The sequence below is a fragment of the Alexandromys fortis genome, unplaced genomic scaffold (genome assembly GCF_014885135.2).
Source record: "Alexandromys fortis isolate MF-2015 unplaced genomic scaffold, M_Fortis_MF-2015_v1.1 scaffold_303, whole genome shotgun sequence".
In the NCBI taxonomy this organism is placed as follows: Eukaryota; Metazoa; Chordata; class Mammalia; order Rodentia; family Cricetidae; genus Alexandromys; species Alexandromys fortis.
The window spans coordinates 811547-880019 of record NW_026068181.1 but is presented as its reverse complement, the minus strand read 5'-3'; the positions used below and the strand labels follow the sequence as shown (position 1 = coordinate 880019).

General features: G+C 39.4%; 5 protein-coding genes across 5 annotated transcripts; 1 reads left to right on the top strand and 4 right to left on the bottom strand.

The window, feature by feature from the left end:
- Window positions 1–4691: 4691 nt before the first annotated feature.
- Window positions 4692–5657, bottom strand: LOC126492647 (olfactory receptor 52N4). The gene has a single exon (XM_050129190.1). It carries the CDS (start codon window positions 5655–5657, stop codon window positions 4692–4694), a length of 966 nt encoding a protein of 321 aa, XP_049985147.1.
- Window positions 5658–21305: 15648 nt separating this feature from the next.
- Window positions 21306–22295, bottom strand: LOC126492644 (olfactory receptor 52P1). Its single transcript, XM_050129187.1, has one exon. It carries the CDS (start codon window positions 22293–22295, stop codon window positions 21306–21308), a length of 990 nt encoding a protein of 329 aa, XP_049985144.1.
- Window positions 22296–40431: 18136 nt separating this feature from the next.
- Window positions 40432–41358, top strand: LOC126492667 (olfactory receptor 52P1-like). Its single transcript, XM_050129210.1, has one exon. It carries the CDS (start codon window positions 40432–40434, stop codon window positions 41356–41358), a length of 927 nt encoding a protein of 308 aa, XP_049985167.1.
- Window positions 41359–50275: 8917 nt separating this feature from the next.
- On the bottom strand, window positions 50276–52050 carry LOC126492631 (olfactory receptor 52D1-like). Its single transcript, XM_050129160.1, has 3 exons — window positions 51974–52050; window positions 51429–51489; window positions 50276–51271 (listed from the first exon to the last, which is right to left on the bottom strand). Exons 1-3 carry the CDS (start codon window positions 52048–52050, stop codon window positions 50276–50278), a joined length of 1134 nt encoding a protein of 377 aa, XP_049985117.1.
- Window positions 52051–57861: 5811 nt separating this feature from the next.
- On the bottom strand, window positions 57862–58815 carry LOC126492652 (olfactory receptor 52D1-like). Its single transcript, XM_050129194.1, has one exon. It carries the CDS (start codon window positions 58813–58815, stop codon window positions 57862–57864), a length of 954 nt encoding a protein of 317 aa, XP_049985151.1.
- Window positions 58816–68473: the final 9658 nt, after the last annotated feature.

Here is a 68473-nt window from a genome sequence, read left to right as displayed (position 1 = left end):
GGGCAGGGAACCCTGATTGCTCTTTGGGCTGACGAGGGAGGGGGACTTGATTGGGGGAGGGGGGGAAAGGGGAATCAGTGGTGGGGAAGAGACAGAAATCTTAATAAATAAATAAATAAATAAATAAATAAATAAATAAATAAATACTGTCAAAAAGATCATTTTTCAATATCAAGTCACCTTTATCTTAGAAGTGCAGGAATGTATAAACATACATAAATCAGTAAATGAAATCTGCCCCATAAAATAGACTGGAAAACAGAAACCACATAATTGTTTCATTATATCCAGAAAAGGTCTCTGGCAAAATCCATCACCCCTTAATAATAAAATCCCTAGAAAATCTACGAATACAGGGACATAGCTCAATTTCATAAAGACAACATATAACTAATCCACAAGGAACAACTTGCTAAATGGATAAAAACTCAAAGCATTTCCACCAAAGTCAGGAACAAGACAAGAATGTTGCTTGCCCTCCTTCTATTCAGCATGATTACTTGAAGTCTCAGTTAGAAAAATAAGGCAAGTGAAGGAGAAAGCAATACAAATGGGACAGGAAGAAGCTGAAGGAAATTAGTGTAGAATGTTTCCACCACGGATTGCTACACATTTGTACGTTATCTTAGTTATTCATTTTACTTGTCTATATTTACATTTATACCATTGAACTGTTATTATTTCCCAAGTCAGGCTAAGAATTATTAAAAAAAAAAGACAACATAGGTTCTGGATTTGATACAGTGAATGTGGGTGAATATGAAAGCATTGTCAAAGTTTTATCAAAAACTTAAGAGTATGCATACATATGAAATTATAAATAATTAGATGCTAAATCTTGTGGTAATAATGGCAATGGTGAGAATTGCAATATTAAATCAATAGTAGATTTTAATTTTATATTTCTTTAAAATATAAATAAAGTTACATATTTTTATAAGTCTGGGAAAATGAAATGTATTTCAAAGGAGATAAAAATCAACCTTGTTATAGGATGCATAAATTATCTTTTTCCAGTCAATGCACATCTGTGATCCATCTATCATCTGCCCCATTCTACTATTCAGTTTAATAAACATAAATTATAGATCTTAGTAGAAGCTTCAATGACACAATATTAAAACACAAATAATTTTATTTTCTTATATAGTTTCTTTTATTTTGCTAGAAAAAATAAAAATCATGTAGAGAAAATGTCTTTTAAGATTTATTTGTTTTGATTTTATGTGTATTAAGTGTTTTGCCTGCCTATATACTGTCCCTGTGCTTGGCACCCAAGGCAGTCAGAAGAGGGAGCTGGATTCCTTGGAACTGGAGCTGCAGAAGGTCATAAGCTGCCATATAAGTGTTCTCTTCAAAAACAGCCAGTGTTCTTAACCGCTGAGCCATCTCTCCAGCCTCCATATTTTAAAGCATATTTACCACACATTGTTTTACAATGGTGGTACTCTCAGAAAACTGTGTTGGGCATTTAGTTTTTTGGTGTACCTAATTCAGACTCTTAGTGTACTCTCTGTGGTGGGCAACTATCACCACAGCCCAAAAGTATTCCTAGTATCTAAAGTGGAATTGTGACAGTTGTAAATGATCATTGTTATTACCCCTCCTCTTTGCCTCAGAAAACATTAATTTTAGGGCTGAAGAGATGACTCAGTGATTAAGAGCAGTGGCTGCTCTTCCTGAGGACCTAGGTTGACTTCCCAGCACCCACACGGAGGTTCACACCTGTCTATAATCCGGTTCCAGGGCTTTTCACACAGACATGTGCACACCAATGAACATAAAATAAAAATAATTTTTTAAAATATGCTAATTTGATTTATGTTTCACTAGCTTATTTATTCATAATATTTATTTTAAAATGGCATTATGCAGTATTTAATTTTGTGTCTAGCACGTTATTGCAAGTATCAGTCTTTCATTTCTTTATGCCTGAGTAACCTCTGGTACGTACTGATAATCCTCAATTTTATTTATCCCTCAGCACTGGATGAGCATATAGATTGTTTCAACTTTCAGACTAATAAAGAAAATTGAAATTATCTTTTTTTTCATGGGTGTAGTGTATTTCATGTAGAAAATCCTTGTATCTTGGTGGCTGTAAAAACTGATAATATTCAGTTCCTTTCCCCCACTGCTCTCACATCCACCCCTTCCACCTTCACCTCCCAACTCACCTAACTTTGAGATTTCTTCTTTTTTTATTTTTTAAACAAGCAAACAAACAGCATCAAGTCCACTTCACGCTGCCCAACTACTCTTGGGAATGTGGCTTGCCCTGCGTTGTGGTGGCCTACCAGTTCAAAGAAAGCTGACTCTCTTCTGCAAGTCATCAGATTTCAATCGTTGCTCATGGTGGATTGTACGGCCATCTCCTCATCCATGCTGACACTTGTCTGGTTCGAGTTGCACAGGTCTTCCATGTGCTATGGCAGTGTCCGTGAGTTGACAAGTGTATCTGTCCTGCAGTGTCTTTCTTGCAATCTTTCCACACCATCACTCATGAAAACACCTGAGACTTGTGGGTCAGTACAGGGGTGAGATAATATACTTTCTTTTCCATTTAGGACTGAGCACTCCACAGTTTTTCCTTCCCTGTTTAGTGACCAGTTAAATAATTAATACAGTACCTGAATTAGTTTCTCTTTACTGAAAGCAACTTTTTTGATGAGTTCCTTTCCCCCACTGCTCTCACATCCACCCCTTCCACCTTCACCTCCCAACTCACCTAACTTTGAGATTTCTTCTTTTTTTATTTTTTAAATAAGCAAACATGGTGATCTATGGATGTAGCAATTAGACTAGATAGCTGTCCAGCCAGTCATGAAGAGCCTCCTCTTTCCAGCTCCTGAATGCTGAGATTACAAGCCCATGCCATTGCTTTTACCTAATTCACATTAGTTCTGAATCTCAGGATTCTTATGATTACATGATAAGCACTTTATCAAATAAGCCATAACACAACACAATTTTTTAAAATAACTTTTATTCTGTTACATAATTTCCATTCATCTCTACCTCCTCTCCAATTCCTCCCTTTTTCCCCCATCATATCTCAAATCCATGAACTCTTCTTTAATTATTGTTACATATAAAACATATTGTTACATATAAAACATCTACAAAACTCACTTAGTGTTGCTGACATGTTTCATGGCTAACCTCTTGGTATTAAATAACCTATTAGGGGGATGGTTCTGGGAGAAAAACTTATTCTCCTATCTCAGAAACCATTGGCTGCTAGTAATTCTTCATTTGGGATATGGCCTTGTGAAACTTCCCCCATTCACACAGGAATGTCCACTGGTGTTTACATTAGGAAGATCTTGTTTTAGGCAACCACGCTGTTAGGGTTTTATGGATGCACCTTCCCTGTTAAGTCTAGAAAGTAATATCTAGCAGCAAGTGCCCTGATCCTCCAGTTCTTATAATCTTCCCACCCCAGCTTCCATTATTTTCCCTGAGCCTTAGGTGTATACGCTACAATCTGGCTACATCAGTTGGGACTGGACACCCTATAGGCACTTGTGCAGTGTGTTGACTAGTTGTGGACCTTGGTAATAGTCTCCAGCACCTATTATAAAGATGGTGTCATCTCCCAGGTCATTAAATGTGATACAGTACAGAATGATTTATGGAATGAACGGCTGAAACTTGATGACTGTACCTCACTAATTTGAGAACAAAATGTGTTTTCTTGACTCCTGAACAGAGAAAGATATGAATAAAAATTGTGTTTGCTCTGTATTCCTTGGAAAATCAACTCAGCTAATGAAACATTAAATATAAAAATAACTATTTCTCTGTACTATTTTTATTAATTTAATAGAATCTTTAAATATTAGAGAAACATTTAATTTTATTGTATTCACAATCTGATAAAACTTAAATATACAATTTGATAGTTTCTCATATGATGTTTTTAGAAGAAAATATATACTTTTTTTATTTGATTCACAGAATTAGCTCTCTTTCTAGACTGCAAGCTTTTTACGGTCCTCTTGAAGGAAATGAGATGGTCAGTTTTTCTTTTTGAAGTAATTATGCCAGTGGCTTGGATAGGTGAAACCTAGTGAGCCTAATAAGATCCTATGGAGATACCTAGCTATTTAAAGTGTATAGTATTCATGACTTTATGGGAAATATCCCTATCTTTTTCAGGAAGAAAGAAGCACTTGAAGATACAAGTATTTCATATCTTTATACATACATACATATTCTAGAAGAAGCAGAAGCTTGCAAATAACGTAGAAATTAAAGTTGATATTTGCAAACAAGACTTAAAGTCCTCGTGCTCTATTCATTTTTCACTGGGCTTCGTCAAATGAAATCGGGTCTATCCATTAGATTAGTTTTTCAAAAGAGTGAGAAGCTGATGGGGGTGGGTGCACATAGAAGGCAGAGACAGCAGGATCTCTGTGAGTTCAAGGCCAGCCTGACCTACTTGAGCTAATTCCAGGACAGCCAAAGGCTGATACACAGAGAAACCCTGCCTCAAAAAAACAGGAAGGGAGGGAGGGAGGGAGGGAGGGAGGGAGGGAGGAAAGAAAGAAAGAAAGAAAGAAAGAAAGAAAGAAAGAAAGAAAGAAAGAAAGAAAGAAAGAACATTTACTAGGATTTTTTTTTTTATCAGCTCCTGCCTTAACAGGCAATTCTGTGTAATTCTTCTCTGTCCCCCTGGCAAAATGTGTTTATATGCTGTGGCTTTTGGAATCCTTAGACCCTGAAAGAATCCTAATGACACAGTCTCGTATCTGCTTGGTTTTCACTCCGTAGACAACAGGGTTCATAGTGGGAGGCAAAAGCAGGTAAATATTAGCCACAATGATGTGGCAAGATGGAGGGATGGTGTGACCCCCAAAGCGGTGAGAAAAGAAAGAAAAGAAGGCTGGGCTGTAGGAGAAAACGATGGCACAGATGTGGGCAGTGCAGGTGCTGAAGGCCTTCTGCCGAGCGTCTGCAGAGGACAGGCTGACCACTGCCCTCAGGATCATGGTGTAGGAGACAGTGATACACAGGATGTCAAAGCCCCCAATCAAGAGAGCGACCATCAGACCATAAATGGCATTCACCTTGACATTGCCACAGGACAACTTGGCTACAGACATGTGGTCACAGTAGGTATGGTTTATTATATTGCCTCTGCAGTAGGGCAAGCGCTTAGTGAGAAACATGAATGGGATAATTAGCAGCACCCCCCTTAGGAAGGTGGCAAACCCAACCTTGGCAATGATAGGATTGGTGAGGATGGTGGAATAACGCAAAGGGTAGCAGATGGCTACGTAGCGGTCCAGAGCCATGAGCATGAGCACTCCAGACTCCATCCCTGTGAAGGTATGGATGAAGAACATCTGGACCAGACAGTCATCAAATCCGATTTCCTTAAGATGAAACCAGAAGATGCAGAGGGCTTTAGGGATCGTACTAGAGCACATGACAAGGTCGGTTAGAGAAAGCATCGCTAAAAAGTAGTACATGGGTCTGTGCAAGGAGTCCTCAAAGAAGATGAGGTAGAGGAGGCCACAGTTCCCCACCATAGCCACTGCATACATGGAACAGAACGGGAAGGAAATCCAGACGTGCATGTCTTCCAGGCCTGGGATCCCGTTCAGAACAAAGAAAGCTGGCCTCAGATCTGTGTTATTCTGCACTGACATGACCAGGCTAGCACCACCATGAAACTGCTTACAATTGTGTAGGCTTTCTAAAGAAGGGACAAAAGATGACATCGGTTGCAATTACTGTCAGTATAAACCATAATGCATTTTAATGTTCAAGTAATTTTAAAGGAACAGTTTTGTTTGTATTGTTCTTTATTGTTAATTCAGTGACTCATTCAAGAGATTGTTACTGATCAGATCCTGACTCTAAATTTTTGAAAGATAAATTTTCATCCTGATAGATTAACAATCCACTGTATTCTTTTACTACTTCTTAAAAGAGACTTTTTAAAAAAAGGATGCCTTACTCAACTGTTAATGACAATCCACATCTTCCTATAGGTATAATCTTAAAGAACAGTTTAGTCCCGGCATGTTGGTTGCATGCCTATAAATCCCTGCACTGGGGAGACTGAGGCAGAAGAGCTCCAGTCCAACCTGGGACACGCTGCAAGACTCTGAAATAAATAAATTTTAAAAAATAGATGAATGAAGGATTTCATCGTCTCAGTGATTAAACACTTAGGACTTGGACTTTTAAAATTCATGTTCCTAATCAGTAATCGATGCTGCTCCTTAGTTACTGAGGCACTGTTCAAAGGATTCTGAAAATAATTTAGTGATTTAGTCCTCAGTAGCCCATAGGATCTTACAAGTCAGTGGAATTTTTAGTTGGGTTTCCTCATTCTTCATGATTTCTCATTATTGTCTTTTAACATCCTGAGCTATGTTAATTTTTTTCCAAATTAAATGTTTGGCACAGTTCAAGAGCAGCTAATGGTGCCTAAAATGATGAGTCCTTTGGCTTACTCTTTCTACCAATCCCTTTTTACCATTTTTGTCCTCTGAGATTTCCCATTGCCTTTGTTAAATATACATATTTCCTAACATGTTTCTGCGTGCATACATTACATATACTGTTAATACTACTATGTCTTACTAAAGGCTATCATGTCTTTGCCCCTGTTATAGTATTTCTTATTTAATATGTATTTTTCAATAATGTGCTGTCACCTTTGATATTTATTTTCTCATTTATAGTCTCTGCCCTTTGGGCTTATGGTTTTTGAAGGGGGAGTTTTGTTTTTATAATCATAAAAATAGAACTCATTTTAATTGAGTTCTTGTGGGTGAGGAGCCATAAATAAAAAATAAAAGTTATATTTCGGTAAAGCCATATTTCTTACGAGCCAGCATGCAGATCCCTGTAAAACTCATGTGCCTTCCCTCCTGGTTCACTAACCAGGAAACTAACTCTACCTTCTCCATCTTTGTGATTCAGTTCCAGGAGAGCAGCTGCCTGGAGCACTTGCCATGCTGAGACCCAGGCAGGCTGCACCAATAACGACCTAAAGGCATGTTAGCTACCTCCTGTCCTGTGGCAGCACAGCCTGTGCTCTGAATTCCATTCTTCCCATCATCCCAAACCCTGAGCTCCCGTCTGTGCCCCACGGGCTCCTTGTCTGCCTGGGATCCGAGCTGCCTGAGGTGGCCCGCAGCTGCGGTGGCGCCCTGAGGTTGACAACTGTGTGCTTGCGGGGTCTTTGGCCAGTCCCCAACACCCAAACCCAGGTGGTCCTGCGCCCCAGTTCCAGTAACCTCTCAGTGGCGTCGGATTACGCCCCCCACTCTGTACCCCAATGTCCAGGGTCCCCCAACGCCCGAGGTCTTCTCACCTAACCCGAGAACGCACTGGAGCAGTTTGAGGCTTGAGCAGACCAAGCAAACTCACAGATGCAGGGGCTCCGCAGGACCTGCAGCAAAAGCGCACGCACACAGATGACATGTCCCGCCAAGGCCAAGAGAGGGCTCAGACCCCTCCAGGGCAGCTTTACCATCGCGAACGCTGCTGCTGGTGTATATGAAGCCCCCCCCCCCCCACACACACACCGTATGCCCTTGCACCCCTCTCCAAGCCTGGGTGAGCGCCACACACCCGGCAGGTCCCATTTCCAAACTGTAAGGGATACTTATTGAATCCTGAGGATCGGGCTAGGCAGTGTGGCCACTGAGGGGCATCCCCCACACCCACAAGACAAGGAGGATGCCATCCCTCCAGTACCCATGACTAACGGCCCCAGGAGAGGAAGTCCGGAGTCTCTTAGACAAGTTTTGTTTGAAAAGTGATGCAGTAATTGTATCCTCATTCCCTTGGGTCCACTAGAGGATTGGGTCTGGTTGCCCTGGGAGAAAATGCCTTCTAGTGTACTACTCTCTGTGATATTTCTAAATAAAAATTGTATGGAAATGACCTCAACAAACACTGTATTGTGTAAGGGACACAACGGGCATTTTCACTGCCTCCTTTGTTTTTATAAGAATCGCTTGGATTTTTTTTTTGTGTGTGTGTGTGTGTGTTTTGCTTCTTTGTAGGAAAAATGCTCTATGTTTGTTATTTCTAATCATATCTCATATTTTTTCTCACCCTAGAAAAAAAATTAAATCCCAAATTCTCTATTTGCTTCCAAATTTCACTTCCAACTTAACTAAGTGTTTAGAGTACAGAAATGGCGTTCTACAAGTTCACTTTTTTTTTTTTGAAACCCTGACCATCTGCCATGAAACAGCATAAAAAATTCACACAGGCATATCCAGTTGGAAGCTCAGAGCCTAATGAATGTTGAAAGTGCTTTAACAACTGTGGCAGAATTCAAATCCAGTGCCTATGATTCCCAAAGGAACATCAAACTGTGCTTGTGTATGTGGGTGCGTGAGGATGAATGTGTGTTCCGGGGTTTGTGGCGTGCGAATTGTTAATGTTGGAGTTCGGAGGGATTGCGATTTTCAGAAAGGACTTCTTTTGGTGGGGTGTCTCTGCAGCTCAGGAGCCTGTCCTGGAACTCAAGGAGATCAGCCTGCCTTAGATGGCTCTTGTCAAAGTAAGTTTCAGAAAAAAAAAAATAGAACCAGCTATGAAAACTAAAACATGTATCTTCATTGTGATTTGTAGTAGTCAAGGTTTTGAAATGAAGTCACAAGAATGTTATTCACAAAACTACAGACTGGAGTAAATAAAAATTTAATACTTTAGTGATAAAAAGACAAAATACAAAAACACCAGACACAAAGGAAGAGCTGATATTGGCTGTGTGCATACATAACCAGGCTTGTAAATCACCCCGTCAAAATTGGCAAGAAAAAGAAAAAGGCAGGGAAGAACAAACATGTCAACAAACAATGCCGGTGGCCATTGGCTTTCCTAGTTACCTGGAGAATAAATGCAGATTGAGTCTCTCACTATGTAGGATGCATACCAGCATGGGTAGGGGATGAAAAACCTAGACGTATCAGGTGCTACCCTGGAAGAGGAACTGGCCCTGTCGCACACTACACATAGCAGGAATGTAAGGCAATGTTTGTTCTCAACCTCCTGACTTTGTGACCATTTACTGATAGTCCCTGATGTTGTGGTAACTCTCAACCAGAAAACTATTTCGCTGTTACTTCATAACTGCAATTTTGCTACTGTTAGGAGCTGTAATATAAATATCAGATATGCGGGGTATCTGATGTGAGATTACAAAGGGGTTGCAACCCACAGGTTGAGAACCACTGGTGTAAATACTAACAGCTATTTTTTTGTGTATCTTGTAATGAAAAATACATGTAAACTCCAGTTCTCTCTCCAATAAAGTGTACACCTACATTCACCAGAATACAACAAGTAGAACACCGATCGCAACATAATCTACAATGTTGTAGCATAACCTAAAGCTGAGAAATCACATGTCTATCGGCATCTACGTGGGCAAATTTTTATACACTTTACAGGAAACATCTATACAATTGTAGAATTACTTTTAATAAGAAACCTGCAATCACAAACAAATGTGAATAAAATTCATACACTGTATTGATGTTTAAACATATTTCATGTATTTGCTTAGTGTTCTTATTATAAAATAAAAAAATGAATCAGTTTAGTCTGTGCTACCAGAAATAAGCACCTGGGAGGCTGAGACAAGAACAGTTCAAGTTTGAGGCTAACCTAGGCTAAATAGTGAGATTATCTCAAAAAATATTCAACAAAAATGGAAATTGTTCCTATTTGATAGAAGAGTAAGGTGGAGGGGTCTTGCGAGCTACTGTTTGTATTTGGACAGTTGATGGCTACTAGCTAAGGGTGTCACTTTTTTCCATAGGTGTGGACACTGATTGGTGCCCGATGCCCCAGTGTATGAACTCACACTCACATGTTTATGGGCTGTACTAACACAACTCAATGTGCTAAAAATAAGTAAAGTAAATAGAGAGAGCAAGAGTTAGGGAGGAAGAGGAGGTGAGGGATCCAGGAGAACCCGAGGGGATGTGAGGGGTGGTTATGATCAAGCTACAAGCTGGGGGATCATGGCGCATGCCTTTAATCCCAGCACTTGGGAGACAGAGGCAGACAGATCTCTGTGAATTCGAGGCCAACCTGGTCTACAAGCGCTTGTTCCAGGACAGGCTCCAAAGCTACCCAGAAACCCTGTCTCAAACAAACAAACAAACAAACAAACAAACAAAAAGGATACATGGCCACCTGTATGAAGTTTTCAAAGAATAAATTTAAGTAAATGAGCTTCTCTTGGACTTGAGTGACTGCTGTTTCATGGCAATGGGACACGCCCCTCTGCGGCAGGCTGCTAGCGCTCATCCATGTCATCTGTCCTGTTGCTTACATACTCGAAAAACTGCTTTACAAAGTTGTGTTACTGGGGCTGCGGGGATGGCTCAGCAGTTAGGAAGACTTGTTCAATCATGAGGACCAGGGATTTTATTACCCCAGACACATACATACACACACACACACACACACACACACACACACACAAAATATGCCTGTTGGCCTGTGTACAAACACTCACACAGACACACATATACAAATAAATAAATGCACATAAATACATGATTTTTAGTTTATATTACCAATACTAATGCCTTGTGGTGGGAGTCTGCTTGATTCCTCTTGAATGACACGCTGCTGTTGTGTGGCTTTTTAGCAAGAAGAGTAGGAACTGCTTTTAGTGAATATTGTAAAGTTGATAAGACATGAGTTAGCTTGAGTATAATCATACTTCACAACACATAGGCATATCAAAATGCATACTGCATACCTCAAAAATACACGCTTGCCCATTATACTGCAAAGCTGAAATAAAAAGAAATGTCTCATGAAGATGTAAAAAGCAAATGGAATTTTCGATCTTGTACCTTATTGAATCTCAAATAGTTTCTCAAAGCATTTCCACCAATGATACCATAGAACTTTGAAAATCTAAACTAGACCCAGGTGGACTAAATTAAAATACTGATGCGATTTCCTTAATGGCACAGCTATAGCCACTGGAAACGGCGAGAATCATGAAGTGAGCACAGCTGCTTGGCACAGCTGCAGCACAGCTGAGCCGACTGCTGCCTTGGCTGTCATGCTGTCAGTTTGGGCACTGCAGGCAGCACGTTTGGGGGTATGCTGCGTTATAATTCATTTAATGTTGTCTGCCAGAGAAAATTATGTCTGAGTCTCTTTAGGAAAATCCTAAAGTTACTATTCCTTTGGCTTTTAGGGGCATCATTTTATCTGGCCCTATTCAGAAATCTTTCTTATGTCCTGGAGATTATGATAATAAGCACAGAGATACTAGAAATGATTTTTTATGAAACCACGACTCCAGGATCTTCTTGGTACACCCGGCCCTGAGCAAACCCAAGCAAGGCAATTAGAACAATGTAAACGTAAAGGAGACTGGTGAGCGCCAACTGACCAGGAAATTTGACTACAGATCAAAGGTCTCCTCTTACATTATGTTCAGAGTTTGCTGAATAAGTAACATGCTAAATAGGGGAGTATGCAGGGCATGGCCCTAGAGAAAGAGAAGTTCAATGATAGGCTGATTGAAGAGTAGCACTCTCTACTAAGGATTGATAGCACACTATTCAAGGCACGATGATTCACCTGAACTGGCTCAGATACTCTCGATTTGCCTGGCTCTCTGAAACCACAGTGCTGTCAGCCTGGAAACTGGCTGTTATGTAAAACATATGATTTCCTTAGCAAAAACAGGCTATAGATGCTTTGAAATAGAGTTATAGGACTATGATAGAAGAAAAATCTGTTCTGTACTTATTAATTGTAGCTGAACCTATGACCCCCATACATGGTCTAGAAAATCAAACACCTGTCTGGAGACAAAAATGATAATAATCTGTATCTTTTTCAAAACCATGAATTTGTCTTTGACTTATAAATCTGTATAAATAAAGAAGCAACCTGATTGCCAGTCAGGCAGGCTGCAGGGTTCTCTTCACCACCACCACCACCATGCTTGGCACACTTCTTCCCTCGCCGACGTCTTACCTTCTCTCAGGGAACTGTCAACTGCTGGGGCTGGCCCCTGGCACCTTAACTTTGTTAATGCTTTCATGGTTATATAAATCATTGTCTTCATGTTTGCAAATGCACAGTAAGGTGTTTAAGAATAAACAGTATTCACTTATGATAGCTCAGAAAAATAGTACATATGGAAAGAAGATAATTCAACTTGAGTATATATATATATATATACATATATATATATATATATATGCTTGATAAATCCCTGTGAATAGTGCATATAATTTTTATTTTGTTTTGTTCATTTGTTTGTTTCGGGGAAGATCTCCTCATGTAGCCTAGGCTGGACTATAACTTGTTGTGTAGATCCAGCTGGCCTTGAATTCACGAGATCCACCTCTGTCTCTCCTCCCTGGTGCTAGGATTACAGGCATGCACCACCATGCACAGCAAAGCATTTCTTGTTCTAGTCTTGCAACATTGCTGTAAACCTGAAATTACATCATAAGAAGAACTTGAAATTTTGTTATGGACATGTGACATAGGGTAAATTATTTTAAACACTTCAAAATATTTTTTTTAGGATTCTGTGATATGTCAGCATCTATAATTGTGTTTTCTTCATCTTATGTAAATACTTTGTAGTTATTTCAGTATTTTTAAGGAAAGGCCCTAGATCTGAACATGGATGCACTCAGAGAAGCAGAAAATACTGGCCTATATTGAGGAAGAAGAGACAGTTCTCCTCCCTCCCCTCTCTCTCACATGCAAGCATACAGGTCCACAGACACACACACACACAGGAGAAAAGAGACCACATAGCTCAGTGGAGTAAGACATACTTCTTACCAACTAATACCCAGATTCTTTATTATTTTCTTTGTCTCAATGGGAAGGTAAATAGAAAAAGGTATCTCTGGACAGATCCACATGCTATAACAGATGAACCCTTGAGACCTGTTATAAGAGACACATCCTACCAGAAATATGATGTTGAGGCAGGCTGGAAGTGGAAGAACAAGGAACCTAAAATAACCCAAATTCTCATTTTTTTCTCACTCACCATTATTTCACCTGAAAGTCCCAAGATAGGGGAGCTTGAGTCACAGTACATGAAAGTCAGCTCTCTAGATAATGATGAGCTGCACCCAAGGACAGAGAGAAATCTGGGCAAGTGGACAACAACCACATATAAGTGGATTTGCTTCTTTGTTCTGGGTCAGCCACTCATCAGTCTGCTCAGACTATGCTCACGTAGGTGTTTTCTATGTCCTCATCACACATGACACGGGTGGTGCTAATTAGTCAGACTGACTTTGCTTTCAACATGGAGCTAACAAAGTGCAAGCATGTCCTATAATAATTCATGTACTTGTTATTATATTGGGTTTTACGTTGGGTCATACACATAAATCACTAGTTCTGTTTGCAGTATCATTTGGCTAGCCTAGTAGACAGTCCTTCCGTATGTTTGGAACAATTGTGAAAGGGTGTTTTTCTTTTTCCATTTGTTAAATTTCATGATTCTTTACATTAAAAAAATCATGCAAAGGGAGTCTCGGCAGCACTTTCCATCCCCCTTCATCATGTGTCTAGAATGCCACCATAGTGAAGGAGAAGATGAAGTCTACATACATCATAAAGAAGATTTCTTTATTTCTTTTGTATTTTTATTTCTTTTGTAAGCCCAACAAAGTACCTTTTGGAGGCCTTGCCTGAGTTCTCTCATCCTAAGTGCATACACAATAAGATTGAGGGAAGGAGGAAAATTTTTACACATCACATTAAGCAAAACTAAGATTAAGGTGGCTGTGGTCTCTGCCAGGTGAACCACAGAAACCACTACAATAACAACAACAGTGTGGAAGAAGAGGATGTGGGTGAGGTGGGAGCTACATGTGTTCAGAGCCTGAGAAATAGCTTCAGCTGAGTTGAGCTTGAGTACAGAGTGCAGAATCAAAGTATATGACCATATTATGAGACCCAGGTCACTCCGCATTCCAAGCCACATCAGGATTAACTGGAAAATGCGATTTGGCCTCCTGTGAGGAAAAGAAAAAATAGGATTTTCAATGTTGTGTTCTCTGAACATAAGCATCATTAGATGATGCTTTGCTCCTATATTAAAGGTTCCTTTTTAGTCAATGAATGGGTACTTAGGAAGTTCACACACTCTATAAAATTACATCTAAAACTCCCATTTCTAGTCTTTATTTGAAAGGCAAAAACGTTATTGTTATTGAAGGGCTGTCTCATTGGAACACTTAAGATTACTAGTACTTATTATTAGAGTATATGTCATAAATCTTGTTCTTAAAATGCAGAGCTGGGGCCCTCTAGATCATATTGTGAAGTTAATTATATATTGTACAGCATGTGAAGAAGTACACACTAAAAAAATCAGCAAGTCTACTTCCAGTTTGAATAATCATCACTGAAGAGATACAGCACGCTGTCCTCATAATCAAATCATGATGAACTTCAGATTTAATTCTTATAAATACAGCTCTGGTTATTGATTCAAGCAATGCAATGGTGGCAGAATGGGTAAAGGTAATGCTTTTTAGTCCTGCCCCCCCCACCTCAGTAGATTTAGCACAGCTTTGGGATACCCAAGAGTCACCTTCCAGAGATTTTCTGCTGTAAGAGCTGTGTTACTGGATGTCTTTACTGTTGTTAGAACTTGATCTCCTGGTATAGGGGAAGACAGCAGGGTGACAAAAAGCCCATCATTTGGTGACAAAGAAAGATGTCTTTTGTGTATTGCAATGAAATTCATCAAATGTGATTTCCTGACTTTTCCCATGGTCTTTAGCATATCCTCCTGGGATGGGAGGGATGGGGAGAGAGGTGGAAGCAGAGATTCCTGACTGCAGTTGAAGTTTCTAGTTTCTTAATATTTTAGCTAATACTTGAATTACTAGATGCAAATGAAACATGTATGTCTTCAGCTCCCAGTGCGAATGCTGCATGTTATTGCATAACAAGCTCTATCTGTGCAGACCTCTGTTCTATGTTCAGGCTCTCATGGATGCTCTAGTTCAAGATGGTATCTGCATTCTGAATCATGAAAAAGCCTACAGAAGACGCGTGATGACTGCTTGCAATGCATTCAGAAGATGAGGCTGCTGCTTCATCTTTTGCCTTGCCACTGCATTTGAAGACACTGAGAAGTAGTTTTAGGATGTAGGGAAAGAAAATTAGTTCTTAAAAAAAAGACTAAGTGCTTGGGTGGGGGGAGCTTGTAGAGCTCTGATAAAGAAGCAAATTCTGTGGTTCAAGAAGCAATTAATAAGACCCACCAAACCTATCAAGAGGTTTGCATTGATAGAGATACTTTGAAGAACATTTTGGATAAAATAAATAAAAACAACTCTGAGTCTTTGAAATGATGTAGAACTTCTCCAGCTAAGAACAAAGGTGGAAATTCAGTGAATGATGAGGAATTTAAATCCTCCTCAAACCACAAGGTAGAAAGTGTGAGCAGTGTGGGAACAAGACCTGGAACTGACAAGGACAGAATGTAATCATCTCAAAATAGAGCTACAAAAAGCCAAACAGATAGATCCATCTCATAAAGATAAACTCTACGATGGGGATCTCTAAATGATATTTTAAGGCCATCATCATGATGCACATGTCAGTATTACAGCAGAATAGAGATTATAGACAATCTCTTAGTGCAGGGCTTGGTGTTATTACAATAATTCAAGAGATTTATGGCAAGAGATATAAACTTAAAGGTCAGAGTTACGTGAGTTGGGGTGAGTCCATGGTAGAAAGCTGTGCCAGCACATCCAGTTCAGGGCTTGATTCTTGCCATTGCCAAAGAAAGTATTACAGTTAACAATTGGAGTCAGGGAGAAGCAATGGAGCCACTGCCAGATCCAGATATGCTGAAACTTTGCCAGTAAGCCACTGCCATGTGGTGATACACAGATTAATAGAAATGGGTTAAATTAATGTGTAAGAGTTAGCCAATAAGAAGCCAGAGCTAAGGCACCAAGCAGTGTTTTAATTAATATAGTGATGGGGAAGCTCAGCCAATCACATTCTGTTTTGGGGGTGTGTCCCCCTAAGGCCAAGAAATACAGATAAATCTTGCAGGTGTGCTCCCTGCTTCCTCTTTGGTTTCCTGTGCTCCTGACTTTCATGGGATCTTTTGTCGTGTAAGTTTTTTTCTTTTGAATTGAGCTGGTCTGGTTATTTATCAATCGACCACACCCATCAATATAGTTTCTGTGTGGCTATTTTGGTTCTGGGTGGCCAGGATGAACAAGCAGCCCCTCCTTACTACAATTGGCACACCAACGTAGTGGACTAAATTCACTGAAAAACCTGAGAGAGCTTAATTCTAGACACAAAAACACAGAGTTTAACATAGCTTCTTGTTGTTTGCTGATGGCGTGCTACAGCTCCTTTAAGAGAAGTTTTCCTGATTCAGGTGTAGCAGGGGAAAAAATTTTACTGTTTTGAAATGCCGGCTTTCTGGGCCATACTGCCAGTGAAAACTCTGACTCTTTCAGGCAGGAGGACTGGCTATAGAGCACTTGACTGGGGTTTGTGAGCAGACTGCTGCAGCTTACTTAATGGTGGCATGGACTGGCTGTGTGCCTGGAAGTAGGGTTATGTGCATGGCTCTCAGAGGTGGCAAGCAGCTCTGTCATGCTGGACTGGGTGGAGCAAGCAAAAACTGCTATATTTTCCTTATCAATGATGCAGTTTAAGTTTTTAAGAAGTGCTTAGCATTTTAGGAAGTGCTCCTAGACAGTAAAAAATTACAGATTCACAATAAGGTATATTCAGACATAAAAGACCTCTAAATGGGTCATAGTGTTGGATAAATGTATGTAGACTTGGGAGAGAGAAGAGAAAGGGTATACAGAGTTGGAAAAGAAGTAAATCATTTTTTTAAAAAAGTCTTTAAGCAGACAGAGTACAGATAGTCAAATTTAAAAGGAGTAAAGTAAATTAAGCCACTCAAAAATGGAAAATTCACAGAGTCTGGATTATGTATATTATTTTGTTATCTTTGAAAGTTTTGACTGTGAAGGAGCTAAGTACAGAGAAACATTTCATTGTATGGGCTGCTAAGCGAAACTAGCATGTACATTATAAAGGTATCTTGACTTCAGAATTTGGATCTAAGGATATGTTGCTTTGGAAATGAGGCTCTTCTTTTGTTTCCAAGGAAGATGAGAACCTGTGAATTACTTCTAGGCCAATATGGTTTGATAGAACACAATGCCCTGAAAGGTCACCTTGAACATCCTCAAGAAATTACTTTGCCTGACTGCTGACTAAGATGAACCTAGCACACAGGATGCACCATGAAAGACCTGATTAACAGTGCCCCAAAAAAATCAAGAAGCAGTATCACAAAACTACGCCCATATTCCCAAATATTGCTTGTAAACGCTTCTTTATATTTAAAGGGGGATATAATATAGATATGAATAATTTGCATTAGTATAGATGTTGGTTTATTGATACAAATTTAAGGTCAAGTTTGTTATACTGTGTGTGTATATATGTGTGTGTGTGTGTATATATATATATACATATATATATTTCTGTTCTTGATTAAAGTATTGTGTTTGTGTAGCTGGTTTAAAAATGTAATACATAAAAATATAGGTTAATAGATACTCATCTATAATTGTCAAGCTTGTAGTCATGTTAGATTTTCTAGATGTATAGAGATATATTTCAATTAGATAGATATTCTTCAGATCTTATGAAGATGTTCAGAATATGGCATTTAAACTGTTTTAATAACTTAAGACTTTTCATGACAGTGAGACACATCTGCTCCTGGCAGCACCAATCTATTTCAAGAGGATGATGGGCATTGAAGAGTCTCTTTATGGAGTTTGGTTGCCATTTGGGCAAGGAACTCCTCTTGCCTGAATTGCTTAACTGAACATGAAGGGCCCACAGGGAAATGATTCCTGAACCTGCCTAAAGGTGAAATGATCCTTCAGGGTTCATGCTTCATGAAAGAGCCTGCCAGGCATTCTGCAGAACACAGAGGAAAATGACTGACAAACTGCCAATATAGGCAGAACTGTATTTGAAATTTCCTACTTTATGGAAAAGTCTGCAGGATACCATGGGCCTGTAGACTAAAGATGGATGCCCCAACAGTACAGAAGAACTTTGGGTCACTGTCCAGGTAGCAAGATGTCTCTGTCAATTCTAGAGTTTTGAAAGTTGCTTACAATGAACTTAGTGTTTATTTAGGTAATATTATATTTTTCTGGAGTCTTTGATGGAGTTGAAGAATAGATAGAAAATAGATATAGTTTTTGTCAATTATGATAAAAGATAAAGTAGATATAAATATTGTAACTGCATTCTTGTTTAATACCTGTTTTGTTATATGTAATTTTACTATATTAAAGCCTTCCTTTTTATTTAAACATTAAAGGGGAAATTATGTGGGAGGTCCTTCTGTCTGTGTGTTGCTTTTATTGGTCAATGAATAAATAATTGTCTTGGCCTATAGAATGGGAAGAGGAAGGCAGAGTCAGGGAGAGGCAATGGAGCCACTGCCAGAGTCAGATGTGCTGAAACTTTGCTGGTGATACACAGATTAATAGTTTAGTTTCCTCACCTACCTCTGTTCTGCCCTGCTATAGGTCCAAAGCTGTTTCTTTATTCATTAATGGTAACCACAGTATACAGAGGTGAATCCCATATCATATGCCCATCAAATTGCCTTCTGAATATTTATGTTTATGTTCAAAGCATTTACATTTGCTTTGACCAGAAAGACTACTTTTTGCAGTGGACAGTGGTTATGAGAGAGGTTCATAATTACTCAAGATGTTGAGAAAAATTGACTTTGCTCAACTGTGAACATAGCATCTATCTGATTCCTTCCATGGTTTAGATAATATCTCAGAAAAAGTGCCAGAAAGAATGTAAGATGAAGAAAAGGTGAAATGTAGAACATTGTCTTTTATTCAGGACTTGCCTTGTATCTGGAGCTCCTATTGACTATGATGAACTATACAAGATTGAGCCTTTCAACCTTCCATCATAGAATAGGAAGAAGCTCTCAAGACACCACCTTGTTGTTAGGAGTGAGGAGTTCAAGTGGCCATACCATTGCTCTCCGAATCTATAAGCATTTAATCACTGGGGGAAATGTAAAGGCATTGCTTAAGTGGTATAACTGCTAGTACATTGCCCATACTCTGACAAATAACCCCTCACTCACAGTTCTGTGAGCAATCCTAGTTACACTAATTGGGCCACCAAAAAGAAATTTCTTTTTAGGACTAAAAGTAGAAGATGGGATAGTCTAGAGGAGGAAGGAAGCAGGAGTGGAAGGAATGCAAAGGTGATGGGATAAGGTCAGTATGATCAAATTTCATTATATAACTGTCTGAAATTTTTACAATGACACTTGTTATTACATAAAATTCTTATGTGCTAAGAAGAATATTTTTCAAAAAACAATAGTTATAGGTTAAGAATATAATTCAGTAGCTAAACAATTATTTGGTAAAGAGTGTAAGACTAAGTTTGATCTCTATCAATACACACACATCCATACACACACAAACACACACACACAAGTGGTACACATGCACACATACAGAGGCAAAGGGATATAGAGGGAAATGAACTATGAAGAAAAAGTATCAGTAAACTCAAACAAATTGTGGACCCAAGCAATAGAATTGGATGATGGAATGAACCTTTGCCAGTATATTTTATGCTTTCTTGAACATTAAAGGAAGTAACAAAAAGTGAACACATCAAGAAAGAAAGAAATAATGGTTATAGATGTCAAAAGTTCATTTACAAATTGAAATTTAAAGTAGTTTATTTGAGTCATTTTATTTAATTCTATGGTACAGAAATTAGTGTACATCTTAAGCATGGAGAAAGGTATTGTAGAAGGCAGCAAGTAGAAACACCGATCTGTGCACTTGGCAAGCGTTTATTTGGAAGCATTGCAAACCCCTAGCTCAAGAACCTGAGACAGAGTACGGGAAGTCCCAGATCTCAGGCAGAGTACAGGAAGTTCCAGAACTGAGACAGAGTACAGGAAATCCCGGACCTGAGGCAGAGCGCAGGAAGTTCCAGAACTGAGACAGAGTACAGGAAATCCCGGACCTGAGGCAGAGTGCAGGAAATCCCGGACCTGAGACAGAGTACAGGAAATCCCAGACCTGAGATAGAGTACAGGAAGTAAGTCCTGCAGTTACAGAAATGGTTGGGGACTTTGGTGCGAGCAAGGTGTCAATTTGGAGAATGAAAACCTAACTTGGGGAAGAAGTGCCATATTTTGATTTGTATGTACTTTTTTTTTTCTTTTTCTCTTTTCAAGGTGGGAGTAAGAACTGAGAGAGAGGCTTGCTATAGAACACAAACTAGTCTTGAACTTATGATTTTACTGCCTCCATTTCCAAAATGGTGGGATTGTAGGCCTGTGCTACCATGCCTAGTTGGAACTGGATACAATTCTTTAAAATAAGTTAAAGTTATCTCAATTAAGGTACTGAGATGCAAAGTAAAAACTGGTGATATGCAAGGTATCATTTTGCAAAACAATGCACTGGCTATTTTATTCAATTAAAATATATGCAAACCATTTTCTCTGCCTGTCTGAAGTACCAAACTAACAATATTTATTTTCTTAAGCATGGGAATTTTCAAAGGAGAGATCTTAGTTTTTCTATCTCAAGACTGATGATTTCTGAGGATGTGAGAATGTGTAAATGGCCAGGAGTCTTATGTCCCATCTACATAGGACAACAAGATGATGAGCAAAAGCAAAAGCAAAAAACAAAAGCAATATTCTCAGTTGAAGCCTCATACAGCTGCTCACTCACGTTGTTTTTATTGGCCATTTGCCTCTCTCTTTCCCTCTTGAGGGTCTAATGGGGAGAGGAAGGATTTGTGAAAAAACTTAATAATGTCCTTGTTGTTCTTTAGCTGTAGCTTTGTTGTCCTGTCTCCTGATCCTTCCAGATGCTGTAAATTTGAACTTCATGCTTGGGGTGCTAAGAGAGGCCCAGGAAGTGTGGGAACCCCATGGCTATACAGAAGCTCTTATGAACTAGGTGGACCCTGCCCAGGGCAGAGGAAGCTTTTCTGTATCTATTTGCTATCTAGATGGAAGAATGTTCTTATGTTACACTTTTCTGAATCAAAGAGAAGAAACACAGAAACCTTTCCCTCTTCTGTGATTTATGGATATTATAAATGAACAGAAATATTCAGAAGAACATATCCCAACATTATATTTTTCCAGTTTCAAATACTGAGACTTTCTTAATCTTGAAAAGATGTTTTTAATTTTCTATACTTCATAATTACTTAGATGATTTGAGCTGAGTTCCTGGTCCCCACTGAAACACCTTGGCAACCCTTTCACGGATCTCCTTGGTCTTCACTCCATATACCACAGGGTTAAGAGCTGGTGGGAAAAGCAGATAGACGTTAGCCAAAAGAATATGAATGTGGAGTGGGACATGGTGGCCAAAGCGGTGAGTAAAAAAAGAGAAGAGGGCAGGTGTGTAAGAGATGAGTATGACACAGACATGGGAGCCACAGGTGCCTAGAGCCTTGGACCTGGCTTCTTGGGATGAGAGGCGAAGAACAGCTTGTGCGATGAGGGTATAGGAGAGGCCAATGCAGAATAAATCAACTCCAATGACCAACAGGGCAGCTGTCAGCCCATACACACGGTTGGGCCTGGTGTCTCCACAGGCCAGCTTCACCACAGCCATATGCTCACAGTATGTGTGTGGGATCACATGGCTTTGACAGAAGCTCAGACGACCAATGAGGAAGGGGCATGGAAGCATGAGCAGGGAACCTCTCATCATAGCCACCACCCCAATGCGAGCAATGATGGCATCAGTGAGGATGGTAGAATAGCGGAGTGGGTGGCAGATGGCCACATAGCGATCAAAGGCCATGGCCAACAGCACTGTGGACTCCATCATGCAAAAGGCGTGAATGAAAAACATCTGTGCCAGGCAGGCAGAGGCAGAGATATGTCCAGCTCCACACCAGAGAATAGCCAGTAGCTTGGGTACTGTGGAGAAGGAGGCAGCCAAATCAATGGTAGAGAGCATGCACAGGAAAAGGTACACGGGTTTGTGCAAGACGGGCTCTGTGGCAACAACAACCAAGATGGTTATATTGCCCACAACTGTGGCTGTGCCCAGGCAGCACACTGGAAGTGAGAGCCACATATGGAATTTCTCTAAACCTGGGATGCCCAGGAGAAAGAAGATAGAAGGATCCAGGTCTGTGTGATTAGGAGACTCCATGGTCTGGCCTATGGTGCTGGACATCATCTCTGATCAGAAATCCCCATATCATATCATATTTCCTGGAAAGACAATATAGGATGGACATACAAATGATATCACAATAGCTTTCACTAGCTATAGAATGTTTGGAAAACTACTATTCTTAAAATGATAGTCATAACTATAATCATATTTATTTCCTAAAGTTAGGAGAATTCTATGTAATAATATTTGCAAATATTTTGCATAGTGCATAACAGATGAGTGTGTAACAAAATAAGTAAATATTAGAAAGTGTTCAAGTCATTACTTAAATGAACTGTGATTGCAGTCTAGTTAATGGTTCTTGTCTTCAAAGAAAGGAATACAACCCGTAGTCTGGGAATGTAGCTAAATACTCACACAATATAGGAAAACATTAGTTTGGAGCCACTGGTCCTGAAAACACAGTTCACTAGTCAAGTTGGACATCATTTTTCATATCTAAGTTAAAACACTTTTTGATCGGAGATCTGGTCTTAGTAAATAGTTTTCAAGTTGCACCTACAGTAGTTTCCACTCTCCATGACATCGTTTTTTTATTGCTAAGCTAAAACACTTTCTGATTGGAGATCTGGTCTTAGTAATTAGTTTTCAAGTTGCACCTACAGTAGCTTCCACTCTCCAATAATCCATGAACATTTTTTTGTACAAGTACATATTTATTTTTGTTGGCACACACATACTGATATTTGTATTTTGTGTATACTCAATCACATTTACATTGCCTATTTAATTTTAGTAATTTCCAATGAAATATAAATGAACAGAATAATAAGACAAAGGGCCACGTAACTGTCCCTATCTTAGCTTAGGCTAAGTATTCAAAGACTCTGGGTCTTTTGACTGATTTTCTTGGTGACTATCTTTAACTCACAGTTACTGTAAATGTTCACAGAAATTTAAACACTTAGCTGCTCCATTCTCATCAGAAACACCATACGTTGCTTTACCTCCTTTTTACATAGTTAGGTTAACTCTCTTTCAAAGTATTTCTGAAAAGAAAATTTCACCTTCATCCCTCCCCCCATCAGCCCTTTATTGTCACTCTATCTGTAGTACATGACCATCTGAAATACAAAACGACATCAAACGCTACTCATTCTTCCATAGCGGTGAGGAGAGGTTTTCTAAGATTACCTCAATTTGTACCTAGATGTATAGGTGGTTGAAGACAACTCATCGGGAGGGAACCGCTTCTTTGCCACAACTCTCACTCTGAATACACGTTGAAAGAGATGTGTAAACATTCCTGATTTTTAATGGACCAACTAGCTACTTGGTCAAAGTCACGGGAAAAATGTGCTCAGAAGCTGCTTGACTACCACACAGGTGTTTATTTGATACAATAAAAAGAGATAAAAAAAAAAAAACTAAACTAGGCCCAGAAGTCCAAGTATGTTGGTAAACAAGATCAACTGCTGATAGTTTTTATTTGTTCTTCTCAAAGACATGGGGATGACCGAAAGAAACGGAGCTTGGTGTGTGGTGATAAAGTTAATCTAATCACTGATCAATGTCAGTAAAGCACGTGACTCCAGGAGAGAGAGGTCATTGTGGCTTAGATCAGAGAGTTTCTAAAAAAAAAAAAGTACACTGGTGTATGAGATCTTGCCTTGCAGACAAGGCAAACAAAGATCTTTGTGTCCAGTTCCTGTGAGCCAGGTGCTTGTGTTCTCTAAGGGGATGCACATCAAGAAGATGTTTGGGGACTTGATCAAATATATGGCTTTTATTGATGTGATTTGCATTTTCTAGACATCTACTTGGTTATTGTCAAGCGAGAGTATATAGCATATCTCATGCAGTACGTAGTGTTAGAGTCCACTGGGAATAAACCTTCGTGTTCACCTCTCATTAGTGGCATTTGTATTTTTCTTTGGATCCCTATAATTTCCTGAAGGATAAGCTAGAAATTAAAATAAAACTACTTACTGAACTCTGTGGCCCATATAAGTTGTTTAATAAATGCTGTTTACTATACTCAGTATAATTTGTCCTAATATCAGGCAAACATTCATGAACAAATACCTTTTACAAATTTTCCTGTATGTCCTTTAATGTCTGATTAGGATTTTGGAAATCAGTTTCCTGACTTTGGACAAATTGGAGGCACTCAGCTATAGTATATGGGAACCAGACTTGCTTCCTGAGCTAATGTAGGTCTCTACTTGGCACAAACCATGGACCTAGAGTCAGACTGCAGAAGTCCAGAGGTCCTGCTCACTATATTTCTGCCAACTGAGTTTACACCACACATCACACATTCTTTCAAATTTTCAGCCTTCTCTCAGAGGCACTCACCCACGTCCAGTATGCGTAGCCTGGTTATTCTTAGCTCAGTAGGTCTCTGGCTCTATGTTTTAGGACTTGATTTTCTGTTAACGCTGCAGAAAGTAAAGATTATCACACATCGTTTAACTAAACATCCTAACTTAACATAACTGAGCATTGCTTAGAGGCCCTGAACCCTTTTCATTTTTAAAGAACTCCAAACTCTATTCTTGCTAGCCCCGCACAGGGTCACACATTATCATCCTCTGTCCAGTTCCACGATCATCATTCTACCTACCCCCACGTCTGCAGTTTCACACATCACCGGCACAAAACACTTAGTGGAACTGCTGAACCTTTGCCATCGTTCTCCCTTTCCCAGCAGAACTTCTCCCTTTACCAGTCACTATTCCAAGTCTCATTGTGCAGTGCCCCCAGAGCGATAGAACTTCTAACAAAACTATGCTGTATTCCAAACTCTGCTAGTCTGTCTTCATGAGAGCACAGCTACACTTGAGCTGCCTCTGTCAATTGTGAGAACTGAAGTATGTATGTATGTGTGTGTGTGTGTCTGGGGGGAGGGAGACTCAAGATCATGAATCACCAAAGTTAGGCTGATTTCCTCTACCCAGTTTCTTGTTGGTGATCTCTGCAACATCTACCTCACACAAATTTCCCTTAAGAATTAATTTGTTTTCTATTTAGTAATTTCCAAAATATCACAATGAATAAATTTCTTAATCTGTCTTCACAGTGCTTCCCATTTACAGATCTGGTTAGCGTGCAACTTCCTTCTTTCTTTATTGTCCCCAGCCCCATTGTGCTAGTTTCAAGGACTCAGCCTACAGACAAACTGGAACTGCTAAAGGAAGCTGCTAATTAAAACTTCAAATCAGACTATACCAAGATGATTTTTCAGGAAATTCCTCATTTCCTCTGCTTTGAAGCAAAATTCTCATGACCAGTTGCATGGATAGACTTCCCTCAAAGGATAGCTAATCCCCTTTCCTGGAGTGCCTTCCCACCCAAACTCACTTGCCTGTGGAAGAGTGTGAATGAGAGGTGCTGCTGCATCCTGGAAGAGGCTCACAAAGTCAAAGAGCCTGTCTTGTTCCCACACATCCTCAGCCACCTGAATGAAGAACTCAGAGGCTGTTATACTGAAGAAATGGACCTCAGGGACCCGGGGAGGGAGGGGGTTGGTGGGTTACTCTGTTTAAAACTTACTGGCATCTAGGGAGCTTCTGTGTTTCCTTGGAAATTAAGCACCAAGTTTTCAATCCTGGTTGACCAGGTCAGAATGTATTGAGGAAGCAGGGAAGACAATGATGTAGTCTATTCCTTAGGCAATTTTACATCTCTTTGTTTTGTTTGGCTTTTAGAGTTTTTCATATTTCAATGGCTAATAACGAAGGGCATCTGAAGTTTTAGAGTCACTGAAGCTACCAGTGATCACGTGATCCTAATCTCTTTCCATTTCTAATGCAGTTCCACTCCCTCAGGAGCCTAGGACATGTTTACGTATCTGTTTGCTCTGTGGTTATTCCTGTCCCATTCTCTGTGCTTCCTGTTTTCTATTTATAATGTCCCCAGGCTGACCTCTGCTGCCCAGCATTGCTTCATGGCTTGCCTTGTGAGATGCCTCTCCATTTGTTTTCTTCTTTATATGACCTGTGAAAGCTACAGCAAGATGGTGATAGAACTCAGGAAGAAATTATACTCATTTGAAAAACCTAGATGATGTGACTTGTTAATGGTGTTCTCACCACATGGAATTATCTTAGGAAGTGAGAAAGGTAGAGAAGGCTAATACATTAAACACCACTAAACCTGTATCTCCACATATGTTCTTCTGGGAACCTATGCATCACTGCTGGTCTCAGTAAGATGTTTTGCCCAAGAGATCTTTTGCTTTAAACCTCTAATCCAGTTTTCCACAGGACGCAATTATTTCTGCCACCAGTACCCCCCATATAAACAAACATTTGAAAGAACTTTACTGTAAATATACTTTACTCCACTATACATCCCAAACCCCCTTCAGAACACAAATGAGAATCTTAGCATTCTAATCCCAGAGAAACAGCTCCTGCAAATCCTAGGACATCGTATCATGGCTCCCTAGACTGTAGAATACAGATCTTTCTGCGAAGTACTGTAGGTGGCCTCCTCTTCATCTGTCCAAATGCTCCTCTTGTTATTTACCCTTCCAAAATGACTCGGCCATCTTGAGCTTTTGCCACAGCTATTATTAGGTCTGAGCTCTGGTCACCTGAACATGATGATCAGTTACTGAGAGATTCTAAGCCAGCCGCATACAAATTCTACTGCATCCCCATCCTACCTGTAGCTTTTGTTAAAAAAAAATAAATTGCTAAACTATACCTTGGCAGTTACTGATTCTGTAAAACTTTACAGTGTAGATGAGAAGCATGACCTCCAAATTTCCCTTTCTAAGAAGGGTCTGATTAATTTTGATACTTGGAATGCTAGGCATATAACTAACTGCTACTCTATCTCAATGAAAATTTAAGACAACAACAATTGACTGGGTGTTCCTCCACAGCTGCCAGTTAATCTCACTCTGGATGTGTTTGAGAGAGCAGAGTAACAATCGGTTTTAGTGAGATATCTTAAAATTCTAGAACAGAATAGGCATGAGAAACTTTCATTTCTTAGGACATCATCCTGCTCCCAAATTTCAAATCTACAGCTAAGTGCTTTAATCCATCTCATTGCTACTAATTAAACAATTAAATAATGCAATAATAAAAACAAAAGAAGTAAGAAAGAGCATACAATTTAGGTGGTTGGTTGAGGTAAGATCTCACCATGTTGATTCAGAATTCTCTATATAGCCAAGTAGGTAGGTATTAAACTTTTGATTATTTAGCAACAACTTTTCAAGTGCTAATATTGTAAGCTGTGTTCAGAAATGGACTTTGAAACTCTTTTTCTCAGTTTCCATGAGCAAGTCAACTCAGCAAGTTCTGGGGAACGTCCTCGATAGCATATTCCAAGGAGGAAATTGTTGCAGGATAGTCACCAGGGAAGACTGTTTGGATATGGGTTTAAATAATAATAAAAACAAAGGGTGATACTCAAGATCCCAGTGTCACATTGAGCCTTTTTCCGGATGAGCTTTTAAGCACAAAAATCATGCCAGAGATTGACATACTTCAGTTAACAAAAACAGTTAACCAGAAGCAGAACTACAGAAACCAAAAGGCAGGATTAGTATGTTTAGAGACTTTTCCAGATCTGTGGACTTTGATGGATTAGGCCTTCCTTTTAGTTTGGCAGGTGGCACTGTCTTCATGCTGAGTTTTATGGCCTGAATGGTACTTCCACCGTGGATTCACTTGTGCTAAGGTCTCAAAGTTCTGGGGCTCTTTTACGGAAATAGCATCTCTGTGGCAGGTCAATTTGACAAGGCTGGACTGAATTGTTTGAGTTGTTTTTCTAATGTGATTTCATACAAAAGTAGTAGAGATAGCCTCTTGTGAGAGTGAAATGGAGGGAGGTAACATTCACACACAAGCAGACAATTTTTAGTTCTTAAAATACCAACATTGGTACTTTGCAAATGGGACTCCATAGATATACTAGAACATCCTAATCAGATAATGACTTTAGATTAGGGGCTGGACAGTTAATCCTGAATGATGAGAAAAAGAACTTGAAAGGAAGTTTGGACTTCCCTTGGGAAAAGAGACACATGTCTAAAAAACTAGCTGTCTGGCTGTAGATCTTTGGTTTTGTTCCCATCTGCTGCAGTTGGAAGCTTCTCTAAAGATGGTTGAATAAGGCATTTATCTATGAGAATAGAAAAATATCGTTAGGAATCATGTGTCACTTCCTTTTTCAAGACAAGTAGGATTTGGTTTTATCCTAGCTCTCTGGGCTATCTAGTCTCAGGTTCTTGGTTATCTAAGCAAGTGGTGGGTGTGGATTCCACCTCATGGAGTGGCAACGTTTGCATGGTTGAACCGACCTATTTTTCTATATATATTAAAGAAAGACAAAATTAGTAGCTTCAATAATGAAAGATTAAGAAAAAAATCTATGCAGAGAATGATATGCTATCACATATCATTCAAACGGAAAGAATGTTCCCACCCTGACATTTACTAGGCAGCAGTTGTATAAAATTCTGCATGAGAAACTGCCCTGTGCCCACTAAGAATTATTCATGTAAGCAAAAATCTCTTATTTAGCGCTTAGGCCAAAACTAAATAAATATGAAAAACTTTGGCTTCATAGTTTTAGTATGATACTATTGGATAATGAAATATCTAAAACTTAATAGCCCACGTGGTAAATCACAGTCCTTCTACAGTAGGGGCCCACTCTTCACTTCTCCCCACTAGAACAGGAAGATAAGAAAGTTGTGTTGCTTTCTGTTATTAGCGCAACGTCAGTCTGTAACAACTAGTGTTTTGTTTCAGTCCTAGATAGCCAGGTTGACTCTAGAACAGGCTATGCTGGACAGCTCTGTAGATAAGGAACGTTGTCAGAAGGTGTCTTCTGGATGTGAACTGGTTTCATATTAGCTCCAGATATGTTCACTCAAAGCTGAACAGTCAATTCCTGGAGCTTGCTCCTCTCAGACTAGATGCTTAGACTCACCAACCACTTAAAGTGTCTCCTGAGTCATTTCTTCAAAGATCCCAATACTCAATATTAATCACTCACACCCAGATCAAAACTACATGAACATACTTGCTTGGTTTTATTGACCTGAAATTTCTAAAACATGAAAAAAAAAACTTGACATCAGGAGGAGATATATTAAAGGAGCATTTCAGAGGTAGAGTGTAGAGCAGATATGATCAAAATGCTTTATTTATATATGTGTATGAAATTTTCAAATAATAATTTTTAAAAGATCATGATGTTTCTATATGAATCTGCTTAAAAATTGTGATGACTGTTTCTTCCTTAATTTGTGCAGATATTTACCAAAAATGGTTGAAATGTTGATATTTTACTAAAATTGCTTACAAAATACACCTTTGTCTATGTTTGGTATCTAACTTCTTCCCTATAATTCTATCCTTTCTGTGCCTGAGCATTGCAAAAATACATGTTTTTATTATATATATTACATGTATCATCATGCATATGCATGTTTATATGTATATTATATGGATTATATATGCAAATTTCATAATATTTTTTTCAATGCTATATTACAATTAGAATATTATGCATACATGTCTATTAAGTGATTATATATACAATTTCATAATTTGGAATTTTAAGGCAATTCTGTATTTGAGCAGAACACTGAGCAATCATTGCCCACTAGTAAAATACACAGTAGTGAGAAAGAGCAAATTTTCTCAATACAACTAGTCCCATTCCATCCCCAAACTCACCTATCCTGCAACCTTGGTGGAACTCTGAAACACAGCTTACTACAATACAGAGAGTACCAAGAGGTGAATTACCAGTTACTCAGCAGGACACCCTACTCTCTAGGATCTCTATAGTGGGGTAAAACCCCGGGCCCCTCCCCAAACTGTCTCAGCTTCTCTAGCCAGCCAGCAGGAGAGTTTCCTGCAGGTAGGTAGTCCCTATACCCACCCCATACACAGGACCCTTCAAGCTACTAGTCCCATCCTGCTCCTAAACTCGCCTATCCTCCTATAACCTTGATGGAACTCTGAAACACAGCTTGCTACAATGCTGAGAAGACCAAGAGGTGAATGAACAGCCACCCGGTTGGACACCCACTCTCTAGGCTCTCCATAGTGGGGCAAAACCCCAGGGCCCCTCCCCTACCTGCCTCAGTTTATCTAGCCAGCCATCAGGTGAGTTTCCTACTGAGAGGACAAAGAGAGATTACCAAGGGAGAGGATCAAAAAAGGAACTCTAAAGCATAAACTGTGACTGCACAGAGTGGACCAAGGGAGTGAACAAGAAGAAAAGACCAAGAGAAGAGGCTAAGAGAAACCTCAGCAGCTCCCTGAAATACAGATATCGACAGTACAGAACAGACCAAGAACAATTCCCAAAAACTCAGACAGTAACTGGAAGGATTGGACCAAGGCACAGAGACATTGCCAGCATCAATTGAAGGAAAAGATAGGTAGGCAACAATGCAAGAATTCCTTCAACTACCTAAAAAGCAGCACGGTAACACCAGAAGTCAGTGGACATACAACAGGAAGACTGGATCATCCTAACCCAAAAGAAGCAGAAAAAAAATGATTTTAAATGTAACTTTATAAAGATGATGGAGACCTTTAAAAGGGAAATTAAAAACTCCCTTAAAGAAATGGAGAGAAAGACAAACAAAAAGTTTGAAGAAATTAATAAATACCTAAAAGAAAACAAAGAAAAAGCAATCAAACAGGTACGGGAAGCAGTTCAAGACTCGAAGAATGAAATAGCGTCAATAAAGAAGACCCAAACCAAAAAAATTCTAGCATGGAAAATCTGGAACTACAGAGGCAAGTATAACCAACAGAATACAAGAGGTAGAAGAAAGAATCTCAGGTGTTGAAGATACTATAGAGGAAATAGATTCATTGGTCAAAGAAAACATTAAATCCGACAAATTCTTAAGACAAAACATCCAGGAAATCTGGGACACCAAGAAAAGACCAAGCCTAAGAATAATAGGTATAGAAGGAGAACTCCAGCTCAAAAGCACACAAAATATATTCAACAAAATCATAAGGAAAAACTTTCCCAACCTAAAGAAGGATATTCCTATGAAGATACAAGAAACTAACAGAACACCAAATAGACTGGATCAAAAAAAATAATAATAATACATCCCCTCACTATATAATAATCAAAATGCAAAACATACAGAATAAAGAAAGAGTATTAAGATCTGCAAAGGAAAAAAGTCAAGTAACATATAAAGATAGACCTATCAGAATTACACCTGACTTCTCAATGGAAAACATAAAAGTCAGAAGGTTCAAGGCAGATATGCTGCAGACATTCAGAGACCATGTATGCAAGCTCAGACTACTACACCCAGCAAAGTTTTCAGTCACCATGGATGGAGAAAACAAGATATTCCTTGAAAAAAAACAGATTTAAACAATACTTATCGGCCGCAATAGAGAGCAAGACAACAGATAACATCAAATTAAATGGAGAGAAACTCAAAGCGATTCCACTAAAATCAGGAACAAGACAAGGGTGTCCACTTTCTCCATATCCCTTAAACATAGTTCTTGACATTTTAGCAATAGCAATAAGACAACAAAAGGAGATCAAGGGGATTCAAATTGGAAAGGAAAAAGTCAGACTTTCATTATTTGCAGATAATATGATAGTGTATGTAAGTGACCCCAAAAACTCTACTAGAGAACTCCTACATCTGATAAACACCTTCACTGATGTGGCAGAATACAAGATCAACTCAAAAAAAATCAGTAGCCTTCCTATACACAAATGATAAAGAAGCTGAGAGGAAAATCAGAAAAACATCACCCTTCACAAGAGCCACAAATAACATAAAATATCTTGGAATAACACTAACCAAGGAAGTAAAAGACCTATTTGACAAGAACTTTAAGTCTTTGAAGAAAGAAATTGAAGAGATACCAGAAAGTGGAAAGATCTCCCAAGCTCTTGGATATGCAGGATCAACATAATAAAAATGTCAATCCTACCAAAAGCAATATATAGATTCAATGCAATTCTCATCAAAATCGCAACACAATTCTTCACAGACCTTGAAAGAACAATAATTAACTTCATTTGGAAAAAAAAATATTCAGGTTAGTCAAACAATCCTATACAACAAAGGAACTTATGGAGGCATCACCATCCCTTACATCAAGCTTTATTACAGAGCTACAGTAATGAAAACAACTTGGTATTGGCATAAAAGCAGAGAGGCTGACCAATGGAATCAAATCAAACATCTGGATATTAATCCACACACCTGTGAATGCCTGATTTTTTTTAACAAAGAAGCTAAAATTATACAATGGAAAAAAGAAAGCATCTTCAACAAATGGTGCTGGCATAACTGGATGTCAACATGTAGAAGAATGAAAATAGATCCATATCTATTGCTATGCACAAAACTCAAGTCCAGATAGATTAACGACCTGAATATAAATTCAACCACACTGAACTTGATAGAAGGGAAAGTGGGAAGTAGCCTTCAATGCATGAGTACAGGAGACCACTTTCTAAATATAATCCCAGTAGCACAGACACTGTGAGCAACAATAAATAAATAAATGAGAACTCCTGAAACGGAGATGCTTTTGTAAAGCAAAGGACACAGTAAGACTAAAAGGCAGCCTACTGAATGGGAAAGGATCTTCACTGTAGGAGCCAGCCATGATAAGCTTAATAGAAACAGACCACCCAAAGGAAGTTCTTCCAACCATTATCACCTGACATTGTAGGACTCAGCCACAATAAGTTTAATGGAGGCCTGAGTCTCAGTAGTTTACCCTGAAGCAATACCTGGTTGGAAGGACCACAAACTGAGATTACCCAGGTGCCACCTAAGAGCAGACCATCCAAAGAAAAATCCTAATGTTCCAACCATTGTAGATAGGATTACCTTCCAACACACACTTACCAAGATACCCCTAGACAAATGTCAACCAATTAGGGGTTTTGAACCTTAGAAATTCCTCACCCGCACTGTTACTAGTATAAAAACCCAACTCTAACTGAGCTCAGGGCTCTCTGATTATTCCAATACACTGGACACACAGAGAGACTGAGTTTGCAAACTTGTGTAAGAATAAAAGCTCTTTGCTTTTACATACAGGACTAGGTCTCCTTGTTGGTTTGGGGGGCACTTCCTAAATCTGAGCATAACATTCACCAACCCCACATCAGACAAAGGAGTGATTTCCAAAATATATAAAGAACTCAACAAATTAGACAGCAAAACTCCAAATAACCCAATTAAAAAATGGGGTACAGAACTAAATAGAGAATTCTCCACAGAAGAATCGCAAATAGTAGAAAGACAATTAAGGAAATGTTCAACATCCTTAGCCATCAGGAAAATGTAGATCAAAACAACTCTGAGATACCATCTTACACCAGTCTGAATGGCTAAGATCAAAAACACCAATGATAGCTTATGCTGGAGAGGATGTCAAGTAAGGAGAATTGCTGGTGGAAATGCAAACTTGTACAACCACTCTGAAAATCAGTATGGCATTTTCTCAGAAAAAAATAGGAATCAACTGAGCTCCCAAAGTCCAGTCAAAGAATGGGAGAAATGAGAATATGAGCAAAGAGCTCAAGACTATTATGGGTACACCCACTTAAACAGTTTACCTGAGCTAATGGGAGCTCACCAACTCCAGCTAGACAAGCATAGGACCAAACTAGTCTTCTGAACGTGGATGATAGTTGCATGGCTGGGGCAGACTGAGGGGTCACTGGCAGTGGCACCAAGATTTACCCTTACTGCTTATACTGGCTTTTTGAGAACCTGTTCTCTTTAGATTGATACCTTGCTCAGCCTAGATATAGTAGAGAGGGCCTTGAACCTTTCCCAAAGCAATGTGCTTTACCCTCTCTGAAGAGTGGATGGAGGTGAAGGTAAGTGGAGGGGATGGGAGGAGGGGAAGCAGTGGGAACCTGGTACATATACTGAAAAAGATAGTTTGTTTTCTTTTTAAAAAAAAAAACCTTCAATACTATTTAGATTTCCAGAAAGAACTGCAGGCAACTCTTTACTATGCAAAAATGAAAAACAATACTACTTAGTTAAAATCAAAAGAGGAAGAAAGTTGAATTAAAAACTCCAGATTATAAAATGAACTGTGGAAGAATTCCTCCTGGCCTGGCTCCAGAGAGTGGGCACCTAGCTCTAACCCCCGCTGGGCTATTCCTGACCTAGCTCTTGAGTGTCAGGACCTTGCCTCAATTCACCTTTTGTTTAGCAGATACCCTTTGTTTCTGTTGTCCCCCTATGTGAATCTTGTTTGAGGGTTTCCCAAGCCCTATGCAAAACTTGGTTGGGAGTACCTCCTGAATCAGGTATTTGCACTTAGCATTGTGTTTTTAGAAGCTTCATTAAGGGGCTTTTGAGAATATGCAAAACAACTGGCTAAAGTGTGAATATGAGAAAGAGTGAAAATGCCTTGAGCAGAGAGAAAGTGGTGCAGTCCTTCAGGACCCCTGCAGCTGTAAGGGCCTAAGTTCATTCTCAAGGTGTCTCTGAGTTTACTTTCCATAGAAGACATAAACCCACACCTGCATCATGACATCTGTGACAAGGAACCTGAGTAGCTAGTTGTTTTTATCTTCAGAAAAGTGATAAACAATAAATACTCCACTACATGGAAACTGGGAATGGTCAAGACAGTTCCCTTCCCTCTGGAGACTTTCCAAGACATGCTAGCCTTCTAATAAAAGTTCCAGTGGGATTCCCTAATGGGTTATTCTGTGTCTACCTCTTTACTTGGTCTCTGAAGACCTGCCACTATGCTCAGAGTTCCCTGAAAATAAAATCATAAACTGCAACACTTCCCTTATATGGTGAGAGAGCCTTGGGCCCTAGCAACTAGGAAGCTTATATGTCATCTTACAGAAAGAAATACAAGGAGGACTGCTTTTCCTTCCCAGCTCAGAAAATGAAAACCACGTTCATGTTATGACCTTGTGATTGCAATGCTCTGCTTGGCAGAAGCAAGGTGGTTGATAAGAAGGTAATAGGACGTTTCCAGGTGAGTTCTAATTTCGTTTTAAAAGACTGCATTTTTTGATCAGGTTGCTTTCTCTAAATGTCTACCTGTAGCTCTCATTGTTTTTATTTAACTGGCACTTATTCCCTAGTCATCCAGCAACGTTTACATCCAACACTAGAAAGCACAGCCTCCCTTCAGAAAGATAAGAAGGTTCACAGTAGAGTTAACGGTGAAGAAATGTGACATATAATAGGGCAAGCATTTTACAAATCCAGCCTCATTGTGAGTGCTTAATAAGTACACGTTTAAAGGAAAGAAGTTCTTAAAGAAAGGAAACTTAAACTAATTGATGCTGAAGAGAACATAAAATTCGTGGTGTAGGCAAAAAGAAAATGTAAAGATGGGGGAGGCTGAGTTTGTCAATAAAGTAATTTAGAAAACATGCTGACAATCAGAGACACACTTGTGAACCTACCTCCCAGCCTCCATGTTGTTGCAGCAAGATCACACTTCTTTTCTCACTACTTCTTAAACACATCTAAAGTTTCTGCTGTGTGTTCACCAACCTACCCACATCCAGAATGCTCTCTGCTTCCCCAAAGAGTTTGGCAAAATTGACTTCTTTACAATTTTCTTTGTCCCTGTACAAGGAAGTTCCCCTTCACGTGTAACAAACTATTATCCATCTAGGTTGCAACATTTACTAAACTCTCTGTAAATTTATCTAATGGATAAAGAAAAACCAAGCTGGGTGAGGTGAAAGAAGACAGCAAAGAAAAGGGGGGAAACGTGGTTTCATGTGCCATGAGCCCCATGTCTTGGGTTGGCCATTCTCAAAATGTCAGCACAGAAAGTAATTGCAGGAACTTTAGAGACTAGAGCTACTAGGCCGTAGTGCTGGACTCCTGGGTGCAGCTATCTGGGGGTAGGGATGAGAACAGTTGGTTGCCCCTACTAGTAATTACTGCAGTGCTGTGCTTCACTTTGTGACTCTTTGAACTCATAAGTGCTTTTAGAAACAAACAAAGGTTGTTTCAAAAGTTTAACTTCGATTTTTTTTTCTTTTAAGAGAGAGAAAGAACATGAAGTTGGTTGAGTTGGGAGGAAAGATCTTGGAGAAGTTGGGCATGAGAAAGAATATGATTAAAATATATTAAGTGAAAAGTTTTTTTAAAAGAATTTAAAGACCTTAGAACAACAAGATTATATGTGGTTTGATATCATTCACACAGAAACTTAAGAAGCAATGTGATTTTTATAGATTCACATATAGTAAGAAGCGAATCATATGATATTTTGTGTAGTAAAAGCTCTCTCAGGCTATCAAAGCTTATTGTGCTAAAGGATAATCAAAATGATTAAGAATGCAATGAGCTTGTGGGAGAGCGGCAGAAACTGAGGTGAATGAGATGAGGTGAGCCCAGATACAATATTAGACATCCTGAGTAGTGACCATTCATGCTGAGTACAGCTGAACATAACTTCTATGAAGCATAATCGTGACCATTGGTCAGTTGCTCTCGAGAGGCGAGGAGCAGACCAGGTGGATGGGATAAGGGTTGTGTTGTTGTCTACTGTACTATGAAGGGGATAAGGGGTGGAAACAAAGCACAAGAGCGCCATCATAGCCACGCTGGGAAAGCTGGTAAGGAGGTCGAATGTAGTGTGCAAAGAGCGAGAGTGCCTTTGGATTGGAAAACCTCGGATTGCAAATTACTGAAGTCATGGAGTAAAATGTGCTCAGAAAATAAACTGGGGAAACCAAGAAAGCTGATTTAAAAAAAAAAATATGATTAGAAGGTGGTGTGGTTATTCTATAGACTAGAAGGTGGTGTGGTTATTCTATAGATTAGAAAGAAGGTGGTGTGGTTATTCTATAGATTAGTTTCAATATTGTTAATGGCTGGGCAAGCTGAAGAGATCTCTGGACGTCAGGAGTCCAAAAAAAATCAAAGACCAAGACTCTTATTTCATTATGATATGAATTAATTTTAGGCAAAATTATGATAGAACGATTGGCAGACAGACAGACAGACAGACAGAGAGGAACAGAGACAGAGAGAAAGACAGGGAGAGACAGAGAGACAAAGAGAGAGAGAGCACAAAGCAAAGAAACAACTTTTTTTCTATACAAAAAGCAGAAAATGTGATAAGGAAAGAAGAATGAACGAGGACTGAAAATGGAGTGATCTGATGACTGTTGAGTTTGGTGGGGCTGGGTTTGGAAAGGAAAAAGAAGCAAATATCTGGGCAGCATAATGGAGAACAAGGTCTCATGCATACCCCACTTTAACCGTCTATGAACAATGAGATGCACAAACATGACTTTCATTTGACTGCGCATAATCAGCCGGTGGCCTGAGGACATTGGTTTACCCAGAAGAAATTGAAAGTAAAACAGAATAATATGGTGCATAACTTTGCATTTTTAATGGTAACTCTCATTTCTATATCCATACTATTGTTTCCATCCTTTGTTTATATCTTTTAGTTCTGTAATCAATAAAAATATTAATTTGTGCCATTTGATTTTTTTGCTGAATACTTACCCCAAATCTAGTCCAAATACTCTGATTAGAGATCATTTTTAAAGCTTTGAAAATGTGGCAACTTAATTTCTGTGTGTTCTTTTGCTTTCAACAATGGCATAGATTTTATGAATGGGTTGAAAGAATAAATGTAAGAGGCAAGGGGCGGTGCTCCCAAAGCACTTTAGTTGTAAAAGTCAGTTTGAGTCAGATAAATATATGAAAAACAATGAGATTTTTGATAATTTTATAAAAGGAACAATAGAAAGAAAAGCAAATGAGTTATGGATAAATTCAGGTTTTGCAATATGAATCAAAATACATTGTATCTCTAAATTCTTTAAAAGAAAAAGACTATGCAGAGAATATTTACAATAAGCTGTTTATATATTTCTACCTCACACAGGAAGGTATAAAGTTCCTGACAGATGTACAGTTTGCTCACATGACAGTCACAGAGTCTTGTCAGAGTCACACAACTGCCCCGTGTTTCAGCAGTTGGCTTCTAGTATAACAAAGGAGCTCAAACAGCACAGCCAGATCAGTGCCTCTATTCCATCTTGTGTTGTTCAGGATCTATAAATTATCCTCTGTAACCCTCATCTGGGATGTTCTGGCCCACATCAGAATGAACTGTTTTCAATGTCTGCTTATCTTGCAGACAAGGCCTCTTCTAAATGCATCCCATGTCCTGTTCTCTCTAACATGTTGGAAATATTGGTAACAGTATCTATTTGTTCTTCCAAGGATTTTCCTGGTTTTTGTCCTCTCATCCCTCTTTTCTTACATACTCTCCAGTAAAGATCAACTTCTTGTTAGAAGTCCAAGGGAAGCACAGATCCATTCTTTATGCAAACAAAGAGATGGCACTCCTTGTAAGAACCATCAGTCATCACGATTATGCTTCTTAGAAATTATGTTCAGCTGCACTCAGCGTGAACGGTCACTACTCAGGATGCCTGGTGCTGCAGTTGGGCTCACCTCATCTCATTCACCTCAGTTTCTGCCGCTCTCCCACAAGCTCATTGCATTCTTAATCATTTTTATCATCTTTCAGCACAATAAGCTTGGATAGCCTGCAAGTGCTTTTACTACACAAAATATGATATGATTGGCTGTATCAGCTCAGAAAGTTTCTGAATATCACTTCCTACCATAATACTAAATTTTTCAACCTATAGACACACAGGCATAGATTGTAGACTTATATTAAATGTCTATGCTTTTGAAAATAAATGAAATGGACAAAGATGAAGATAAAAATTATAGGTAATATAGAGATTGCTACTTTCTTATAAGGAAAGGCCAACAAAGTATAAGAAACTACTTAAATATAATGTCTTACATAGACATTTTCTTTATTTTTCAGTTATTGTGCAAAGTAATGGGTTTCATCTTTACATTTTCATGCATCATGTTTTATTCTTATTCACATCCAACCACCCTCTCTTATCCTCCCATTTCTGGTCCCTTTGTCTTCCCAAATCATCCCCCTTGTCTTTCACATCGTACACGTTCCATTGCCCCCAAAGTTGGTGGTAGTGGAATGTTGTCTTGATTTGATTACTACCTAAAACCCTGGAAAGAAAATACCTGCTGATTTATGATGAAACTGAGGAATGAGTGAGTATTTGTAGGGGACCCATTAGGCTAATTTGAAGTACATATTCATAATTAAATATAAACGAGTCTACATTCTATATATGAAGGACAGATATAATGGAAGAGCGAGTGATACTTCAAGGAATTATCCAGAAAGTGTATATGTGCACAGTTAAAGAGATGAGGGGAGGCAATTACTTCATAGTAACCCTGTATAGACCCTTGTCTTCCATAGTTTGTCTGCCAAGCAGAGAAAGGTCCAGGGAGAGAAATGATGTGACTGCCAGAGACATCTCTAAAAGAAGGATGACATGTAAAATTAAATGATCTCAAATAACAGTTCCATAGCAGTTCTGCCTTCCTGGAACAAGGAGTGAAGAAGGGTACCCACGCCTCCCCCTTTCATTCTGTATCCACAAATCATACAAATGAAAATATGAGATTCTATCAGGTTGTCTCAGCCTTCATTAAAAGATAAAAATGTTTCTCTTATTATTATTCAAAACTTCAGAACCTTTTAAGTTTTATTTATCATTGAGTGTGAGTATGTGTGAAAGTGTGCATGAGTGTGTGTGTATGAGAGTGTGTGTGTATGAGAGTGTGTGTGTATATGAGAGTGTGTGTGAATATGTATGTGTGTGTGAGTGTGTATGTGTGAGTGTGTGTGTATAGAGGTCAGAGAACAATTTTATGGAGTCATTTCTCCCTTTCCACCATTATATATGTTCCAAGAATCTAAAGGAAGTCATTAAGTTTGCATAGTGAGCACTTTACCTGCTAAGTCATCTCGCTGTCTTGAGGTTGTTTAAAGCATAAGACTGCTGAAATGCCAAAGGAGAAAATGAAGACCTTTCATATGTCCTTTATATCAAACCCCAACTCCATAAAAATTGATTATGCGAACACTAAGAGGTCTTGGTAATGGGACTGAAAGTGGCTGTGGATTTTAGGACTGTAAAGAAGGCATTGTGATATTTTTCCTCTGGGTCCCAAGTCAAAAAACCATCAGAACCAAAACAGTAAAAGCAACCAACACCATGTCTCATTGGCAGGTACTTCAACTTCCTTTAACAACTACTACCGGTGTCTGCCATGTTAATCTTCAACCACTCCAGCTCCATGACTTTCACTCTGATGGGTGTGCCTGGCTTAGAGTCACAAAATTTGTGGCTCTCTGTTCCATTCGCCTCCATGCTCTTGGCTGTTCTCATTGGCAATGGTGTTATCCTCTTCCTGGTTGTCACAGAGCCCACACTTCACACACCAATGTACCTGCTCTTAGCCCTGCTGATGGTAACTGACCTAGCCTCTACTCTAGCTTTTGTGCCCAAGGTTCTATGCCTTTTTTGGTTTGGTGATCAAGACATAGCTATGCATGCTTGTTTCACACAGATGTTTTTCATCCATGGAGCTTCAGTGATGCGATCCGCCCTACTTGTTGCAATGGCCTTTGACCGCTTTGTGGCTGTGTGTGAGCCACTACGCTACAACACAATACTGAGCCATTCTCTAGTTGGACGCCTAGGACTGGTGGCTCTTGCCAAGAGTGTGATCCTTATCCTGCCCATGCCTCTTCTACTTCAAAGGCTGACTTTCTGTCGCATGATTATTCCTCACACTTACTGTGACCACATGGCTGTGGTAAAAATGGCCTGTAGTAACACCAGACCCAATCGAATTTATGGGCTCTTTGTGGTCTTGCTTGTAGTGGGACTTGATCTGCTTCTAATTGGCTTCTCATATGCCCTCATCCTGCAGGCTGTGGTGCGCCTCAACTCTCGAGATGCTACTTTCAAAGCCCTCAACACTTGCTCAGCCCACCTCTTTGTCATCCTCATCACTTATGTGCCTGCATTGTTTTCCTCTGTCACGCACCGCATTGGCCGCAACGTTCCACTTCACGCTCACATTATTCTCGCCAATCTCTACCTTCTTGTACCTTCAATGTTCAACCCAATTATCTATGGTATAAAAATGAAGGAGATACGAGACAAGGTGGCCAAATGCTTGTGCCGATGAGCTTTACAGGATGTGAATCCCAGTAACAATCCATCAACTAAATGAATGTTGAAGATATATGACCAGATCTTTGACAACCATCCAAGTCCCAGTAATATCACTAGATACGTTGTACAAAATAGACCACAAAGCACTGGTTTCCCCTTTTTTTTTTTGTTCCTATATGTCCATTCTCAAATTCTGTTTATTTCTAGCGACTGTTTTCTTTCTAAAAGGATTCTGGTGTGTCTCTCATTGGATTCCATTTTATGGAAACTACTCAGGAGCTGAAGAGTAGTTATTCAGTCATTTTTAATTTGATAGTGATATGGAATTTTCCAAAGACTAATCGTATTATTGTGAAAATGTGTGTGTATGAATGTACAGTCCAGATTTGTAGACTATAGGAAGATATAATTTTGAATTGTTTTATTGTAAAATTAATACAGGTCTAGATCCATAATTCAAAATACTCCTGTGAGAGAAAACTCTACCCTAAAAAAAATGCATGTGAGGTGGAAACTACTTGTTCTTAAAATGTTGAAATGTCCTTGGCGTCACATGAATTCACACAGAGTGGCTTAGCTCATGCATAAAGATCAACTTACATTATTGTGATGAAGCATTGCTCTGTTGCTGTATTTTAAAACACTGTATAAATAAAATTTCTGATCATGAATCAGTGTAAAAAGGCAATTATAAAATGTCATGCCTACAATAAGGTGCACAAGATGAAAGTATAAAAAATAAGGACAACTTTTAATCCTCATCTTAGTATAAAGTTAAACAGATATGCTCATTGAACTTAAAGTTGGGAGAAAAGGTCTTACATTTCTGAGCCCCAATTTCAGCACATGGCACGGTGGTTGAAATCTTAAGTGGATAATTAAGAGTGAGATGTTTGTGGTCTTTCCCTCTAACCATCACCTTAGCCTACTTAAATGTCTTCTTTGCTTAGAGGAAGACAGACTATAAATTCTACAGCAATTTCAACTCTTTTAGGCTAGAGCAGAGAAGCTTTTCAGTTTGAACACCCTTCCCCTGGATTTTACTTGGTCCTGCTTAGACTAGGAAGATGACTAAAATGAAATATATATGCATTTTCCATATAAGGTTCTAGAGAAACCACTCATCAATCTATTAAAGCAGAACCCAATTCACTCATAACATAAACATTTTTTATGGAGTGTTTGGGGGGTGTTTTCATGGGAGGAAACTGTAGCATTATCACAGGTCTATGGTGCTTCTTCAAGTCTTTTTATTTCCTGAAGTTTCAAGACTGCAGAGAGGATTTTTACCTGATGCAAACTTTCAGCCATCATAATGATCAGCATGTCAGGGTACGTACTAAGAAAATTCATGATTCATTATCCTCCAAGTATAATCTCATTTATGAAGAATTGTAGGATACAATTATAGAAGCAAACTTTTGAGCAAGTAAGTCAATATACTCAGTAATAAGAAACTCTAAGTAATATTCAGGGAAACAGTTAAGGTTGAAATGTTTCTTCATTAATGAAAGGACACATTTGTTTCTTTTTTTTTTCTTTTTTCCCCATAGATTCCAGTAGAAGTACCATATGTTGGAGTAGTTCTCTTAGTTACACCAGGCATTTTATATATAGTTTTTCAATTATAACGCATGCGCTATAATATAGGCCTTGCATATTAACTTTAAAATGCTTAGCTTCTTGGTGTACCCACATCCATACAGGTAATAAACAGTTCAGCTACGTTCAGATCCTGATCCACCTGAGTGTATCTTCCCATTCAGTTACTCCTATTTGTGGAGCACAAGAACCGAAAATGTAGTGACGCAAGACTAAGTGGAATACTTAATAGGAGAGCTTTCACTCTCAAGAAGCATGGCAAAAATTATGTGACCACCTCATGCTCAATAACAAAATATATTTTAAACTCTGCCTTGGTTGAAATATAAATTGTTGCAAAGTATTTGGAGAAATAAGTACCTTCTTTCTTTTATTATACTTACCCTACAGTTTGAAAACCTTGACACACCTCCATCCAATTCTACTCTTCTGAAATTCATTCTGTGCTGAAGCAATTTACTGTACCCTGTGGGCCTCCTCAATTTCAATCACTATGTGTAATGATGAACTCCTGACTTTATAACTTCATAGTTCTGACTATAAATTGGCAGGTCTGACAAAACCCAGATCATTATAGAGAATTCTATCATTTATCACTGAAAAAAAAAAGATCTGCTGCATGAAGTAGTTACTCAAAAGCCAAGGACTGGGCAAGAGCATGGCAAAGGAAATTAGGATCTGAGGTTTCCATAGCTACTTTTCTTTCAGTGCAAAAAAGCAAAATAAATAAATTTTTCATTGTTCATGTTATATAGCAGTTTGTATATTTTTTGTATTAAGCACTTTAGTAAAATAATTAGGAATGCCTGAAAATACCTAAAATAAAGCAACATATAACATCCAATTTTTTGTCATGAAACATTTGAGAACTGAGAATCTAATGACAACTTAGTAGGTGCTTATGAGTCAGGCTTTTTCATAAGGTTTAGTATTGATGTTAACTGAAGCATAAGTCTTCTTAAGACTTGAGTGGAGCTAAGGATCCCAGTATCACTGCTGCCTGGAGACTCCAGTTTTTGTCACAGACATCTTTCCATAAGGCTACTGTGTATTCCCTGGAGAGGACTATATTTTCCCCCAAGAGTACATGGACTGAAAGAAAGATGACAGATCAGAAATGACACAGCACCATCTCTGCCATGTTCTGGTCTCTATTTAGACTAGCCCTGATACAGTGTGCTGCAGGGTTAAAAGGGATTGTGGCTTCCAGGGAGGGTTACATCAGCCTGGTGACTGCTTACTGCAGTACCTGTGTCCAAGTGTTCTATCCTGTGTTTCTGTGTGATTATTTCGGGTGTAAGCTAGCAAAGTGGCCGGGACCAAAAGCAGGCCCTCTCACACAACAACCCACATTTAATTTTCCATGTGTTTTTATACAAAAGGGGGAAGAAGGCAACAAAAGACTTCTATCACATGAGACAAAGGACAACTTGAACAGTTAATTTCTTCAACACTTTGAGACATCAAGTCATTAGCATTCTGTTGTTTAGGCAGTGAACCCACCCTAGACTAAGTATCCTGAAGGCAGCCATTCCCAAGGTCAACCTCCTGTTACAACAGAAGTAGCAGAAGTAGGCTTGCATATCCTGACCATCTGTCAGGATGGAGTCAGTCTACCTGTATGTTCCATCTTAACGTCAAAAGAACCAAGTAACCACATCCTGGGTCAGGATGTGTGGCCAGGGTTGTTGTCAACAATTTCTGTGCAACCTCAAACTCTCTGACCTTCAGACAAGGTCAAAATAGGCTCACATTTTTGGGCCTCCACACTGAAATAATTAATTAAAATATAATTTTTCAAAGACAAAATAAAAATAATTAGAATCAGTCCATGTGTTTGTTGATGTTGGATAGGTTAAAGACTACAGGTACATATAGGAACTTGTACCAGTTGTGAGTGCAGGTATAAGACCTGCACAAGCTACCCAGTTTGTGATAGTTTTTATTCCAGCTCTGAGGTGCTGACAAATGTAATGACAGCTCCAGTCATCATCTAGGGGATGTGTAGGTTCTACATATTTTATAGTTTAACAGTTTGTATTGTGTTTGATTTTTTTTTTAATGATCTGTCAAATACTGCTGCTTTAAGAAAGGAAAAGTAAGCTGGGCATGGTGCCACACACTTTTAATCCCAGCATTTGGGAAGTAGAGGCAGGCAGAACTCTGTAATTTCAAGGCCAACCTGGTCTAAGGAGCAAGTTTTAGAACAATTAGGGCTACCCAGAGAAACCCTATCTCAAAAATCCAAAAAGAAAAGAGGAAAAATGCATATACTCTTTTCTTCCATAGTGTTATTTCTATATATTTATTCTTCAATAATTATTATTTGTGCAAACAGTGAATGGAAGATCTATATAAGAGAATCCTTATGTGGGTCTTCTAATCAACAAAACCCTGGAAATAAATATCTATCAATAAGTGACTGTTAAGTATTTTCTCTTAGATGAGCCTCTCTGCTGATGAAAGTAATTCCAGTCAGACAGAATCAGACCGAGTTAAAGATGCCCATGTTTAATAGATTACCTTACTCCCAGGTAGCCCTGGGAAAACAAGGAGAGGGAAAGACCATGCAAAACCCAGAGGCAATGTGTTCATTCTTTGGGGGCAGTTTAAATAGCCTGTGGGAGTGGTCCTGACCTTCCCTGGGGAGGCTTTCTCGGAGGTGGAGTTTGGGCTGAGGCAACTCCCAGGGGAGGGAGCTTATGCCAGGAGCTGGGGTGAAGCCCCCAGGCAAACAGTGATTGCTTAAACTATGTTCACAGACATAACAACACCATTCTCTAGAGCAGTGGTTCTCAAAGCTGTGGGTGGAGGCCCCGCTGGCAAACCTCTTTCTCCAAAAATATTTACATTATGATTCATAACAGTAATAAAATTACAGTTATGATGTAGAAACAAAAATAATTTTATGGTTGGGGGTCACGACAACATAAGGAACTGTATTAAAAGGTTGCATCATTAGGAAGGTTGAGAACCACTGCTCTATAGCTTTGAAATAATTAAACAGATACATCTGTGTTGGTGTGGAATAGTCTCAAAGAGACATAACCAAATAAACAACACAAACTTCAAATTTTTCCTGTAGTGGGAAGTCCTGCCTACAGAGCTTTGCAGCTGACTTGATATCAGAGTTTATTGGAGTATTACATTAGCACCTGGCTTTGATCTGCCTTTTGTGCAAGTTACCCTCTGTGTCCACTACCTTCTGTTTGAAGTATATAGATCTTTTTTTTTGCCATTGAATTTATTTATTTATTAAAGATTTCTGTCTCTTCCCCGCCACCGCCTCCCACTTCCCTCCCCCTCCACCAATCAAGTCCCCCTCCCTCGTCAGCCCAAAGCCAGCTGGCCTGGGTCTGAAAAAGCCTGGGATAAAACTGGACCCGCTGAACATAGCGGACAATGATGACTACTGAGAACTCAAGAACAATGGCAATAGGTTTTTGATCCTACTGCATGTACTGGCTTTGTGGGAGCCTAGGCAGTTTGGATGCTCACCTTACTAGACCTGGATGGAGGTGGGTGGTCCTTGGACTTTTCACAGGACAGGGAACCCTGATTGCTCTTTGGGCTGACGAAATATATAGATCTAATCTGAGTATTTTCTTCTTAAAACCTAGCTGTGGGAAGACTCAGAAAACTTAGATAACCTGTGACAGTCAACTGCTTTGCCACTTGCCTCTTTGGGGAACTTCAGATAAGAGGTTTTGGTATGCGGAAATTGACTTGCTAAGGTGTAAACTGTATAACAATAAAAAGCCTTTTAGAAGCAATAGTCAGTCAGTTCACCAGGAGCTGACTCCCCTGTAAAGGCTAAAGTCATCCTAGAGTAACCCTGTTTCTTCAATTGAACACAACAATTCCCATTTGTGTAAACTGTAAATAGTAATTCAGTCCTGTCCAAAGATGATATTGACTTCATGTAAATCCTCTTTCAAAGAAGACATTTAAGGTGACTATCTCATATCAAGAGCATGCTTTTCTTTTCTTTTTTCTCCCCTCCTCCCGAGACAGGGTTTCTCTGTAACTTTGTAGACCAGGCTGACCTTGAACTCACAGAGATCTGCCTGCCTCTGCCTCCCGAGTGCAGTGAATTCAAGGGTGCTTGAGTAAGTCAGCGTGGGATTGCTGGGAAACTAAACTGCTTTTCAGACAGCTCTGTTGCATTGTAACTGAAAGCAACAGTCCCCAATTAATACCCAAATCTTCTATACATTGGTGAAGGTTTTAATTTTCTGGTCCTAGGAAATGAGTAGTGTTTTGCTCCGCATTCTTTGTAAACTTTTTACTTCATTTAATTTTAAAATATTCAATGTATATCTTCTAAATGAGGTGTCTCCATCAAATCCTTCCCCTCAGAACTCAGGGAACTCCATGGAAGAGGAAGCAAAAGGAATAAGGGAGACAGACAGAGATAGAGAACACCAGGACAATGAGGCCTTCTAAAACAACTGAGCCACGCTCACATAAACTCCAGAGACTGAAGCCATACACACAGGGCTTATACAGGTCTTCACTGTCCTCTGCATATAGACTGTAGCTTTCAGTTTGGTATTTTTGTGGCTCTCCTGAATGTGGAAATGAGTGGGTCTCTGATTCTCATGCCTTCTGTGGGGCTCTTTTATTTTTCTGTTGACTTTATTTTTTTTTACAGTGGTCAACTTATGTTTTTATTTTAATCACCTCAAAATAAGAAAGTGACTACAATAATGAAGTTGCAGGAGACGTCTAATATTCATATACATATATGTACATTGCACATTAAGCCAGATTAAATGTTTCTGTACCCTCCATTATCTAATATTTCTTTTTTTAATTAATTAATTAATTAATTTATTTATTTATTAAAGATTTCTGTCTCTTCCCCACCGCCGCCTCCCCTTTCCCTCCCCCTCCCCCAATCAAGTCCCCCTCCCTCGTCAGCCTATAGAGCAATCAAAGTTCCCTGCCCCATTACAGAGCTACAGTATTGAAAACAGCTTGGTATTGGCATAAAAACAGAGAAGTCGACCAATGGAATCGAATAGAAGACCCTGACTTTAACCCACAAACCTATGAACACCTGATTTTCGATAAAGGAGCTAAAAGTATACAATGGAAAAAAGAGAGCATCTTCAACAAATTGTTCTGGCAAAACTATATGTCAATCTGTAGAAGAATGAAAATAGACCCATATCTATCACCAAGCACAAAACTCAAGTCCAAGTGGATTAAAGACCTCAATATCAGTCCAAACACACTGAACCTGATTGAAGAGAAAGTGGGAAGTACTCTACAACACGTGGGCACAGGAGACCACTTCCTATGTATAACCCCAGCAGCACAGACATTAAGGGCCTCATTGAATAAATGGGACCTCCTGAGACTGAGAAGACTTTATTTTTTTGATATGATAGTTTTTGTTTTATCATATTATATTCTATTTTGTTTTAAAAAGAAAAGGATGAATGTGGCCCTTGCCTTTAAGAGAGAAAAGAAAATTCATATATTAACATTTTAGAATTCTTGGTCTATCAAATCAGTGAAAATTTCTTTCAATCACAAAAAACATATTTGATTTACATATTGTCTCGCTTATATATCAGATAAAAAAATTCAATTTATCACAGAACTAGTATATATGTATGTATATATACATATAGGTAGAAGGAAGCTTTTATATTATATTAAATATTCTGGCACAATTGACTACCTTACCAAATATACATATTTCTTTAATAACAATGTAATGGGGAACAATAATAATGACACCATTTTTATTACCCTTTGCATGAAAATTAAGACTCAGAAAGATGTAATAATTGAGAACTATGCTACCTGTAGAGCCCTTTCTATAATTGCTTTATATATTTTGTTTCCTGAAGAACACCTTCTAAAGCAGCCTGTATAAACTAGAGCTGTTGGTTTCAGATTTTCTTAACAAAGATAAGGGATTTTTGCACTAAAAATTAGAAACTTTTTTTTAAACTGTGGGCCAGAATTTCAGTATGTACCACATTAACACCAGCATTGGGAAGAGAGAGGCAGGTGGATCTGAGTTTGAGGTTACCCTGGTCTACATAGCAAGTTTCACACCAGTCAAGTATGTACTGAGACATAAAGCAAAACAAAATAGATGGGGCAAGCCATGCAATGAACTGGCTACTAATCCCTGAATAAATCATGGGACTGTACTCAGTCCATAGATTGTTTTATGTCTGGCGATTGTTTTGCATGAATTCATAACAATTTCCAGTGTAAAGCTCACTTTCACAGCTTCGGCTCTTAAGACACTCTCAGAGTTGTCTCTTCACGGGAGAGTCCTCTCAGAGCTGCGAAGACGACTCAGCAATTAAGAGCACTGGCTGCCCTTCTAGAGGACCTGGGTTCAATTCCCAGCACCAACATGGCAGCTCACAACTGTCTCTAATTCAAGTTCCAGGGCTTCTGACACCCTCACACACAGACATACAGGCAAGACACCAATTCACATGAAATAAAAATAAGTTATTAAAAAAAAAACAGCTCTTTAAAAAAGAGAGGAGGTCTTCTCACACGCTGGATTCAGTTGTGAGAAACAGAAGCATTGACTCAGAGGCTCTTGTTAGAAAGAAATTAATTAAATCCAATATCAACCTTTTCATTTTAACAAGAGTTTCCCAGAGTTTTCTTTCTCTACTGAAGTTTCTCTAGAAATATGAGCTTGTATCTAGTATATAGACCACAGGCTCAAAAGGAAGCAGTTAATGCTATCATCCAAGTGCTAGATCAAGTCTGGGATAATAAAACAATGACTCCAAATTCATCTTCAAACTTCTTTGACCCTTTTCACGTCTCTTGAACACCTTTTCTATCTCCCAACCTCCTCTCTACCACACAAATACACACACAAAACCCTGCAGCTAGCCTGACTGTACTTGCCTTAGCAAAGTATTATTACATATTATATTATATTATATTATATTATATTATATTATATTTAATATTGTATTTGACCACTTATCGAGAATGAACCACTCACAGTTTGCTCAGTGATACCGTGTGCTAAAATGTTCCATGAGCTCTCATGTGGATTCAGTGTATTGTGGTGTCCAAAGTGCTTTCACATACGTTATCATAAGCAGTTTGCTCAACACTGTTAGATATTAACAGATATCATTATCTTATTCCATAAGGGATAATTGCATTGCCTTTGGGTTACTGAAAACAAGAAATCCTCCCCTGTCTTAGCTTCTCTATCCAAGGATAAATACCCTGGCTGCTAACCTGACACTTTAATGTATTTCTACAGTTAGTCAGTTTCCCTATACACATGCCATTGCTTCACAGTTCTCACAATTGCTAGATTATCAAACAACTTTGTGACGGTGAGAAAACACTACAGGCTCCTTCATTCTAAATAAATATTTCGTGACTTTGTCCCGGAATTCCTTGGTCTTCACACCATAAATAATAGGATTGAGCATTGGAGGTACAAGGAAGTAGAGGTTGCCAAGAATGGTGTGGACATGAGGTGGAATGCCTCTTCCAAAGCGGTGAGTCAGGAAGGAGAAAAGGGATGGGGTGTACGAGACAAGCATGACACAGATATGTGTGGTGCAGGTGTTGACTGCTTTGTGGTGAGCCTCCTTGGAAGAGAGATGCATGATAGCTCGTATGATTAGCACATAAGATGAAGCGATAGCTGAGATGTCTATCCCAACCACCACCAAGGCCACGACCAGACCATATATCCTGTTGACTGTGGTATCCACACATACCAACTTCACCACAGCCATGTGTTCACAGTAGGTGGTGGGAATGACTCGACTGGCACGAAAGGGCATATGCTGGAGGAGGATGGGCATGGGGAGGATAAAGAGAATTGCTCGTACCAAGCTCACTAAGCCTATGAGTCCAATGCGACTATTAGAAAGGATGGTGGAATAACGCAAGGGCTGGCAGATAGCCACATAACGGTCAAAGGCCATGGTCATCAGGACAGATGACTGCATGGCTGAGATGGAGTGGATGAAGAACAGCTGGACCAAGCAGCCTTCATAGCTTATCTCACTCTGTCCAAACCAGAATATGCAGAGAACCTTAGGAATGGTGGTTGTAGACATCCCCAAGTCTGTGAGAGCCAATAGGAAGAGAAGCAGGAACATGGGCTTGTGCAGGGAGCGCTCGGTGGAGATGGTGAGAAGAATGGTACAGTTCCCCATCACAGTGATGAAGTACATGGAGGAGAAGGGGATGGATATCCATCTGTGCTTGTCTTCCATCCCAGGGATGCCTTGGAGAATGAAGAAAGAAGGGTGGCCAGTACTGTTACAAGGTGTCATGGTGGCACCCTGGTGAAGTACCTGAAGAGAACAACGAAAAGCTACCTGGGTTTAATTTTTCAAAAAGCAAAAATCAGATGTTTGGAAAGGAAAATAAGTGGAATATTAAAGTCCATAAAACAATCTGAAATGATAACAGTATATGTTACATAACATGGTACTATACTGTGGAGTATACCATGAAGTATATATGGAATGCAGTAATCTGAAATGATAATAGTATGTTTCGTAACACGGTACTATACCATGGAGGGCAGGAACAATGCAGTGTTAATATGACAGCCTCAATGTCTGAGAACCTATGCTGTGAGAAATGCTTTTAATAAGGAAAAACTATTGATGATTCATTGTTTAAATATTGTTAAATGTCGGTGAGTATATGATGAAATGGATAGAACATCACTAAGATTCATAGCTAAAAAGCATGTCAGAAAATGAACAAAAATACAAAAAAGAATAAACATTACTTCCAGAATAATTAGAAAAAAATGCAGCAAGAAAAAATATAGTTTAAGAATACTTTCAAATTTATAGAAAATTCTACATCTAAAAAGTAAAGAATGTTCATTTCTAGCAAATAAGGGAGGTTTTGTGTGTGAGAGAGAGTTTGGCAGTGGAAATGAAGGTGGAAGTAGGCCCTGGGTGACTGGGCAGTGAAGCTCAGTAAACTTGCTGTGCAAGGCATTGTGAGTATCAAACCGACTCTCAGGAACATGCTCTTACCTGAAGGTGAGGCCGTGAGAACCTGGGAAGCTGGTCTCAGCCGTCTGAAGCAAATATTCCGAGGTGCACGTGTGCATGCGTGCGGAGGTAGCTTTTAAGCAGCATCCACACTCATCGCCCTGCATCTCTCCTCTCTTCTGGGGCACACAGAAGCCGTGACATGCCTCTTTAAGCCACCTAAGCAGAGGCCCCCAAGGTCTCCAGAATTAGCTCCTTGACAACCCCACGCTGCAACACAGAACCACAAGGCCCCATAGCTGTTATGGGTAAAATTGACCTGGAGATTGACTGAACTCCCAGAAGACAAAGCTGGTTGATCTTAGGAATTCCGGAAATGCTCAGTCTTGATTAAAGAGAGGGAGACCAAAGTTAACAATGAGTCAATGAGTGACTAGTGAAAGAAACCATGAATGTGTTTGTGTCAGAACATTGTTAGTCTCAAGGGAAAAAAAAATCTTAACTCTTGCCACACAAAGATAGATTTGGTGGAGCCTGTACTAAATAAAATAAGATGGGGAAAAAACTATTTAATGATCTTACTTATATGTAGAATCTGGGGGGAAACATACAGAATTCAGACAGAAAATAAATGATACTTCCTGTGAAGCCAGGTGCAGGGAGGAAGGCGAGGACTTTACTACAGAGCAGATGGGGTGGGTGAGAACTGCAAAGCTCCAGCTACAGTGAGAGCTGCAACTGATCCAGTGCACTGTGTTCAAGACTTTTGCTGAAGAAGTAGATTTTAGCTTCTTGTGACCCTGGAAAGGAGCAATGAGGAATTAAGATGATAGGATGGCTTCATTTGCTCCTTACACTATTGGACAAAATCAAAATCACAAAGTCAGGAAAACTCAACAAAAGCTGGACTCGGTCAAACTCTGATGAAGCCCTGCTTGCAGACAGATTCAATAGAAAGACAACAATAGAGATGATTGTCAGGAAGGGCACAGAAAGGGGTCTAGAATCGAGTCCCCGTGACATCCTTCAATAGAGCAGTGCAGATAGCCTTGACTGTGAACATGCCCCCACCTCATGTACAATAGCAGCTGTAGTTTGCTCAGCAAGAAGCCGTGGTTTTCATAATATCCAGAAATCCTGATTTCTGCCATGAATCTCCTGTGTGTTACAGGTGATCCTGACAAGTGACAGTGGCAGGTAGGTGCCAATTGCTGGTAGCAACCAAATGAATCCTTTCTCCTAGCTTTGCTTTCCCACATTTACATCCAGAGGCCCATCATACCCCTAAAAGTCAGCTTAAATAGAAAATCCAGTGTCATAGGTCAGAAAACTCTAGCCTCTTCAGGAAAAAAAAATTAACCTTGTTCTCTGGATAATCACAACAGAATAGAAACTAAAGCCTAATTTGTCCACATTTATGAAATGTTTGGCACATAATGGACATATAATAAGCATCTGATAAATCAATAAGCAGATTAATATCAAATAAATAAATTAAAAATATATCCTAGTTTGTGAGTTCTTATTCATTTTAGATATCTAAACCTTTAAAATAGCACTAGAATAAAGACTGTTTCTTCTTAAATGAGTTTATAACACTCAGTGTAAAGCCAGAAAATGTCCATTATGTCAAGCACAGCTCCATGCTACTTTCTTCTCCTTACTATTGACTCTTCTCATCTGTTCTGGGTGAGTCCCAGGAAGGGCTCTTCAGCATGGATCTGACTTGTGCATCCTTTTGCTTGCACCCTCCCTACTGTAAGGAACAGCAAGACTGCGCCTCCATCTCATCCACCATTTCCCCCTTTCCCTGCCGCATCAGAAGCTCACATACAGGACAGCAGCTGCATGTTTTCTCGTGAAAATTCCTCCCTTACTCAGGCATGTTCTTTTTGGGTAGACAGCTGAGCCTCAGTATCATGTCTTACAATCCACAACAAAGGCTAGGGGCTGCTACAGCCTGCCTATGACCTGTCCTACATGAGTTACTTTCAAGGACTACAATAAATTATTTTGTCCATCATATATTTCCAACATGCCCTCATACCCAAGGTGGACCCCATTCATCCAAGAGACATGCTACCCTATGTGATTATGATGTGAATGGAGACAGCCACCAATGGACTCTCCGCCCACGGTTGCTCAACCCTCAGATAGCTCAGCTTAGAATGCCACCCATACAGTGCCACTACAGCAAGGAGGCACACCTTCCCATGCCACATGGGGGAAGGTTATCACCTAGGATTGTCCCCATGTACTCTTTACTCTAAATAGAGGAATCTTCATTGAATTCTCATTACTCACTACATGGCCCACAGAGTCACTCCTCCTCAACTCATTTTTTGGTTCTGTCAGACACAGTTTAGGCACCAATGTGTTGCATGACATTTCCTGGGGTGAGAGGAACAAACATCTTATCTATTCATGTCATAGAACACCAGAGGGAGATCAAAGAAAAAACTGTACCCAACTCCAATGTAGTGAACCAAATTGTTTACTGGAATTATTACAGAGGCCTGTTCCTAGTGACTTGAGATGTTTTCTGATCTACACACACACACACACACACACACACACACACCATAACACGTGTCCATGTGTCATGCATCCAAAAAAAAGTTAATATAAACATTTAGGGACTGGGACTAGTGAGGTGACTCAGAAGGTAAAGGTGTTTGCCACCCCTTATGATCCGAGCTATATCCTTGCAACCCACAGGGTAGAAGGAGAGAAATAGTCCTGGAAGTTGTCCTCTGACTTCCATACACAAGCCATGGCTCACATGGGCACACACGCATACTCATATACTTATACACACATTAAAGAGACAGATAAATGAGAAAAGTTAAACTAAACATGCATATTCCCTACAAAATATTGTGTTTATTATAAAAGCTGTTAAATTTATTGGGGTTACAAATCCAATGTAATATACAAGCTCTTTTAGTAATGTATTGCTATAATTGGTCATATCAATATTAGGCTGAATTTACAATTTGCTCATTATGTTCTTATGTTACTATTTTTCTAACTATATACACTTCTATTTCTATAAGTGCATCTTAAAATAATGTTAGAACCTCAAGTTAGTGAAGAAAGCAATTTAGTAGTTAAAAAATATAGACCTTTAAATTTTTTTTCTTGGTTTTAGCCATACTGAATCATTGTATCAAAACTCCCTCTCTTTAAAAAAAAAATAAAATTTTCATAAACAAATTTTTATGGCTTTGTGTTTGTAACACATCATTTACAACTTTTTTTGACCTGACACACTGCATTTTTATTCACATCTAGTGTTTTGTTTATTCTTGGTTTCACTAAGGCACTGGTTTCAAAATAATAAAAACCATTAAGATATCTTTTACACTTAAACTTTAGGAACTCTATTTGATGACTGCATGTCATAAAGATTTGTTAGTGTGTTTAAAAAGGGCAACAAATGGGCTGAATATGATCAAAATACATTACATGCATCTATGAAATTCTAAAAAATTAATTTTAAAGTCATATTTTTTAAAATGGTGGTAGAAATAATTAGGGATTCTATTCTCCAAATTCAAGTCATGCTATCATAAGAGTTTTGTTCTTTCTACAGTATAGGAGAAATATATTTTGATGAGTGTTTGCTTTTTGAACATTTGTTTTCACTGTTACTGTGAATTCATACTCAGAAGCTAGTCATCAAACACATCGCCAGATAAATAAGAAGCCTCAGTGATTTAATGAAGGTTTCAGTGTCTCTAAACATTTTTGTTATCAAAATAAGCACTCACTGATAGTTCTTAAAACTTAATTGCATCTTAGACATAAATTGGATGGTCTCTTTTTGTACTATTTTTTTTAATTTTTTATTTATTTATTAAAGATTTCTGACTCTTCCCCGCCCCCGCCTCCCATTTCCTTGATAATGCTGGTAGATATGATAAACTGATTCATGTTATTTAAAATTATCACCAACAGGTAACTGCTGCCTCCTTTCACCAAATGCCTGCTTACCTTCTACCAAATAATCTTAAAAGGGAGCATTGACTATGTTAGAAACTAAGAAACAAAAGGACTGCTCTTGATCCTTACTGGAGAATATTTCTTAAGTGCAGGTGACAATCAGCCTCGTTCTGAGACGTTCATTCCTGCACCAGTGTTTTAGCTGACAACACCTTTGTCCATTTTCCAGTGTGTGTTATACTAAATCTCCAACCAAGGCTCCTCAGAAGCCGGGATTCCTGAGACAGGCACAACAGAGCCACCTTTCTGCATACCAATGACACACATAGCCTCTGGGCAAGACAACAGAACAATTAAGATTTGTATCACTGTTTTTCTTTGTTTCATGACTAATATTGTTTATTATCTTATTTCATTGTATCTTAGTGAGTGCCTGAGGGTTGTCCAATTCACTGAAACATGTTTACTATAATCACAGCCTAATTTCATTAAGTATCTCTTTGCTATCTAATGTAAACTACAACTCTTGATCATGGATGTGTGTGTGTGTGTGTGTGTGTGTGTGTGGAGAAAGAGAGAGAGAGAGAGAGAGAGAGAGAGAGAGAGAGAGAGAGAGAGAGAGACCATACAATCTCACTTAGCATATTACTAACTTTTTTAATTGTTTGAGTTTTTTCACATGCTCTTAATCACGTGTTCCTTCCATTGTTAAACATGACTTTCAGTGTTTCAGTGCTGGATCTTGACCTGTAATCAATGAAACTCTTTACTGAATTCACCACATGGCTGACAGTATAGAAGACTTTCGTGCCTCTTATACCGAATCACCACAAATGACATGCTCTCCATAGACCACATCACTGTCTCCCCACCCAGCCAGGGTGTGAATTTCCTCAAGTCTGGCACTTAAGCCTGTTTACCTGTAAACTTGACTATATACCCAGTATACAGTTGCTCCTTAATAAGTATTTTTAATGGAAACTCAATTCCAATAAATAAGTCGTACTCTCTTAAAGCTCTTGCAACAGATTGTCCTCTGTGAACTTCATTGGCAGAGCAGACTGAAGAATGGGTAGCTATTGCTGACTGATCATAGAGTTTCTACTTGTAGTGAAGAAAAGCTTGCTAAACAGAGTTGAAGGTCTCCCGGCATAGTAAGCATAAGTCACTGGATTGTAACGCTTAAAATGGGTAAAATGGCAAAGGTCATGGTATGAGTAGTCTTACTGATGTAAGAGTTTATGTTCTCTGTTGATATGTCTCTTATTCTCTAAACATCACAGAATAAATTAAACCACCTATGGATAGGCTGCATGTTACACCAATGGAAAAGAAAGATACTGAAGTTAAAAAGTAGGATGGATGTCCTTGATGATCAAGAAGGTCTGGTAATAGTACTACAGTGCTCAATGATTAAAGGTACTGGCTGTTCTTCGTGAGGACCTGGCTTCGATTCCTAGCTTCCATGTGGCACAGCTCACAACCACTTTTACTTCAGTTCCAGCACTCCAAAGAAATATGTAGGAAGGCCATCTGCTTGAGGATTCTTTCTTTTTTTTTCCTGCCTAGCATTTGCGGTTGAATGTGTTTATAGGTTGTGTGAACAGAGAGAATGGAAGCAGAGAACAAGAGCTGGAAATAACAAAAGCATAACCCTCAGATGGACCGCGTATGTTTTTCTCTGTAGATAGATAGGAAATTCTTCCTTGCGGCTTTAAAGGCATTCTGACCACAATGCTGGTGCTGTTCTGGGTGCTGATCTCTTTTTTTCAAGTGCTCTACATTTCCTCCTGACCTAGTTCTTTTCTTTTCAAAACTTGAAGATCCATCTGTAGCCTACACCTGACATTATAGGTATGAAGGGGTTGCTCTTAGATCTTCAAAATCTCAAATATTACATGATACTGGCTTACTAAGTAAGATTAACAGAAGCAGCAACCTCAAGCCCAGAACTCTTTTGTCCCTTGTACATGTAGAGATTATTGTTACCTCCTCTTTACAAACAAGTCAAGTATTCTCATTCGGATTTGTTTGGTATTGATGCCATAGACTAAAGGGTTGAGAACAGGAGGCACAAGGAGATAAAGATTTGCAAGTATGATGTGTACCTGTGGAGGCACATGGTGGCCAAAACGATGAGTGAAAAATGAAAAGAATGCAGGGATATAGAAGACAAGAATCACGCAAATGTGGGCTCCACAAGTGCTGAATGCTCGGAACTGGGCATCCTTTGAGGGCAGTCGCAGCACTGCCTGCAGGATCAGGATGTAGGAAGTGGCAATGAGGACCACATCCATGCCAGTGACTGAAAGTGCTACAGTAAGACCATACACGGTGTTAGGCTTAATACTGGCACAGGCCAGCTTGGCTATGCCCATGTGCTCACAGTAGGTGTGAGGGATGATGCGACGTCCACAGAAAGGTAAGCGTTCAACGAGAATGATAAAGGGGAAGACAAAGAGAAGGCCACGCATCACACATGCTAGCCCAATCTTCCCAATAACAACGGCATTGAGTATGGATGTATAGTGAAGTGGCCGGCAGATGGCTACATAGCGATCAAAAGCCATGGCCAACAGAACAGCTGACTCTGTGGCAAAGACTGCATGAACAAAAAACATCTGCGTGAGGCAGCCATGATAGGAAATGACATGGGATCTGAACCAGAAAATTGCTAGCATTTTAGGTAACGTTGTCGAACATAGGACTAGGTCAGTAATAGAAAGCAGGCATAAGAAGAGATACATTGGCTCGTGGAGAGCCCTGTCAGTTATAATGATGTAGAGGATGGTTCCATTTCCGACCAGAGCAAGGATGTACATGGAGCAGAAGGGAATGGCAATCCACACATGCTGGTCCTGCATCCCAGGGATTCCAAGCAAAACAAATGTAGAAGGGTGGAAGGCAGTGCCATTGGGGACAGAGTCAGAGAGCATCATGATACAGGGAACAAACCTTCTTCCTAAAAGCATTAGAAAATGAATAGATGTTATCCTAAATGCCATCTGTGCCTACTAAATGCCCTTCAACTTCTTGTCCTTCATTCTCACCGATTCTGCTCAAATTCATGCCTTCCCTGCATCTTATATATTATTATAATGCTTTAAGTAGCAATGTTTATCTCATTTCTATGATCTCTATCTTCTAATAAGACTTCTACATCATGTCCCAAACATTATAACATGAATACAGTCCATGTTGATGCAAACTTAACCTTTCTTAGTGTGTCCATGTTGTGCAGGGTACTTTGTATTCCATTTCTCTAGCTTGCCCTCTGCCATCTTGTATTGTTTTCTGGGCCCTGAGTCACTGGCATGGATTACATTCCTCAGTTTCTTACTGGAGGAAGGATTTGACCACAGGAAATAGCAGCCCTCTGCTGGAGAGGAAAGAGATGAAGGGTAGGAATTTATTTCTCCTGCTGTCTTGAAGAAGTGTGATTAATGCTTTTGGCTTCCTTAGCTGAACTAAGGCTCTAGTTTACTCTGGTGACTATGTCATCTTCCTTTTATCTCTTCAATCCAAAAATTGTCATAGTTTCTGCTGTTGCTACCTATGAAATGCCACTTTGTAAATGGTTTCTCAATTGCATTCTCCAAAATAGAATCTCAATGTATTATCTAAATACAATATTTGATATCTTGCCTTTCGGGATGCTAACACAAGGCATGCAAGGCTCTTCTTATGCTCGCTTCTGCCTTCCTCCCTAGCATATTTTACCATACATTTTAGCACATACTTCATATTTCTATCATATTGAGTGATATGAAATACAGGAGAGCTATGAAACATCAAACCCCATGCTTTTCATGTGGGATTCTTTCTACACAAAGGCTGTTTCCACTTGTCACCTAACACTGTTGTCAATCATATGGCATCTGCTCACACATAGTGATACACACACACATGTAAAAATTTTTAATTGTTTAATACTTATATATGTGTCCCCCCCCCACTTCATTACACTGTAAAGTTTCAAAGTCTTAATTTTTCTTCACATCTGGCATGAGTGCCTTACTGACACTAGATCAATAAATTCTTAATAAACAATGAGAAAATCCTTGAGCTCAGCAACTATATTTTCTAATAGACTTGGAAAGTGACTATTGTTAAAAAATGGTAAATGCTTCCCAGGAACGCTTTCTAAGAACAACATAAGACATTCCTTCCTCAGATGTGTGTTTTCTGCCGTGTTCTCTTCACTGTATATATCTATATTTCAGGAAAGGCTCTTTATCACGTCTTCTTGAATATACTATAGCTTGTATAAGATAAATTAACTTTTAAGATTAATAATACATAACTTAATTGAGTTGAATCTAATACATGTCTGTTTCTAGGTATGGCATATGCATGAGTTTGCTTATAGACTATCTCTAGACTATCCTGACTTAGTGCAGAATATGTCAGAGCCACTCAGTCCTGACAGATGGGTGCTGTGCGAGAGCTGTCAGGTAATAAACAGAAACAGACTTGTGACTGGCCTGTTAGGCAGAGCCACCTGATCTTCAAAACAAAACAAAACAAAAAGAAATAGACTTGCGTGGGAAGTATGCCATCTGAAAGGCATATCAGTTTGAGAAAGCCTGCCTCAGATATTTCACAGCTTGATGCCATGTTCAACTTGTAGCTACAGGAAGAAGACATACTAAAGCAACAAGGAATGCCTGTCTAAGAAGAGAATGCTGCTTTGGTGTGTACTGTGAAGACATATCACAGCCATCTTCTATGCACAGAAGTCTTCCTGGCAGAAATGATAACTATTCTCCAAATACAAATCTTCAAATTCTTTAAACATCTTTCAGGCAGCTTGGCTTTAGCAGCTCTTGTTCTATAGTCCAGGCTGAAAACTAGAGCCTAGATGTAGACGGCCTGGGTGAAAATATGTCTCTGCTACAGTTACTTGCTAATGGTACTAACATTTTAAAAATTGCCAACTATCCTTAGTAAAATACAGATAATAGTGCTTCATGCATTTATTAATAATTCAGAAGGCATGTGAAATCCATAATGTAGCCTAAATAACTTGATGCACATTAATTAAAATGTTCACTATTATTTCTTATGATTTGGAAGTGTGATTCACTGGCTTATGTACTTAGTTCTAAAAAGAGATAACTTCGTTTGCAAAGCTCACGTTGAAAAGTGTATATCCTCTCTTGAGTTGTGCCCTTGGGTGTCAGGACCTATGGTTTCACTATTCCTCAAATCAAGGTCTCACTTCGAACATATTCAAGGCTGGTCCTCATTTAACAGGGCTACATAAATGCCCACAGCATATGAAATGAGAAAGCTCCCCAACAAGTTTCCAGAGTTGCTGAGTTTTTCTCAGTTTTCTTGGAGATCAAAGAATGATTGCAGCATTTGAGGTCCTTCGTACATAAGGAGCAAACATGTTTTGTGCACTATGAAGAGCAGAGTAAGGTTGCAAGAATGAGTACACTCTTTAGTAAAGGAAAATTTCTATTGGTAGGTTTAATCAGCAGTTTTAACAAGAAAATTTTGCGACAAGGATATATTTGCTTGTCACAACTTCAAAATTTATACACATGACATTCCAGGGCTATCTACATAAAGTAAATTAAATTTAAAAGGTATCGTCTGTGTTTAAATCCTGCATAGATAAATTGGAGATACTGTGTGGAGCCTTAAGAACAATGCTTAAGAACAATGCTACCCATTAGTAAATATGAAAGTTTTATCCATTTGGTCTGATGTGAGTGAGAGCAAGCTATGACTAAGGTTTTCCAATTTAGAGACAATTTTCCTACCTGTAATTCCTCATAACATCATATTTTATACCTTAAATACATACATTGAAGTTTTTAAAGACTCCAGAAATACTCACCTCATTGTTTTAAGGATGACTTCTCTTAGAGATCCATTCACCCTATCTTGAGATCACAAAAAGGACAGCCAGAGATTAAATCCTCAGACTGCCACATGAAGGATTCGTGCATGTGCGCATGTGTGTACGCACACACATACATCACTTGCTTATGAAATGTTGATATATGTTACATGTTATAATTACCCAAATACCCAAATAAGGAACTAGTTTCTGTAGAATGGAGATTAGTCTGAGACGACCTATGTGGAGTGAAAAGAAAGGAATAGCATCAGTATTTCTGCATGGCTGTCATCTCTTCTGCCCTCCCTACCTTTCTTTTTGCTTTCATAGAATTGTTCTTGACTTTATTTACAGCCCATTGTATTTATTAAACACTCACCCCAGTCTCAACACTCAACAGGAAAGTCGATACAGCACAAATAACAGTTCCTGGAATGTGAGTTCTGGTCCTATTTACCCCTAACTTGTGATGGCGTTCTTGGTCCACAGAGGCTGAGCTTGACTCAAAGCACTGATGGTCCCAGATGCTAAAAATAGATGTACATTTTCAGATATGCTCTCAGGGGATACACACTAGCCACGGCAAGATTTTCTTTCAAAGTATGATTTTTTTTTCTAATTCAAAGGAAGAAGTTAGCATAGCCTTACACTAAAAGGAAAATAGATTCACAGACTTTGGATAAATAATGTAACCAGAATGAGCCAGGCTACTAGAGAAAGTGACTTAGTAAAAAGGAAGGAATTGCCGAGTACAGGAAGAATTCAAAGTGATAGATAATGAGTTGAATTTGCAGCTTTGTTGTGTTGCCTGGCCACGTCCCTCATATTAGCTGTTTTCAAGAAGAGATGACCATCAGCTCCTAGACTTGGAAACTCCTGCCCCCATGACTCAGTGTTAATGGCCTTGTTTCAGAGTTAATTGCCAAGCAATACTTCCTTCTGGCTGTGCTGTACTTTTCCACTAGCTCACTGGGCATGCTCCAAGGACCTTATAATTTTCCACCCATCTGTCCAAACCTCCAATGTCTCTCTTTCCAATCAGAGGCAGCTGTCACTCTGTGTTTCTCCCCATTTCTCTATAAAAAGATTTATATCTTTTGCATGAGATTTGTTGTCTGGTGTGATTTTGTGGCATTCCTTGGCTCCCAACTGCCAAGATGCCCTTGTGCTGAAACAACCCTTACATTGGTGTCATGATTTATGATTTGGATAGGCTCTACTGGTGCCTGTTCAAGGCTCTCAGTTTGGCCCTCTAGTCAGGTGTTCCTTTTGGTAATGGCTGTGACTAGATGACAGTTCTGTCAGTCAGTGTGATGGCAGCTCCAGCATAGCAGAGCCCCCCTTCATGAAACTGCTCCCATCTGTGAAGACAGTGTTGTCCAAACATGGAATGGGCACATCTTTTAAGTCATCCCACAACCCCGCTGTTGCTTCAACTGTTTCCAGACAATCAGGTGTTGTCTGAGAACAAGGCTTAAGGTCAGGGAACAGTTGGTAGGATTTAAAGCCTCATTCTTAGTAAAAGTGATTCTCAGGGGATCAAGTATCAGAGCTTGATACTAGGTAATTCTGGCATTTGTCGGTTCATGAGCCTTTTACTTGGTGGTGTCCTCAAAAGGACTTTGACAGCATGTGAGGCTGTCATTAGTAAATTATTTTTGAGCCCTCCCTCTGCTGTTGGGAGAGTTATGAGTTCAAAACTTTCTGTTCATTGAATAATACCTATCAATTCTCCTTTAAGTAGTCACTAGATAATGTTATGTTCATAAGCAGTTCTAGAAACTCTAGTCTCTCTGGGTGTTTTAGGGTTGTCTCCACTTAAGAAATACTTTCTAAATTGTCTACTGTATAGTTTGGGCAAAGAGTTATAATGTTACAGGGAAATGTCTCTTAAGAATCCTGGAAGTTTCTTTTCCAGATGAAAAGATGTATTAGATACATTTTTAGTAGTTCTCTGTTTTTTTTTTAAATATAATTTTTTATTGAAAAAAAAAAAAGATTTCCGCCTCCTCCCCGCCTCCCATTTCCTTCCCCGTCTCCCTTTTCCCCCCTCCTCCCTCTCCTCTCCCCCTCCCCCCACTCCTCTCCCCCTCCCTCTCCAGTCTGAGGGGCAGTCAGGGTTCCCTGCCCTGTGGAAAGTCCAAAGTCCTCCCCGCTCCATCTTGGTCTAGGAAGGTGAACATCCAAACTGGCTAGGCTCCCACAAAGCCAGAACATGAAGTAGGATCAAAACCCAGTGGCATTGTCCTTGGCTTCTCAGCAGCCCTCATTGTCCGCCATATTCAGAGAGTCCGGTTTTATCCCATGCTTTTTCAGTCGCAGTCCAGCTGGCCTTGGTGAGCTCACAATAGATCAGCCCCACTGTCTCCGTGGGTGGGTGCACCCCTCGTGGTCCTGACTTCTTTGCTCATATTTTCCCTCCTTCTGCTCCTCCTTGGGACATTGGGAGCTCAGTCCGGTGCTCCAGTGTGGGTCTCTGTCTCTATCTCCATCCATCTCCAGATGAAGGTTCTATGGTGATATGCAAGATATTCATCAGTATGGCTATAGGATAGGGTCATTTCAGGTTCTCTGTCCTCAGCTGCCCCAGGAACTAACTGGGGACATCGCCCTGGGCACCTGGGAGCACCAAATCTCTTGCCAACCCTAAGATGGCTCCCTTAATTAAGATGTGTGCTTCCCTGCTCCCCTATCCGACCTTCCTTTATCCCAAACATCCCGTTTCCCAAGTTCCCCCCAACCTCCCCTTCTCACTTTTCTCTCCCCATCTCCCCTTACCTCCCTCCCCCCCCCCCCCCAGATCCCATTTTTTGCCCGGCAATCTTGTCTACTTCCCATAATCAGGAGGATAGCTATATGTTTTTCTTTGGGATCACCTTCTTATTTAGCTTCTTTAGGAGATCAAATTATAGACTCACTGACCTTTATTTATCTCTAGAAACCAATTATGAGTGAGTACATCCCAAGTTCATCTTTTTGGGTCTGGGTTACCTCACTCAGGATAGTGTGTTCTATTTCCATCCATTTGCATGCAAAATTCGAGAAGTCATTGTTTTTTACCGCTGAGTAGTATTCTAATGTGTATATATTCCACACTTTCTTCATCCATTCTTCCATTGAAGGACATCTAGGTTGTTTCCAGGTTCTGGCTATTACAAATAATGCTGCTATGAACATAGTTGAACAAATGCCCCTGTCATATGATCGGGCCTCTCTTGGGTATATTCTCTGTTTTTTAACAAAGAATATCCCCACAGCCTTTGGTAGAGATGATACTATCCCCTGCAGACATGTAGAGTCTGTTATCATTTGAAACTGCTGGGAGGGAAGAAGTTTTATTTGAACCTAGCCAACCATGATATCTTTGTACTTACTCTGCTGACAAATAAATAATTTCATTTTTATCTTATCTCCTAATTTTATCACATGTGGTAAAATAATTCAGTACAACAATATGCTGTAGCCAAGTGTACCAATGAATTGAGTACATATCCGTCTTCCATAATCTACTATAGCTATCTAGAGTCTCAATTGAACTGATGTCCAAGCTGAGTCACTAATGCAGATGGCAGCTGTTACTGGCTGACAGTTATAATCAAAATTGGGATCACTCACTAGAATGTTTAGAAATGGCTTCTCTTGTTGCTGGGGATGCATATGTCATTGTGACTGGGGTCCAAAGGGAATCTAGTAAAACCAAGCTCATTAAGAGACCCAGATGGAGGCCTGCCCCCTTTCTGAGAAAATAGAGAGAAGGAGTGGATAGGGGTGCAGATGGAGGTGGGGAGGAAATAGGAAGAGAGGAGGGAGAGGAGACTATGGTCGGATTATAAAATAAATAAATCGATTAATAAAAAAGAGAGAGACCTAGATGGAACCAAGTGGTGGTGGCACACATTTTAATCCTAGCACTCGGAGGCAGAGATAGGTGGTCTCTGTGATTTTGAGGCCAGTTTGGTCTACAGAGTGAGTTTCCATACAGCCAGGACTAGGACTACACAGGAAAATTCTGTCTCAGAAAACCAAAAAACCCAAACAAACAAAAAACTTCAAGCAAACAAACAAAAAGAGAGACCCAGATGAAAACTGAAAAGGTTTTTTTTTCATAATTTTATAATCCTTCAAAGGTCACTTTTACTGATGTTCAGTCCATATTCAAGGCGATTAGGCTGTAAATATTGCCATGAAAATGACAAGAAGTTCATGTAGTCAGTACAGACACTGTAAGATACTTTTGTGACTGTCTTCGGGAAATAAAATCTGCCACATTTAGTAATTAAAGGATCATCTATATAGATACTAAAATCTCCAATAATCATGATAGTAGTATTTTTTGTGGTTGTTCTTGTTTTGCTTTATTTTCTAGGAAATAGTACTGTACAATAGTAAAACATCTTCATAGCAAAAGGCTCAGGCTTAGGAGAAAGCTACAATAAGTAGAGGCAATTAATAATATATTTGAGTATGAGAGTTAAGGGTCAAAAGTTTTAGGGTAAATGGTTAATGTTAGTCGAGTAGCAGTTATTTGTAGCGTAAAGAGCAATGATACCTTTACCCAGAAAAATCACAAGAACTAACTCTATGAAATTTATCAAAAAAAAAAAAAAAAAGACAGGAACTTTTTTGATCTAGAAGGGCAAAGATTTGTTGGTTATCAGAATCACCTAAGGAATCGTTACAGATTGCAGAGGTTCACTAGAATAAGAATGAACCTGCAATTCAAATTTTATCAAGTCCTGATGTCCACTATAATCATTATGGTTTAAAATAAAAATGGCATTGTTCCCCGAGTGGCTGCAGTGGTCAGCGAGTCCTGAGACTACAGCGGGCCATGTGGCAGGTGAGAGACCAAGATGGAAAGGTATGTCATGCAGAGTAAGGTTGGATATTTATTTAGTAGATTATGGAAGGGAAGGGAAAGGGGAGAAGGGGGGAAGCAGAAGCTGCCTCTGAGAGAGGGAGAGAGAGAGAAAGAGAGAGAGAGAGAGAGAGAGAGAGAGAGAGAGAGAGAGAGAGAGAGGAAGGAGCTCAAATTGGACAGGGCAGACCATTACAATAATTCAGAAGACAACTGTCTTGGAGTATTCATTTTCACAGAACATTGTTTTGAAAGATTAATCATTTGCTGGTTCCAGCTCTTATCTGGAAAGTACCCTACAGAAATACACCATGTTGTAATGTTTTTATTAATCAATTTTACATTGTTTATAGTTATAACCTATCTAGATACTCTGTATTCAGCATTCTGCCCCAAACATCTTGGAGTCCTATTTGATACTACACTTGATCTCAGCCCAAAGGTCAAGAGATTACTGGAAATCTTATGTAGGGATGAGAATTAAATCTACCTCTTCTCTGTCTGGTCATACAAGGATATCTTATTCAATTCTTACTTGCCTTCTTTAATCATGGCTTCATCTCTTACTATTTCTATTATCCAGTGTAGACTTTCTACAACTTTATATAAATTTAAGTGAGGATTGTGGGTATCCCAGCTTTAAGAAACAAGAAGCACTCCCAGACTGAAATTGTTGCCTATTTTCTTTCCCAAGCACTCAGTGCCATGGCAATGATTTGCTTTGGGGAAGAACAGGAGTTGATTTTGTTCCTAATCTGTTTGGCCTTTACCCCATAGATGATTGGGTTGATGGCAGGAGGGATGTCTACATAGAGATTGGCAAGCAGTGTATGGAAATAGTGGGGGATATTGTGACTAAAATGGTGGGCAAGTGCAGAGAACATGGCTGGTGTGTGGAATAAAAGAATGACTCAAATGTGGGAACGACATGTGCTAAGGGCTTTCTGGTGGGCGTCCCTGGAGGGAAGGTTAAAGACAACATGAAGAGTAAGGAAAGGTCAATCAGGATCACGTCTGACATGACAGTCATTATAGGTACTGCGAAGTCATAGCAGATATTGATGGAGAAGTCAGCACAGGCTAGACGAGCAACGCTTATGTGCTCCCATAAGCTGCTGAGGTTTAATGTGGCCATTATGGGCACAGGTTAAATGACTGTCATAAACTGAAAACAAAAATGGCCTGATAGTTACAATGATCCACACAAACTTCCCCAATACATTTCCCTTTCAGAAATGCTCAATCTCTCACTCTTTTCTCCTTATTAATTAACCTTTGCCAAACTTTCAACCATCTAACACGCATCATTAAAATGTTTTCCCAGAAACTTAAGTTGTATGACTGAATCCAATCCTGACTGCTGATAGGAACCCGAGAAAGTTTCCTTGGGAAATTTGTGCATGAAATAACACCACACAATGAATGAATGAGTGGTGCAGGAGAATTGTCTGTATTTTGTCAATCATGTTTTAAATAAACGCTGATTGGCCAGACAGGAAGTATAGGCGGGTCAACCAGACAGGAGTAGAGGTGGGGCGATGAGAACAGGAGAATACTTGGAAGGAGGAAGCCCATTCCTCCTACTCCTGTTCAGACCACCGAAGAAACAGCATGTAATCTGCCTGGCTGAAAAAGGTACTGAGCCACATGGCTAACATAGATAAGAATAATGGGTTAATATAAGCTGCAAGAGTTAACAGGAAGCCTGAGCTAATGGGACAATCAGTTTTATAACTTATGGAGATCTCTGTGTGATTTTCTTTGGGGCTTGCTGGCTGTGGGGTATCGGGAGGGATAGAAACCTCAACAAGCAGGCCCCTCATTGTTACAAATGAAGTAGGCTGCTCAGTGGTAGAGCCCTTGCCGAGCATGTATGAGGTCCTACGTC

Bases quoted from the DNA above. Each gene is read 5' to 3' on its own strand.
- LOC126492647 (XM_050129190.1), bottom strand. From the start codon at position 5,657: ATGTCAGTGCAGAATAACACAGATCTGAGGCCAGCTTTCTTTGTTCTG.
- LOC126492644 (XM_050129187.1), bottom strand. From the start codon at position 22,295: ATGTCCAGCACCATAGGCCAGACCATGGAGTCTCCTAATCACACAGAC.
- LOC126492667 (XM_050129210.1), top strand. From the start codon at position 40,432: ATGTTAATCTTCAACCACTCCAGCTCCATGACTTTCACTCTGATGGGT.
- LOC126492631 (XM_050129160.1), bottom strand. From the start codon at position 52,050: ATGCACACGTGCACCTCGGAATATTTGCTTCAGACGGCTGAGACCAGC. The intron at 51,490-51,973 runs GTAAGAGCATGT...TCCATGGTATAG, and splicing joins TCTCACGGCCTCACCTTCAG to TACCGTGTTACGAAACATAC. The intron at 51,272-51,428 runs GTATACTCCACA...TGTTCTCTTCAG, and splicing joins CATTCCATATATACTTCATG to GTACTTCACCAGGGTGCCAC.
- LOC126492652 (XM_050129194.1), bottom strand. From the start codon at position 58,815: ATGATGCTCTCTGACTCTGTCCCCAATGGCACTGCCTTCCACCCTTCT.